The sequence below is a fragment of the Arachis hypogaea genome, chromosome 13, assembly GCF_003086295.3.
Source record: "Arachis hypogaea cultivar Tifrunner chromosome 13, arahy.Tifrunner.gnm2.J5K5, whole genome shotgun sequence".
NCBI lineage: Eukaryota > Viridiplantae > Streptophyta > Magnoliopsida > Fabales > Fabaceae > Arachis > Arachis hypogaea.
The window spans coordinates 102374713-102446801 of NC_092048.1; the positions used below are offsets into that span (position 1 = coordinate 102374713).

General features: G+C 38.5%; 2 protein-coding genes and 2 non-coding genes across 5 annotated transcripts; 2 read left to right on the plus strand and 2 right to left on the minus strand.

Moving 5' to 3' along the window:
* The first annotated feature begins 22699 nt into the window (after window positions 1-22699).
* Window positions 22700-22803, plus strand: LOC112739260 (small nucleolar RNA R71). The gene has a single exon (XR_003170194.1). It is a non-coding gene; the product is annotated as a small nucleolar RNA R71 (small nucleolar RNA).
* Window positions 22804-32005: 9202 nt separating this feature from the next.
* On the plus strand, window positions 32006-32113 carry LOC112738852 (small nucleolar RNA R71). Its single transcript, XR_003169806.1, has one exon. It is a non-coding gene; the product is annotated as a small nucleolar RNA R71 (small nucleolar RNA).
* An 8016-nt stretch (window positions 32114-40129) lies between these two features.
* On the minus strand, window positions 40130-43321 carry LOC112735185 (uncharacterized). The gene is made up of 5 exons (XM_025784753.1): window positions 42698-43321; window positions 41339-41933; window positions 40976-41256; window positions 40521-40613; window positions 40130-40432 (listed from the first exon to the last, which is right to left on the minus strand). Exons 1-5 carry the CDS (start codon window positions 43319-43321, stop codon window positions 40130-40132), a joined length of 1896 nt encoding a protein of 631 aa, XP_025640538.1.
* Window positions 43322-55260: 11939 nt separating this feature from the next.
* Window positions 55261-60945, minus strand: LOC112732457 (uncharacterized). Of its 2 annotated transcripts, none has more exons than XM_025781191.3 (2): window positions 59596-60945; window positions 55261-55946 (listed from the first exon to the last, which is right to left on the minus strand). In XM_025781191.3, the coding sequence occupies exons 1-2, from the start codon at window positions 60920-60922 to the stop codon at window positions 55924-55926; spliced, it is 1350 nt and encodes a 449-aa protein (XP_025636976.1). In that variant the 5' UTR covers window positions 60923-60945; the 3' UTR covers window positions 55261-55923. The 2 variants fall into 2 exon arrangements, with proteins under 2 accessions (XP_025636976.1, XP_025636975.1); XM_025781190.3 differs by having other exon boundaries at window positions 59524-60945.
* Window positions 60946-72089: the final 11144 nt, after the last annotated feature.

A 72089-nucleotide genomic window follows, 5' to 3' on the forward strand; every position in this document is an offset into this window, starting at 1 on the left:
ATGGATGCAATTTCAAAATCTTTCCTAGTTCTATTCCTAATTTTCAACATTGCAAAAATTAACATGAACAATTAGGACAAAATTAAAATAGGTGCTATACTATTCACATCATCCACTCACGACTTCTATCTATAAACTATGTACCATGCATATGCAATATATATATTAACTAGAGTAAGGATGCAATAGTAAAAAATACTAACAAATATCTACAAGAAACATAATAAAAGAAAACAAAATTAAAGTGTAAAGTGTTCGGAAAAGAGAGTTTACACCCCAAAATGATGAATCCTCCCCCACACTTAAGCTTTGCACGGTCCTCCGTGCACGAACACAATCCGGGGAGAATGTCTCTAAGTTCTTCCACCTTCAGTTAGTGGATGCGGGGGCTTGGGTTGTGTGGAGATCGCCAAGTCTAATGTATACTCGGCATCTCCATCCTCGGTTTCCTCCTCCTCTCCCGGTTCTTTACCTTCGTGTCTCATCCTCAAAAAGAAGAGCAAAGTATAGTTCGAATCATAAGGCAAATAGCACAAAGAGGTAAAGGAGGTGAAGCTAATAAGCATCTAATTGAGGAAGTTTGTATAGAGGCGTGGCATGATAAAAGGCAATGTGTGTATTCTAAGTGTGCGCACACTTTAGAATATACACATTGGCCGGGTAGAGTGGTATCCACACAAACAAAAAAAATAGCGTACGTTCCTCAATGAAGTTGCCTAGGTTGCAAGTAAAGAATAAGTAAAACTTAAGGCACAAGCAACTTTAGGTGACTATGAAAGTGAATTGAGTGATTAAGATATTGGCTATTGTAATTGTGCAAGTTAAAGTGCAAGATTAATATAAAATAGCACAATAAACAACAACTGATTCAATAATGAACAAAAACTCCCAACTCATCACGAAGCATAATGAAAAAGTCACATGGAAGGGTACTTGTTACAAAAGTGATAAGCTTGATAAGAATCAAGTTAGGTCACTCAAACAAATGCAAAGCATTAACAAGGAACAAGTACTGGACATGTGATGAGTTTTAATATGAAAATCATGATGAACAAGTAATTTCAACTCAAATCACTTAATCCAATGCACTTATATAATTTGCCCTAGTGGGGCAATCCAAACATGAGTATTCAGATCCACTAGGTACTTGTATATTAAAGCAAAGTATAAGTGCATTGTGTCAAGAGGCAACCCTATCATTAATAAAGAAATACTTGCAACTTATTTAAATAGAAACAACTAAAGTAAAACTAATGTAATAACTAAAATAAAAATGAAATGCAATGAAGATTAAATAAAACAAGAGGAAAAACATGGAAGAAGCAAGAAAAGAAAGGGGTGGAGGGGGCAGAAGTGCGTTAGAGCTTAAATGGAAAAGAAATAAAAATTTTGCCCAAAACAGTACTTGTGCGTTGTATGCGTATGCACACAAGGTGAAAAGGGGAGGGGTGCGTCCGCACAAGTCGTGCGAACGCTCTGGACAGAAGGGGGTGTAAGAAGTGTGCGCACGCACAAGCCTGTGCGCGCGCACAGAAGATTTTTTTTTGTGGATGGAAAGGATCATGTGTGCGTGCGCACACAGGTCCGTGCGCACGCACAAGAGCGAAAAGGGGTATGGGGTGCAGGTGCAAAGGCTATGCTAACGCTCCCAACAGAGGGGCCACAAGCTCGCGTGCAGGCGCACAAGTCTGTGCAGCCGCACAAAAAGCACAACATGGACGGGGCGTGCATACGCACAAGATGGTGCGCCCGCACAAGTCCTAGAAAACAGGGCAGTGCGCACGCACAGAGTGTGCTGGTGTTGCGAGCAGAGGGCATGCTAAGGTGTGTGCGGACGCACAGGCGGGTGCGTCTGCACAGGTGGCGAAGAACACAGTTTTGTGCGCACGCACAGCTTGGTGCGTTCGCACAGATGCCCTGTTTCAGAAAATTCTTTTCTTTTCAAAATCAAGGTTCCAACCCTTAGTGCATCAACATATCATCCCAAAAACATTCAAAACATCACAAAATCATGATCCATATGCAATTCAACCTATCTAAACTCAAATTTAAACTAATCCTAAGCTAACTAAGGCAAGCACATATGCAACAAACTAAGACTATAAACAAAGAGAAAGGGTAAGAAAGATGTTACCATGGTGGGGTATCTCCCACCTAGCACTTTGGTTTATAGTCCTAAGTTAGACCTTTTGTGGAGACTTTAGCTAGGGTGACTTGTGTTTCCACTCCTCCTTGAACCTCTATCCAAGCTTGCGCTTTACTCTCCTCCGGGATCCTATATCCTAGTTTCCCGATCTCCTTCTTGTTGATCACTATGCTCCAAGCGGGATGGACAAACTCTCAAACGACCCTTGTAGTACCCCCAACACTCTCCAGAAATCACCCAATTGTGCTCTACACCATGCTTGAACTCCAAGTCTTGAATTGTTCTTCTTGAAGATTGGTGCACGAAATTGTGATCTCTAGCAACGGCGCCAAAAACTCAGTACGCACGTTCATAATCTCAAATTCTTTTTCACAACTCCGATACAACTAATCAGCAAGTGCACTGGGTCGTCCAAGTAATAAACCTTACGTGAGTAAGGGTCGATCCCACGGAGATTGTCGGCTTGAAGCAAGCTATGGTCATCTTGTAAATCTCAGTCAGACATATTCAAATGGTTATGGGATTTTGATAATTAAATATAAATAAAATATAAAATAGGATAGAAATACTTATGTAATTCATTGGTGAGAATTTCAGATAAGCGTATGGAGATGCTTTGCTCCTTCTGAATCTCTGCTTTTCTACTGTTTTCATTCAATCATTCCTACTCCTTTCCATGGCAAGCTGTATGTGGGGCATCACCGTTGTCAATGGCTACTTCCCGTCATCTCAGTGAAAATGGTCCAAATGCGCTGTCACCGCACGGCTAATCATCTGTCGGTTCTCGATCATGTTGGAATAGGATCCAGTGATCCTTTTGCGTCTGTCACTACGCCCAACACTCGCGAGTTTGAAGCTCGTCACAGTCATCCCTTCTCAGATCCTACTCGAAATACCACAGACAAGGTTTAGAGTTTCCGGATCTCAAGAATGGCCGCCAATAATTCTAGCTTATACCACGAATACTCCGATCTTTCGGAATGGAGGCTAAGAGATAAACGCTCAATCCAAGGTAGAACAGAAGTGGTTGTCAGGCACGCGTTCATAGGTTGAGAATAGTGATGAGTGTCACGAATCATCATATTCATCATGGTTGAAGTGCAAGCAAATATCTTAGAATAAGAATAAGCTTGAATTGAATAAGAAAACAATAGTACTTTGCATTAATTCTTGAGGAATAGTAGAGCTCCACACCTTAATCTATGGTGTGTAGAAACTCTACCATTGAAAATACATAAGTGATGAAGGTCCAGGCATGGCCGAATGGCCAGCCCCCTAAACGTGATCTCTGAACATAAAATTATTCAAAAGACTAACCAGAGATATAAAATAAATCACTAAAAGTAGTTTTTATACTAAACTAGTAGCTAGGGTTACATAAGATAACTAAGTGATGTAGAAATCCACTTCCGGGCCCACTTGGTGTGTGCTTGGGCTGAGCATTGAGCTTTCATGTGTAGAGACTCTTTTTGGAGTTAAACGCCAGGTTGTAGCCTGTTTCTGGCGTTTAACTCTGGTTTGCAACCTGTTTCTGGCGTTTAACTCCAGAATAGGGCAGGAACTTGGCGTTTGAACGCCAGTTTGCATCATCAAAACTCGGGCAAAGTATAGACTATTATATATTGCTGGAACGCCCTGGATGTCTACTTTCCAACGCAATTAAGATCGCGCCATTTGGATTTCTGTAGCTCCTGAAAATCCATTTCGAGTGCAAAGAGGTCAGAATCCAATAGCATCTGCAGTCCTTCTTTAGCCTCTGAATCAGATTTTTGCTCAGGTCCCTCAATTTCAGCCAAAAAATACCTGAAATCACAGAAAAATACACAAACTCATAGTAAAGTCTAGAAATGTAATTTTTGAATAAAAACTAATAAAAATATACTAAAAACTAACTAAAACATACTAAAAACTATGTAAAAACAATGCCAAAAAGCGTATAAATTATCCGCTCATCACAACACCAAACTTAAATTATTTCTTGTCCCCAAGAAACTAAAAATAAAATAGGATAAAAAGAAGAGAATATACTATAAATTCCAAAGTATCAATGAAACTTAGCTCCAATTAGATGAGCAGGACTAGTAGCTTTTTGCCTCTGAACAGTTTTGGCATCTCACTCTATCCTTTGAAGTTCAGAATGATTGGCATCTATAGGAACTCAGAATTCAGATAGTGTTATTGATTCTCCTAGTTTAGTATGTTAATTTTTGAACACAGCTACTTTATGAGTCTTGGCCGTGGCCCTAAGCACTTTGTTTTCCAATATTACCACCGGATACATAAATGCCACAGACACATAACTGGGTGAACCTTTTCAGATTGTGACTCAGCTTTGCTAAAGTCCCCAGTTGAAGGTGTCCAGGGTTCTTAAGCACACTCTTTTTGCTTTGGATTACGACTTTAACCGCTCAGTCTCAAGCATTTGGCTTGACACCTTCACGCCACAAGCACATGGTTAGGGACAGCTTGGTTTAGCCGCTTAGGCCAGGATTTTATTTCTTTGGGCCCTCCGATCCTATCCATTAATGCTCAAAGCCTTGGATCCTTTTTATTTTACCCTTGCCTTTTGGTTTAAAGGGTTACTGGCTTTTTGCTCTTGCCTTTTGGTTTAAAGAGCTCTTGGCTTTTTCTGCTTGCTTTTTCTTTTTCTTTCTTCTCTTTTTTTTTCTTTTATTTTCGCCATATTTTTTTTCTCGCAAGCTTTGTATTCACAGCTTTTTCTTTCTTCAAGAATCAATTTTATGATTTTTCAGATTATCAATAACATTTCTCCTTTTCATCATTCTTTCAAGAGCCAACAATTTTAACATTCATAAACAACAAATTCAAAAGACATATGCACTGTTCAAGCATTCATTCAGAAAACAAAAAGTATTGTCACCACATCAAAATAATTAAACTAATTTCAAGGATGAATTTGAAATCATGTACTTCTTGTTCTTTTGTTTTTAGAACATTTTTCATTTAAGAGAGGTGGTGGATTCATAGGACATTCACAGCTTTAAGACATAGACACTAAACACTAATGATCATGTAATAAAGACACAAACATAAATAAACATAAAGCATAGTAAACGAAAAATAGAAAAATAAATAAATAGACAAGGAGATTAAGGAACGGGTCCACCTTAGTGAGGGTGGCGTCTTCTTCCTCTTGAAGAACCAATGGTGCTCTTGAGCTCCTCTATGTCTCTTCCTTGCCTTTGTTGCTCCTCCCTCATAGCTCTTTGATCTTCTCTAATCTCATGGAGAATGATGGAGTGCTCTTGGTGCTCCACCCTTAGTTGTCCCATGTTGGAACTCAATTCTCCTAGGGAGGTGTTGATTTGCTCCCAATAGTTTTGTGGAGGAAAATGGATCCCTTGAGGCATCTCAGGGATTTCATGATGAGAAATTTCCTCATGCTCTTGTTGAGGTCCATGATCTCTTGTTTGCTCCATCCTTTTCTTAGTGATGGGCTTATCCTCATCAATGAAGATGTCTCCCTCTATGTCAATCCCAGCCGAATTGCAGAGGTGGCAAATGAGGTGAGGAAAGGCTAACCTTGCCAAAGTGGAAGACTTGTCAGCCACCTTGTAGAGTTCTTGAGGTATAATCTCATGAACTTCCACTTCCTCCCCAATCATGATACTGTGGATCATGATGGCCCGATCCACAGTTACTTCGGATTGGTTGCTAGTAGGAATAATAGAGCGTTGGATGAACTCTAACCATCCTCTAGCCACAGGCTTAAGGTGATGCCTTCTCAATTGAACTGGCTTGCTTCTTGAGTCAATTTTCCATTGAGCTCCTTCCTCACATATGTCCATGAGGACTTGGTCCAACCTTTGATCAAAGTTGACCCTTCTAGTGTAGGGGCGTGCGTTTTCTTGCATCATTGGCAAGTTGAACGCCAACCTTACATTTTCCGGACTGAAATCTAAGTATTTCCCCTGAACCATTGTAAGCCAATTCTTTGGATTCGGGTTCATACTTTGATCATGGTTCCTAGTGATCCATTCGTTTGCATAGAACTATTGAACCCTTAAGATTCTGACTTGTTGAATAGGATTGGAGAGTACTTCCCATCCTCTTCTTCTAATCTCTTGTTGGATCTCCGGATATTCGCCCTTTTTGAGCTTAAAAGGGACCTCAGGAATCACCTTTTTCTTGGTCACAACTTCATAGAAGTGGTCTTGATGGACCTTTGAGATGAATCTCTCCATCTCCCATGACTCAGAGGTGGAAGTAATTGCCTTCCCTTTCCTCTTTCTTGAGGTTTCTCTGGCCTTAGGTGCCAATGCCATTAATGGTTATGGAAAAACAAAAAGCAACGCTTTTACCACACCAAAATTAAAATGTTTGCTCGTCCTCGAGCAAAAGAAGAAGGAAAATAGTAGAAGAAGAAGAAAATAGAGGAGATGGAGGGGAAGAGTGTATTCGGCCAAGGGGAGAAAGAAGTGTTTGTAATGTGTGAAATTGAAGTAGTGTTGAGGGGTTTATATAGGGGTGGGAGAAGGGTTAGATTTCGTGTATTAGGGTTGGGTTTAGGAGGGAAAGGATTTTTGAATTTGGAGGTAGGTGGGGTTTTTGGGAAAAAGTGGATGGATGTGAGTGGTGAAAGGCATTTGGGGAAGAGATATGGAAGTGATTGGTGAAGGGGATTTGGGGAAGAGTGTTATGAAAGGGTGTGAAGAGGAAAGAAGAAGAGGTGGGGTAGGTGGGGATCCTGTGGGGTCCACAGATCCTAAGGGGTCAAGGACTTAACATCCCTGCTCCATTTAGGCGTGTAAAACGCCCTTAGAGTGCATTTCTGGCGTTAAACGCCAGGTTGCTGCTTGTTTCTAGTGTTTAACGCCAACTTTTCTCCCTGTTTTGGCGTTAAACGCCAACTTAATGCTCTGTTCTGGCATTAAACGCCAATTTGGTGCTTGTTTCTGGCGTTTAACGCTAGCTTGATGCTTCTTTCTGGCGTTAAATGCCAGTCTGCAGCTTTTTACTGGCGTTTAAACGCCAGTAAGCTCTTCCTCTAGAGTGAGCTATTTTTAATGCTGTTTTTCATTCTGTTTTTGATTTTTCAGTTATTTTTGTGACTTCACATGATCATCAACCTAAAAAAACATAGAATAATAAAGGGAAACATAAATAGATAATATTAGATAACATTGGGTTGCCTCCCAATAAGCGCTTCTTTAATGTCAATAGCTTGACAGTGAACTCTCATGGAGCCTCACAGATAATCAGAGCAAGGTTGTGGCCTCTCAACACCAAACTTAGAGTTTGTTTGTGGCCTCCCAAAACCAAACTTAGAGTTTGAATGTGGGGGTTTTGTTTGACTCTGTATTGAGAGAAGCTTTTTTATGCTTCCTCTCCATGGTTACAGAAGGAGAACCTTGAGTCTTGAATATAAGGTAGTCCTCATTCAACTAAAGACCAAATCTCCTCTGTCAACATCAATCACAGCTTTTGCTGTGGCTAGGAAGGGTCTGCCAAGGATGATGGATTCATCCTCATCCTTCCCAGTGTCTAGGATTATGAAGTCAGTAGGGATGTAAAGGCCTTCAACCTTCACTAGCACGTCCTTTACTAGTCCATAAGCCTGTTTCATCGATTTGTCTGCCATCTCTAGTGAGATTCTTGCAGCTTGTACCTCAAAGGTTCACAGTTTCTCCATTACAGAGAGTGGCATGAGGTTTATCCCTAACCCTAGGTCACACAGAGCTCTCTCAAAGGTCATGGTGCCTATGGTACAAGGTATGAAGAATTTTCCGGGATCCAGTTTCTTCTGAGTTAATGTCTGCCTCATTAATGCACTCAGTTCATTGGTGAACAAGGGGGGTTCATCCTCCCAAGTCTCATTACCAAATAAACTGGCATTCAACTTCATGATTGCTCCTAGATACTTAGCAACTTGCTCTTCAATGGTGTTTTCATCCTCTTCAGAGGAAGAATAGTCATCAGAGCTCATGAATGGCAGAAGGAAGTTCAATGGAATCTCTATGGTCTCTGTATGAGCCTCAGATTCCTCTGGTTCCTCAAAGAAAAACTCCTTTCTGTCCAGAGAACGTCCCATGAGGCTTTTCTCACTGGGATTCACGTCCTCCTCACTCTCTCCAGGTTCGGCCATGTTGGTCATGGTTATGGCCTTGCACTCTCTCTTGGAATTTTCTTCTGTATTGCTTGGGAGAGTACTAGGAGGAGTTTCAGTAATCTTCTTACTCAGCTGACTGAAGAGAGAACTTTTGCGTGGTCTAGAAATTTGCAGATAAATCCTCGTTGCAGGTATAGCTTCTAAACCAACAAAAGTCCTTTCTTACAAATGTTTTGGTTGTCACAAGTAACAAACCCCTAAATAAATTGATAACCGAAGTATTCAAACCTCGGGTCGTCTTCTCAAGGAACTGCAGGTAAGTATGTTCTTATTATTGGTTATGGAGGTTGTAAATTGGGGTTTTGAGAATGAGGAGTGAATAGTTTAATTAGCAAATAAAGTAAATGAAGAACAAGTAATTTAAATGGCAAGTAAAATAAGTAGATGACTGTAAATAAATAAATAACTGTAAAATAAACTTTTGGCAAGGTATGAGAAACTAGAGGTCCTATCCTAGCTATCCTTATCAATGATGATGAAAATTGAATCTGAATTCCACTTTGTTAACCTTTACTAAGATAAAGGAAGGTCAAGGGATTAATTGGTTTGATCTTCGAATCCTATTTATTTCCTAAGAAAAGATTGGGATTATTGAAGTTCAATTTAATTAACAAAGATAACAATTATCAATCATGTTTGAGTTTGATAACTCCTGAGTTATTGATTTCTTAACCAAGACCAAAAGAAGAAAAGTAAATCTACTGGAATAAAAATGTCTTTAAATTGGGAATAACAATAATGTAAATAAAAGAAAGCAATATTAAACTGAAATACCTCAAATAACATTAATTAAGAAAATCATAACATGAATGTAGCATAAGCCAAATAGGCAACATAACTAATATAAGCATTAAAGTATCTGAAAGTAAGAGATAAATATAAAGTAAAAGAACATTGAACCTGATAAAGAGATAATCCTGAAAGCGAATAAAATCCTAATTCTAAATCCTAATCCTAAAGAGGGGAGAGAGAGGAGAGAACCTCTCTCTAAACTAAATCTAAATCATGAAAACTAACTAAAGTGGAGACTCCCTTTGAATGGATGCATTCTCCCACTTCATAATCTCTGGTCTATGCCTTCTGGACTTGGATTTGGGCCAAAAAGGGCTTCAGAATTTGCTGGGAGCATTTTCTGCAATTTCTGGTGCGTGGCCTCTGTCATGCGTCCGCGTGGATCACGCGGTCGCGTCATTCGGAGTTTTCTTTGTCACGCGGTCGCGTCAGTCATGTGACCGCGTCATATGTGTTTTGCTCGAGGCGCGCGGTCACGTCAATCATGCGGCCGCGTCGTCCATGCGATCGCGTGGATGCCAGTTTCTCCAAAAACTCTGTTTTGTGCTTTTCTTCCATTTTTGGTATGTTTCCTTTCCATCCTTTGAGTCATTCCTGCCTTAGAAGATCTGAAACTACTCAACACACTAATCACGGCATCGAATGGAAATAAAGGTAATTAAAATAATTAATTTTAAAGCATAGGAAACATGTTTTTCACACACATCACATAATAAGGAAGGGAAAGTAAAACCATGCAATTAATATGAATAAGTGGGTGAAGGATTGAATAAATCACTCAGATTAAGCACAAAATATATCATAAAATATGGGTTTATCAACCTCCCCACACTTAAACAATAGTATGTCCTCATGCTAAGTCCAAGAGTAATGTTAGGTTAGAGTGGTGGAATGCCATGCAATGCAATCTAATCTAAATGCAACTACCTAAATGAATGATGCATCATGCAATTCTAATTTTTTATTCACTTGTATATAAAGCTTGCATGTAGTTGAATTAATTCACATTCTTAATATATATATATATATATATATATATATATATATATATATATATATATATATATATATATATATATATATATATATATATATATATATATATAGCCAAGCCTTAGATAGTGATAAAGTGCCTTTACAATTGAGATGGGAGAGAAAAAACATGTTATAAACTTGCAAGACAATTAATAATTTAAGCAGAGATATATGTTAATGAGCTATTGAACCCTCACTGAATTTTGTGTTTACTCTCTAGTCACTCAATGTTTATTGGGTTAATCACTCTATTCTTCTTTTTATTCTTACTTTCTATAACTTTATTCTTCATCTAACCAATCAACAATTATAGAATATAGACATACCAAAAATCATGAGGTCTTTAGTTAGGGTTGTAATGGGGCCAAGGTAAAGGTAAGGGTATATGTATAAGGCTAAGTGAGCTAATAAGTGAATCCTTAATTAGTCTAAGACCTCACCTAACATACATACTTTGTAAAGCAAAACTTCTTTACCTATTTTCCCATATTTTCCCACTTTTGATGTTACATGCTCATGTTTCAATGTTTATTATTTTTATCCCATGTGCATTGCTTTATTTCACATTTGGGGAATTCTTTTGTGTCCCCTTTATTCAACTACTGAAAAATAACACTTTTTTTTATTGCACATGGTAATTCAATTATTTGATTTTACATGAGCATGCTTCCCAAAATTTTTATTTGAATAATTTTATTCTTTTCAACTTTTCTACCTTTTGTTTTTATCATCCATGTTCCCAATAGGTTTCCCACACTTAAACAATTACACACTTCCTATCTTAAGCTAACCAAGGATTCAACTTGGGATTTTTATTTTGTTTTTCTGCTTAAGGCTAGTAATGTGGCTGATAGAATAAAAGGGGATATAAAGGCTCAAGGGGCTAACAAGGGTGATGTAAAGGGTAGGCTAATTTGGGATAAGTGAGCTAAAATTAAACAATGGCCTCAATCACTCTCTTGGTATGTAGTTATATTCTATAATCGGACATATAGATTAAAACAAAATAAAGAACACCAGAATAAAAAAGAAGGGCGGAACACACAGGAATAAAAGTTATGGTTTGAATGTAACCATATAATTAAGCTCAAAACTCACAGGCTGTGTGTTCTCTAGCTCAAAAATCATTTATCAGTTATGTATGTCATGCAGGTTTAGTTAAAAATTCTCATTATTCTCAATGTAAAACTTAAGGTGGCTTTAAAGTTCTAGTGTTTCTCCTTGATGAAATGTTGTTAACTAACTAATATGTAATGCTATATATACAAGGTGTGTGGATTGTTGTTCTTAAGTTCAAGTCTCTAGTTTACTTCCTTTTTATATTTTTCAATTTAAACTAAGCTGTCTTATGCTAAAAAGGGTAAACTATACTAATTAATCCACAATTTCTATAACTAATAAGTTAGAATTTCTGCTAAACTAAATGGCTAAAATATGAACTAAAAATGCAAAATGCAGAAATAGAGTAAAAATACATAAAAATAGCAATATATAAGTACTGGGAGAATAAAAATAAAAATAAAGAGAAAAATACAGAAAAATAGCAAAATAAAATAAAAAGAGTCTGTAGTGGTTCACCAAAAAAATACGCCAGAGATGGCGACCTCCCCACACTTAAAATGTAGCATCGTCCCTGATGCTCACTCAAGCAGGGTGTGAAGGGGTGTCATCACTGGAAGGACGGGCAGCTGGAGTCTCTGTGGTGGTGGTCTGAGGAGCTGCCTGTGGCAGAGGAGGTGCTGACTGGATAGAGATCTTGGGGTCTACAGCCTGAATCTGATGTGGGGTCTCCTGCTGGTGTGCTGCCTGCTGGGTGCCTGCCTGCTCTTCCTCCTGCTGTGGATGAGTCGCAGCCTCGGGCGCATCCGTCTCCTCCTCAGATGCCTCGGATGGTGTGTCAGGCTCGGAGGGGATGTCGCCAGATCGTATCATCAGTTTCATGTGCTCATAGCATCGCTTGTTGCGACGCTCCATCTGGTCAAGCCGTCGAAACAGGCGGTGCACTAGATGATAGACGGGCTCTGGGGCAGGTGGAGGTGCAGTGGTGGTGGCAAGGGTAGCTGGGGCAGCTGTAGAGGAAGAGGGGCTGGCAGATGGTGTGGCTGTGGCGCCAGGAGCAGTGAGGAAAGGAGGTCTGTAGCCCAAAGCCAGAAAGTTCCTGCTGTGAGGGATAATCTTCTTGCATTCTGCAGCAGGTGGCTTTTCATCAGCATCCTCCCAAGGCACGTCAGCTCGACGGCCTAGCTGTGTAATCAAATAGGGAAAGGGAAGAGTGCCTCGGACGTGGACCCTGGCCATATAGTACCGGATAAAGCGTGGCAGGTACAGGTCCTTACCCTCCATCACACACCATAGGAGGGTGATCATAGCGGCTGGTATCTCAGTCTCGTGAGTACTCGGCATAATGAAGTTGCTAAGTATCTGATGCCATAGCCGAGCCTCATCATTCAAATAAATCCGCCTGATTCCCTTTGGCATGGTAGTGTTCTAACCCATAATCCAAGGAACGGTCGGGTCAAGGGCTATCCTGGCCTTGACTGCATCCCAATCAAACTTCATAAAGCGCATATCTTCCTCAACTTTTTGATAACCATCTAGCTGATCAGTTTTAGGCAGAAGCTTCAGAACATCTTCAATTGCCTCTTCAATGACCAGAATCTGCTTTCCTCTAAGGTTCACTGCATCTAGGGAAGTTTTGAAGTAATTGCAGTAGAATTTCCGAACCCAAGATGCATTGACCTGAGTCAGGTTTCTCTCCAGGAAGAACCAGCCTCTTTGTTTGATCTGATCAGAGGTGTATTGCTGGAGTTCTTCTGGGATTTTCAAGGTCCTCTCCAGGTATAGGTTCCTGGAGGCTGCAAACACCGGATACTTCAGCTCACAGTATCGGTTTGCAAACTTTACTGGATCAGTAGCACGGAGCAGCTGGTCGGCCTTCTCCTGCGGGGTAAAGTTTTTCTCCCGCCAGGAGTCATCGTGCATGATATCCATGATGGACATAGCGGATTCTCCTCTTTTACGTTTGCCACTGCCTTTGCTTTTCCTTTTCTTTGGCTAGCAGACATCCTGAAAAATAGAAAACCAGGATATAATAAAAACAGGAAAATAAATAGGCAAATAGTCAAAAGAGACACAAAGTGGCAAAGGAGCAAAAGGATAAGGAAAATGAGTTAAGTAAATGTGCATTAAGGATTGTATAGGAGTTAAAAGTCTGAAAAGAAGAATTCACAATCCAAAATATGATTGAATTCATGTTAAATAGAAAAATTAACATCATGCCATGGTTAGAATGTTAAAAGAAAGGGAAAGAAAATCAGAAGAGAAGTTTTGAAAGGTTAGGTTGGTTAGAATTGAAAAAGAGTTTAGGAAGTTAACATTAGTGAGTTAGTAAAAAGTGGGTTAAAGTAAGTGGCATAATGAAAATATTCCAAGTAACAAGTATTCACAGTTAGAAACTATAAGTAACTCATATCCAAATAAGGAAAATAGGTTGATGATGATTCAAATAGATATAGAAATAGCAAAAATTGGAATCAAACATCAAAAATGCAAATTATGAACCAGGAAATCAAAGAGAATAAGAATGCGTGCCCTGGCATTCATGAATTGGTTTGGTTAAATCTAAGGAAAGCACAGTTGAAAATGCCAAAATCAAGACATGAATGGAAACATTTTACAGAGATTTGGACAGCATTCCGGCTAAAATTGGATTGTCCCAGAAAATAAATAACAACAGAATAGTTCATATGAATAAAAAATACAGCTGCAATTACATATAAGGAATAGGAACATGAAAAATCAGATTAAAGAGCAGCATGAAACAAGAAATTACAGCATATGAACAAAACTAACATCACAGCAACAGCAGAATTGCGAAAATAATGAAACAAGAAACACGAACAGCGCAATTAAACAGACCTAAATCCACTAACCACATCCTAGGCTACCTAACAACCTAAAATCCACTACAACATGCATATCTAACTAGCCTAATGACGAACATAAACAGAAAAATATGAATTAACTACGAAAGATAGAAGGGTGGCGTTCGTCGGAACCTGGTAGGGGTAAGAAAGAGAGTGGGAGCAGAGAGGTGGCTGGGGATGACGGCGGTGGCGTCCGACGCGGCGGAAGAGGGTGGCGCGACGGCGGTGCCTGCTATTCGGAGGAAGGGAGGGAAAGGTAGGGGTAATGGGGGTACTGGGGTAATAGGGGAAGGAAGGGGGGGCATGTGGGTGGCGCTGGGCAGTGGTGACGGGGCGGCGGCGATGGGTGGTGCTCGCGGAGGGGGGCAGTGGCGTTGGAGGGGAAAGAAGAAGGAAGAAGAAGAAAAAAGGGGGAAGGAGGAAGGGGGTGGGTGGCGGCGGCGTCTGGGTGGTCGGCGGCGTGATGGTGGTTCGGTGGTGGTGGTGTGATTGAAGAAGAAGAGAGGGAAGAGATGGGTTTGGGGGGGGGTTATAAATTTGAATCCACGCGATCGCGTGGGGCACGCGGTCGCGTGGTTGGGCTGAAATGGTGGTTGACGCGATCGCATGGGGCACGCGATCGCATGGAATGGGAAAAGAGTGAATGACGCGATCGCATGAGGCATGCAATCGCGTCGCTGGAAATTGTGCTAAACGCACGATTCCAGCGTCGTTTCAGCACAACTCTCTGTCTCCTTTTGGGGTGTTGTGCAGTCCATGCGACGCGATCGCGTGAGTGACGCGATCGCGTGGGTCATTTGTGCAAAACGCACAATGGCCGCACGATTCCAGCCTAACTTTCTGGACGTTGGATCTTTATGCCAATCTCCAGGGCACGCGGCCGCGTGAATGTCTCGGTCGCGTGGGTAGTGTTTTTCGTAATTTGACGCGATCGCATGAATGATGCGGTCGCGTCGCACACCCTTTTTTTTTATGCAGGTATGCAATTATGCAGTATGCAGTATGCAATGATTAATATGAATGAGATGCAAAACTTCAGGTTCAATAAAATAAAACTTGAAAAAAATAAAACTAAATAAAAATTGAAAAAGGGACGATCATACCATGGTGGGTTGTCTCTCACCTAGCACTTTTAGTTAAAGTCCTTAAGTTGGACATTGGATGAGCTTCCTGTTATGGCGGCTTATGCTTAAATTCATCCAGAAATCTCCACCAATGCTTGGAATGCCAATAGCCTCCGGGGTCCCAAACTAGGCATGTGAAGCTTCTGAGCAGCTTCAAACAGATTGTCAGGCTCCTGGGGTGACGAATATCAGCATAGATTCCAGGATCCCAAACTTGGCTTTTAAGCTGGCCATCTGTTTCAAGCAAACCATATTCAAGTGGAAAAATACAGTTAAAGGTTAAGGATTGTACCCACTTAAAACTTGTATTGGGTGGTAATGGCCTTGGGATAGGTGGTTCCAGTGGTTCTATGAGTTCTACTCCCTTGTGCTCTTCTGTGAAATTCTCCACTTCTTTGCAAGATTCTTCAAATGTATCCATGTCCTGATCAAAGCCATCTATGTCTTCCTCATCAGTTAAGTCATAGACTGGAGGTTGAGAGAAATCTACCTCCGTATCATCTTCGTATTCACTTGGGGAAGATTCTTTGATCTCAGAGAATTCGCTTGTGGATGCAAGTTCATTACTAGGAGAACTTGACTTATGACTATCATCATCAAGGAAATTTGCTTCTTGGGTTATTCTGTCTAGTTCTTCATGAAAGACTTGCCTTGGGGGCTGTGTACTATCCTCCTTAGCATTAATTGTAACGTCATTGACAGAATTCTCCACAACTCTGGATTCCCATGGAGGCTCAGCGTCTCCTAGGTCTTCAACCAACTCTTCTTCTTGTGTAATGACAGCTTCCTCTACTTGTTCCAGTACGAAGTCATGCTCTGTTCTGTCCACTGGAGTTTCGAGTATCTCCTTCATGCTATGCTCTTCGTTAGATTGTCCACATGGGGCTGTGGGAGGTGGTGTGCGAAATCGTGGTCATTCCTTCCTTGGTAACGGCGCTAAAAACTCAATACGCACGTTATGTTCTTAATTCTGTTTCACAACTTCTTACAACTAACCAGCAAGTGCACTGGGTCGTCCAAGTAATAAACCTTACGTGAGTAAGGGTCGATCCCACGGAGATTGTCGGCTTGAAGCAAGCTATGGTCACCTTGTAAATCTCAGTCAGGCGGATTCAAATGGTTTTGTGAATTGATAAGTAAAAGATAAATAAAATATAACTGGGATAGAGATACTTATGTAATTTATTGGTGAGAGTTTCAGATAAGCGTATAGAGATGCTTTCGTTCCTCTGAACCTTTGCTTTCCTGCTGTCCTCATCCAACCATTCCTACTCCTTTCCATGGCAAGCTTTATGTAGGGCATCACCGTTGTTAATGGCTACATCCCATCCTCTCTGTGAAAATGGTCCAATGCGCTGTCACTGCATGGCTAATCATCTGGCGGTTCTCGATCATACTGGAATAGGATTTACTATCCTTTTGCATCTGTCACTATGCCCAGCACTCGCGAGTTTGAAGCTCGTCACAACCATCCCTTTCCAGATCCTACTCGGAATACCACAGATAAGGTTTAGACTTTCTGGATCTCAAGAATGGCCATCCATGGGTTCTAACTTATACCACGAAGATTCTAATATCTCGGACTCGGTCCCCTGTATTAGATATCTAAGAGATATTCATTCTAGCTTGTTTGCATGTAGAACAGAAGTGTTTGTCAGGCACGCGTTCATAAGTGAGAATGATGATAAGCGTCACATAATCATCACATTCATCATGTTCTTGGGTGCGAATGGATATCTTAGAATAGGAATAAGCTTGAATTGAATAGAAAAACAGTAGTACTTTGCATTAATCTTTGAGGAACAGCAGTGCTCCACACCTTAATCTATGGTGTGTAGAAACTCTACCGTTGAAAATACATAAGTGATGAAGTTTCAGGCATGGCCGAATGGCCAGCCCCCATAAAGGTCTAAGATAGCATAAAACTAATCAAAGAGAATGTAAATACAATAGTAAAAAGTCCTATTTATACTAAACTAGTTACTAGGGTTTACAGAAATGAGTAAATGATGCAGAAATCCACTTCTGGGGCCCACTTGGTGTGTGCTTGGGCTGAGCATTGAGCTTTACATGTGTAGAAGTCTTTCTTAGAGTTGAACGCCAGTTTGTAACCTGTTTCTGGCGTTTAATTCCACTTTGCAACCTGTTTCTGGCGTTTGACTCCATAATGCAGCATGGAACTGGCGTTCAATGCCAGTTTACGTCGTCTATCCTTAATCAAAGTATGGACTATTATATATTGCTGGAAAGCTCTAGATGTCTACTTTCCAACAGAATTGGGAGCGCGCCATTTGGAGTTTTGTAGCTCCAGAAAATCCACTTTGAGTGCAGGGAGGTCAGAATCCAACAGCATCTGCAGTCCTTCTTCAACCTCTGAATCTGATTTTTGCTCAAGTCCCTCAATTTCAGCCAGAAATTACCTGAAATCACAGAAAAACATACAAACTCATAGTAAAGTCCAGAAATATGAATTTTAATTAAAAAGTAATAAAAATATACTAAAAACTAACTAAATTATACTGAAAACTATGTAAAAACAATGCCAATAAGCGTATAAATTATCCGATCATCACAACACCAAACTTAAATTGTTGCTTGTGCCCAAGCAAATGAAAATCAAATAGGATAAAAGAAGATAATATACTATAAATTCCAAAATATCAATGAAACTTAGCTCCAATCAGATGAGCGGGACTTGTAGCTTTTTGCCTCTTGAATAGTTTTGGCATCTCACGTTATCCATTGAAGGTCAGAATGATTGGCATCTATAGGAACTTAGAATTCAGATAGTGTTATTGATTCTTCTAGTTCAGTATGTTGATTCTTGAACACAACTACTTTATGAGTCTTGGCCGTGACCCTAAGCACTTTGTTTTCCAGTATTACCACCAGATACATAAATGCCACAGACACATAACTGGGTGAACCTTTTCAGATTGTGACTCAGCTTTGCTAAAGTCCCCAATTAGAGGTGTCCAGGGTTCTTAAGCACACTCTTCTTTTTGCTTTGGACCTTGACTTTAACCGCTTAGTCTCAAGTTTTCACTTGACACCTTAACGCCATAAGCACATGGTTAGGGACAACTTGGTTTAGCCGCTTAGGCCAGGAGTTTATTCCTTTAGGCCCTCCTATCCACTGATGCTCAAAGCCTTGGATCCTTTTTATTACCCTTGCCTTTTGGTTTAAAGAGCTTTTGGCTTTTTTTGCTTGCTTTTTCTTTTTCTATTTTTTCACCATTTTTTTCTTTTTTTTTTCAGCAAGCTTTTGTATTCACTGCTTTTTCTTGCTTCAAGAATCATTTTTATGATTTTTCAGATTATCAAATAACATTTCTCCTTTTCATCATTCTTTGAAAAGCCAACATATTTAACATTCATAAACAACAACTTCAACAGACATATGCACTGTTCAAGCATACATTCAGAAAACAAAAAGTATTGCCACCACATCAAAATAATTAAACTAGTTTCAAGGATGAATTCGAAACCATGTACTTCTTGTTCTTTTGTAATTAAAACAGTTTTCATTTAAGAGAGGTGATGGATTCATTTTCATAACTTTAAGGCATAGACATTTAGACACTAATGATCATGTAATAAGACACAAATATAAATAAACATAAAGCTCAAAAATAAAAAAAAAACAGGAAAATAAATAAACAAGGAGATTAAGGAATGAGTCCACCTTAGTGAGGGTGGCGTCTTCCTCTTCTTGAAGAACCAATGGTGCTCTTGAGCTCCTCTATGTCTCTTCCTTGTCTTTCTTGCTCCTCCCTCATAGCTCTTTGATCTTCTCTAATTTTATGGAGGATGATGGAGTGCTCTTGATGCTCCACCCTTAGTTGTCCCATGTTGGAACTTAATTCTCCTAGGGAAGTGTTGATTTGTTCCCAATAATTCTGTGGAGGAAAGTGCATCCCCTGAGGCATCTCAGGGATTTCATGGTGAGGAATCTCTTCATGCTCATGTTGAGGTCCATGATCTCTTGTTTGCTCTATCCTTTTCTTAGTGATGGGCTTATCCTCTTCAATGAGGATATCTCCCTCTATGTCAATTCCAACCGAATTGCAGAGGTGGCATATGAGGTGAGGAAAGGTTAACTTTGCCCAAGTGGAGGACTTGTCAGCTACCTTGTAAAGTTCTTGAGGTATAATCTCATGAACTTCCACCTCTTCTCCAATCATGATACTATCTATCATGATGGCCCGGTCTATAGTAACTTCAGACCGGTTACTAGTAGGAATGATTGAGCGTTGAATGAACTCTAGCCATCTCCTAGCCACTGGTTTGAGGTCATGCCTTCTTAATTGAACCGGATTGCCTCTTGAGTCAATTTTCCATTGAGCTCCTTCCTCACATATGTCTATGAGGACTTGGTCCAACCTTTGATCAAAGTTGACCCTTCTTGTGTAGGGGCGTGCGTTCTCTTCCATCATTGGCAAGTTGAACACCAACCTTACATTTTTCGGACTGAAATCTAAGTATTTTCCCCGAACCATAGTAAGCCAATGCTTTGGATTTGGGTTCACACTTTGATCATGGTTCCTTGTGATCCATGCGTTTGCATAGAACTCTTGAACCATTAGGATCCCGACTTATTTAATGGGGTTGGTGAGAACTTCCCAACCTCTTCTTTGAATCTCAAGTCGGATCTCCAGACACTCATTCCTTTTGAGCTTGAAAGGAACCTCAGGGATCACTTTCTTCTTGGCCACAACTTCATGGAAGTGGTCTTGATGGACCTTAGAGATAAATCTCTCCATCTCCCATGACTCAGAGGTGGAAGCAATAGCCTTCCCTTTCCTCTTTCTAGAGGTTTCTCTGGCCTTAGGTGCCATAAATGGTTATGGAAAAACAAAAAGCTATGCTTTTACCATACCAAACTTAAAATATTTGCTCGTCCCCAAGCAAAAGAAGAAAGAAAGAAGTAGAAGAAGAAGAAAAATGGAGGAGAGGGAGAGAGAGATGGTTTCGGCCAAGGGGAAGAAGAGAGGGTTGTGTTGTGTGAAAATGAAGAGGGAATGAGGGGTTTATATATAAGTGGGGAGGGGTTTAGGTTTCGGCCATTTAGGGTTGGGTTTGGGAGGGAAAATATTTTGAATTTGAAGGTAGGTGGGGTTTATAGGGAAGAGAAGATGGATGTGAGTGGTGAGGAGGTTATTGGGAAGAGTGATTGAGTTGATTGGTGAGGGGTATTTGGGGAAGAGAGTTATGAAAAGGTGGGAAGAGGAGAGAAGAAGGGTAGGTGGGGATCCTGTGGGGTCCACAGATCCTGAGGAGATCCTGTGGGGCCCACAGATCAAGTGGGGCCAAGGACTTTACATCTCTGCCTCAATTAGGCATGTAAAATGCCCTATATATGCAATCCTGGCGTTTAACGCCAGACTGCAGCATGTTGCTGGCGTTAAACGCCACTTCCTTGCTTGTTTTGGGCGTTCAATGCCAGTCTATAGCATGTTTCTGGCGTTGAATGCCAGTATGGTGCATGTTTCTGGTGTTAAACGCCAGTCTTCCTCTGGGTGCAATCCTGGCGTTTAAACGCCAGACTGCTGCTTGTTTCTGGCGTTTAACGCCAGTTTCATGCTTTGTTCTGGCGTTAAACCTCAGCCAGATGCTCCTTACTGGCGTTTAAATGCCAGTAAGCTCTTCCTCCAGGGTGTGCTATTTTTAATACTGTTTTTCATTCTGTTTTTGATTTTTCAGTAGTTTTTGTGACTCCACATGATCATCAACCTAATAAAACATGAAATAACAATAGAAAATAAATAAATATGATTAAATAACATTGGGTTACCTCCCAACAAGCGCTTCTTTAATGTCATTAGCTTGACAGTGAGCTCTCATGGAGCCTCATAGATGTTCAGAGCATTGTTGATACTTCCCAATACCAAACTTAGAGTTTGGATATGGAAGCTCAACACCAAACTTAGAGTTTGGTTGTGGCCTCCCAACACCAAACTTAGAGTTTGACTGCGGGGGCTTTGGTTGACTCTGCAGTGAGAGAAGCTTTTCATGCTTCCTCTCCATGGTTACAGAAGGAGATTCTTGAGTTTTAAACACAAGGTTGTCCTTATTCAGTTGAAGGATCAATTCTCCTCTGTCCACATCAATCACAGCTCTTGCTGTGGCTAGGAAGGGTCTTCCAAGGATGATGGATTCATCCTCATCCTTCTCAGTGTCTAGGATTATGAAATCAGCAGGGATGTAAAGGCCTTCAACCTTTACTAGCACGTCCTCTACTAGTCCATAAGCTTGTTTTCTTGAGTTGTCTGCCATCTCTAATGAGATTCTGGCAGCTTGCACCTCAAAGATTCTCAGTTTCTCCATTATGGAGAGGGGCATGAGGTTTATCCCTGACCCAAGGTCACATAGAACCTTCTCAAAGGTCATGGTGCCTATGGTACAAGGTATTAAGAACTTTCCAGGATCCTGTTTCTTCTGAGGCAATCTTAGTTGATCCAGACCACTCAGTTCATAGGTGAGCAAGGGAGGTTCATCTTCCCAAGTCTCATTACCAAATAATTTGGCATTCAGCTTCATGATTGCACCAAGGTACTTGGCAACTTGCTCTTCAGTAACATCCTTATTCTCTTCAGAAGAAGAATATTCATCAGAGCCCATGAATGGCATAAGGAGGTTTAATGGAATCTCTATGGTCTCCAGATGAGCCTCAGAGTCCTTTGGTTCCTCAGAGGAAAACTCCTTATTGATCTCTGGACGTCTCAGGAGGTCTTCCTCACTGGGGTTCATGTCCTCTCCCTCCCTTGTAGGTTCGGCCATGATGATCAATTCAATGGCCTTGCACTCTCCTTTTGGATTTTCTTCTGTATTGCTTGGGAGAATACTAGGAGGGGTTTCAATGATTCCTTTACTCAGCTGGCCCACTTGTGCTTCCAAATTTCTAATGGAGGACTTTGTTTCATTCATGAAACTCACAGTGGCCTTAGATAGATCAGAGACTATGTTTGCCAAGCTAGATGGGGTCTGCTCAGAACTCTCTGTCTTTTGCTGAGTGGATGATGGAAAAGGCTTGCTATTACTAAACCTGTTTCTTCTACCATTGTTAAAGCCTTGTTGAGGCTTTTGTTGATCCTTCCATGAGAAATTTGGATGATTTCTCCATGAGGGATTATAGGTGTTTTCATAGGGTTTACCCATGTAATTCACCTCTGCTATTGCAGGGTTCTCAGGATCATAAGCTTCTTCTTCAGAAGATGCCTCTTTAGTACTGTTGGATGATTCCTTCAATCCATTCAGACTCTGAGAGATCATATTGACTTGCTGAGTCAATATTTTATTCTGAGCCAATATGGCATTCAGAGTATCAATTTCAAGAACTCCCTTCCTCATAGGCGTCCCATTATTCACAGGATTCCTTTCAGAAGTGTACATGAACTGGTTATTTGCAACCATGTCAATGAGTTCTTGAGCTTCTGCAGGCGTTTTCTTTAGGTGAATGGATCCACCTGCAGAATGGTCCAGTGACATCTTTGATAGCTCAGACAGACCATCATAGAATATATCCCGGATGGTCCATTCTGAAAGTATGTCAGAAGGACACTTTTTGGTCAGTTCCTTGTATCTCTCCCAAGCTTCATAGAGAGATTCACCTTCTTTCTTTTTGAAGGTTTGAACATCCACTCTAAGCTTACTAAGCTTTTGAGGAGGAAAGAACTTGGCTAAGAAAGCCGTGACCAGCTTATCCCAAGAGTTCAGGCTATCCTTAGGTTGAGAGTCCAACCATATTCTAGCTCTGTCTCTTACAGCAAATGGGAAAAGCATAAGCCTGTAGACCTCGGGATTAATACCATTGGTCTTAACAGTATCACTAATTTGGAAGGATTTAGTTAAGAACTGAAAGGGATCTTCAGATGAAAGTCCATGAAACTTGCAGTTTTTTTTGCATCAGAGAAACTAATTGAGTTTTAAGCTCAAAGTTGTTTGCTCCAATGGCAGGAATTGAGATGCTTCTTCCATGTAAATTGGAATTAGGTGCAGTGAAGTCACCAAACATCCTCCTTGCATTATTGTTGTTAGGTGCGTCTGCCATCTCCTTTTCTTGTTCGAAAATTTTAGTAAGGTTGTCTCTGGACTGTTGTAATTTAGCTTCTCTTAGTTTTCTCTTCAGAGTCCTTTCAGGTTCTGGATTAGCTTCAACAAGAATGTCCTTTTCCTTGTTCCTGCTCATATGAAAGAGAAGAGAACAAGAAAAGAAGAGGAATCCTCTATGTTACAGTAAAGAGGTTCCTTATTGTTAGTAGAAGAAGAAAGGGAATAAGAGTGAAGAAGAATGGATAATCCAAACACAAGGGTGAGGATAGGAGCAGAGATATGAGATGAAAAGAAGTGTTAGTAGATGAATAAATAAATAGAAGGAGATGAGAGAGAGGGAATTTCAAAAATTAATTAAAATAAAATAAAAAATTAAAGTTGAAAATTGAAATTGAAATCAAATTAAATTAAAATTAAAACAATTAATTAAAAAAAGAGAATTTTGAAAAAGGGGGAAGGGATTTTCGAAAATTAGAGAGAGAGAATTAGTTAGGTAGTTTTGAAAAAGATATGATTGAAACAAAAAGATAAGATTGATTGAAAAAGATTTGAAAATAAATTTTGAAAAGATAAGAAGTTAGAAAAGATTTTGAAATTGATTTTGAAAAAGATGTGATTGAAATTTAAAAAGATGTGATTGAAAAAAAGATAGGATTGATTGAAAAAGATTTGAAAAAGAAATTTAAAAAGATTTGATTTTAAAAATTAAAGTTGATTACTTGACTAACAAGAAACTAAAAGATATGATTTAAAATTTTAAAGATTGAACCTTTCTTAATAGGCAAGTAACAAACTTAATATTTTTGAATCAATCACATTAATTGTTAGTAATATTTTCGAAAATATGAAATAAACATAAGAAAAAAATTTTGAAAATTATGAAATAAGATGAGAAAAATATTTTTGAAAATCAATTTGAAAAATTTTCGAAAATATTAGCAAGAAATTTGAAAAAGATTTGATTTTTGAAAAAGATTTGAAAAAGATAGAATTTTTAAATTGAAAATTTGATTTGACTTATAAGAAACAACTAAATTTTTAAAATTTTTGAAAAAGTCAACTCAAATTTTCGAAAATTTATGAGTGAAAAAGGGAAAGATATTTTTTATTTTTGAATTTTTAATGAAGAAAGAGAAAAACAACCCAAAGACTCAATGCATGAAAATTTTGGATCAAAACATGTGATGCATGCAAGAATACTATGAATGTCAAGATGAACACCAAGAACACTTTGAATGTCAAGATGAACACCAAGAACTTATTTTTGAAAAAATTTTCAAGAAAAGAAAACATGCAAGACACCAAACTTAAAAATTTTTATTCTTTAGACATTAACAAACTGAAAATGCATATGAGAAACAAGAAAAGACATAAAACAAGAAAATATGAAGATCAAACAAGAAGACTGGCCAAGAACAACTTGAAGATCATGAAGAATGCAATGCATGAAAAAATTTTTTTTAGAAAATTAAAAAGATGCAATTGACACCAAATTTAAAAGTTGACTCTAAACTTCAGCAAGAAACATACAAAAAAATATTTTTGATTTTATGATTTTGTAATTTTTTTTTATTTTTTCAAAAATTAATTGGGAAAAACGAAAAAAAGAAAATATATATTTTTTTCGAAAATAAGAAATAAAAAGCTTAAAATTAAAAGAAAAGTACCTAATCTGAGCAACAAGATGAACCGTCAGTTGTCCAAACTCGAACAATCCCCGGCAACGGCGCCAAAAACTTGGTGTGCGAAATCATGGTCATTCCTTCCTTGGTAACGGCGCTAAAAACTCAATACGCACGTTCATGTTCTTAATTCTATTTCACAACTTCGTACAACTAACCAGCAAGTGCACTGGGTCATCCAAGTAATAAACCTTACGTGAGTAAGGGTCGATCCCACGGAGATTGTCGGCTTGAAGCAAGCTATGGTCACCTTGTAAATATCAGTTAGGCGGATTCAAATGGTTTTATGAATTGATAAGTAAAAGATAAATAAAATATAACTAGGATAGAGATACTTATGTAATTTATTGGTGAGAGTTTCAGATAAGCGTATAGAGATACTTTCGTTCCTCTGAACCTCTGCTTTCCTGCTGTCTTCATCCAACCATTCCTACTCCTTTCCATGGCAAGCTTTATGTAGGGCATTGGTGCATGAAATTGTGATGTTCAGGCTCAAACTATTCCTGGCACGTGAGCAACTTGGTACGCGTAATCGTGATTACACATTCATAATTTGTCACAACTTCGATACAACTAACCAGCAAGTGCACTGGGTCGTCCAAGTAATACCTTACGTGAGTAAGGGTCGAATCCCACGGAGATTGTTGGTATGAAGCAAGCTATGGTCACCTTGTAAATCTCAGTCAGGCGGATATAAAGTGAAAAGGGTGTTTTCGAATATTATATAATAGAATAGGGATAGAGGTACTTATGTAACTCATTGGTAGGAATTTCAGATAAGCGAATGGAGATGCTTTTTGTTCCTCTGAACCTCTGCTTTCCTGCTATCTTCATCCAATCAGTCTCACTCCTTTCCATGGCTGGCTTTATGTGATACATCACCACTGTCAATGGCTACTTTCGGTCATCTCTCGGGAAAATGATCCAATGCCCTGTCACGGCACGGCTAATCGTCTGGAGGCATCACCCATGCCAATGGCTTCATCTTATCCTCTCAGTGAATAATATGCTCACGCACCCTGTCACGGCACGGCTATTCATCTGTCGGTTCTCGATCATGCTGGAGTAGGATTTACTATCCTTTTGCGTCTGTCACTAACGCCCTGCAATCGCGAGTTAGGAGCTCGTCACAGCCATTCAATCATTGAATCCTACTCGGAATACCACAGACAAGGTTTAGACCTTCCGAATTCTTTTGAATGCTGCCATCATTCTAGCTTACGCCACGAAGATTCCGGTTAGGAGATCTAAGAGATATTCATTCTAGCTTATTTCATGTAGAACAGGAGTGTTTGTCAGGCACGCGTTCATAAAGGAGAAGGATGATGAGCGTCACACATAATCATCACCTTCATCACGTTCTTGGGTGCGAATGGATATCTTAGAAGTGAAATAAGATGAATTGAATAGAAAACAGTAGTACTTTGCATAAATCTTTGAGGAACAGCAGAGCTCCACACCTTAATCTATGGAGTGTAGAAACTCTACCGTATGAAAATACATAAGTGAAGGTTCAGGCATGGCCGAGATGGCCAGCCCCCTAAAGCGTGATCAATAGTCTCCTAAGATGAACAATGGATTAAAACTGAGACCAAAGATGTCTAATACAATAGTAAGAGGTCCTATTTATAATAAACTAGCTACTAGGGTTTACATGAGTAAGTAATTGATGCATAAATCCACTTCCTGGGCCCACTTGGTGTGTGTTTGGACTGAGCTTGAGTGTTGCACGTGCAGAGGCCATTTGTGGAGTTGAACGCCAGTTTTTGTGCCAGTTTGGGCGTTCAACTCTGGTTTTGGCTCCTTTTCTGGCGCTGGACGCCAGGTTTGGGTAGAAGGCTGGCGTTGAACGCCAGTTTACGTCGTCTATTCTTGGCCAAAGTATGGAATATTATATATTTTTGGAAAGCCCTGGATGTCTAATTTCCAACGCAATTGGAAGCGCGCCATTTTGAGTTCTTTAGCTCCAGAAAATCCATTTTGAGTGCAGGGAGGTCAGAATCCAACAGCATCAGCAGTCCTTCTTCAACCTCTGAATCTGATTTTTGCTCAAGTCCCTCAATTTCAGCCAGAAAATACCTGAAATCACAGAAAAACACACAAACTCATAGTAAAGTCCAGAAATGTGAATTTAACATAAAAACTAATGAAAACATCCCTAAAAGTAACTAGATCCTACTAAAAACATACTAAAAACAATGCCAAAAAGCGTATAAATTATCCGCTCATCACAACACCAAACTTAAATTGTTGCTTGTCCCCAAGCAACTGAAAATCAAATAGGATAAAAAGAAGAGAATATACTATAAATTCCAAACTATCAATGAAACATAGCTTCATTCATATGAGCGGGACTTATTGCTTTTTGCCTCTTGAATAGTTTTGGCATCTCACTTTATCCATTGAGGTTCAGAATGATTGGCATCTATAGGAACTTCAGATTTCAAATAGTGTCATTGACTCTCCTAGTTCAGTATGATGATTCTTGAACACAGCTTCTTTATGAGTCTTGGCCGTGGCCCTAAGCACTTTGTTTTCCAGTATTACCACCGGATACATAAATGCCACTGACACATAATTGGGTGAACCTTTTCAGATTGTGACCCAGCTTTGCTAAAGTCCCCAATTAGAGGTGTCCAGGGTTCTTAAGCACACTCTTCTTTTGCTTTGGACCTTGACTTTAACCGCTCAGTCTCAAGTTTTCACTTGACACCTACACGCCACAAGCACATGGTTAGGGACAGCTTGGTTTAGCCGCTTAGACCAGGATTTTATTCCTTTAGGCCCTCCTATCCACTGATGCTCAAAGCCTTGGGATCCTTTTTATTTGCCCTTGCCTTTTGGTTTTAAGGGTTATTGGCTTTTTTTGCTTGCTTTTTCTTTTTGTTTCTATTTTTCTTTCTCTTTTTTTTTTCGCCTATTTTTTTTCTGCAAGCTTTGTTCTTTGCTGCTTTTTCTTGCTTCAAGAATCATTTTTATGATTTTTCAGATTATCAAATAACATGTCTCCTAGTCATCATTCTTTCAAGAGCCAACATATTTAACATTCTTAAACAACAACTTCAAAAGACATATGCACTGTTCAAGCATACATTCAGAAAACAAGAAGCATTGTCACCACATTAATATAATTAAGCTAAGTTCAAGGATAAATTCGAAACTCATGTACTTCTTGTTCTTTTGAATTAAAACATTTTTCATTTAAGAGAGGTGATGGATTCATAGGACATTCATGACTTTAAGACAAAGTTACTAACTACTAATGATCATGTAATGAAGATACAAACATAGATAAGCACATAACATAGAAAACGAAAAAATAGAAGAAAGAAGAACAAGGAATGAATCCACCTTAGTGATGGTGGCGTTTCCTTCTTGAGGAACCAATGATGTCCTTGAGCTCTTCTATGTCTCTTCCTTGTCTTTGTTGCTCCTCCCTCATTGCTTTTTGATCTTCTCTTATTTCATGAAGCATGATGGAGTGCTCTTGATGTTCCACCCTTAGTTGTCCCATATTGGAACTCAATTCTCCTAGGGAGGTGTTGATTTGCTCCCAATAATTTTGTGGAGGAAAGTGCATTTGAGGCATCTCCGGAACCTCATGGTAATGAGTTTCTTGCGCCTCTTGAGCTCCATGAATGGACTCTCTTGCTTGCTCCATCTTTTTCTTAGTGATGGGCTTCTCTTCCTTAATAGGAATGTCTCCTTCTATGAAAGCTCCAGCTGAGTGACATAGATGGCAAATGAGGTGAGGGAAGGCTAATCTTGCCATAGTGGAGGACTTGTCAGCCACCTTGTAGAGTTCTTGAGATATAATCTCATGAACTTCCACCTCTTCTCCAATCATGATGCTATGGATCATGATGGCCCGGTTTATAGTAACTTCAGACCGGTTGCTAGTGGGAATGATTGAGCATTGAATAAACTCCAACCATCCTCTAGCTACAGGCTTGAGGTCCAATCTTCTTAGTTGAACCGGCTTGCCTTTGGATTCAACCTTCCATTGAGCTCCTTCTACGCATATGTCCATAAGGACTTGGTCCAACCTTTGATTAAAGTTGACCCTTCTAGTGTAGGGGCGTTCATCTCCTTGCATCATGGGAAAGTTAAACGCCAACCTCACATTTTCCGGACTAAAATCCAAGTATTTCCCCCGAACCATTGTAACATAGTTCTTTGGATCCGGGTTCTTACTTTGATCATGGTTCTTGGTGATCCATGCATTAGCATAGAACTCTTGAACCATTAGGATGCCGACTTGTTGGATGGGATTTGTTAGAACTTCCCAACCTCTTCTTTGAATTTCATGTCGGATCTCCGGATACTCATTTCTTTTGAGTTTGAAAGGGACCTCGGGGATCACCTTTTTCTTGGCCACGACATCATAGAAGTGGTCTTGATGGGCTTTGGAGATGAACCTTTCCATCTCCCATGACTCGGAGGTGGAAGCTTTTATCTTCCCCTTCCCCTTTCTAGAGGATTCTCCGGTCTTAGGTGCCATCAATGGTAATGGAAAAACAAAAAGCTTATGCTTTTACCACACCAAACTTAGAATATTGCTCGCCCTCGAGCAATAAACAAAAGAATAAAAGAAGAAGAAGAAGAAATATGGAGAGGGAGAGGGAGATGTGGTTTCGGCCAAGAGGAGTGTAGAGGGGTGTGTTGTGTGAATTTGATGAAGAATGGAGGTCTTTATATAGGGAAGGGATGGGGGGTTAAGGTTCGGCCATATGGGTGGGTTTGGGTGGGAAATTGGTTTTGAATTTTGAAGGTAGGTGGAGTTTATGAGGTAGGTTTATGGGGAAGAGTGGATGGATGTGAGTGGTGAAGGGGTGATGGGGAAGAGAGTTTGAGGTGATTGGTGAAGAGTTTTTGGGGAAGAGTGTTTATGGGGTTTTGTGAAAGAGAGTGGTGAGAAGAAGTGAGTGGAGGTAGGTGGGGATCCTGTGGGGTCCACAGATCCTGAGTGGATCCTGTGGGGTCCACAGATCCTGAGGTGTTCAAGGATTTATATCCCTGCACCCATTAGGCATGTAAAAATGCCTTTGTACTCAACTCTGGGCGTTCAGCGCCAGGTTGGTGGCCATTTTGGGCGTTCAGCGCCCATTTGTGTGCCATTTCTGGCGTTGAACGCCAGAACCATGCCTGTTCTGGCGTTCAGCGCCCAGAAGCTGCCCATTTTGGGCGTTCAGCGCCAGAACCATGCTCTGTTCTGGCGCTGAACGCCAGACAGATGCTCCTCCAGGGTGTGATTTTTCTTCTGCTATTTTTGATTCCGTTTTCTATTTTTATATTTATTTTGTAACTCCACATGATCATGAACCTAAGAAAACATGAAAAACAATAAAAATAAGAATTAGATAAACATTGGGTTGCCTCCCAACAAGCGCTTCTTTAATGTCAATAGCTTGACAGTGGGCTCTCATGGAGCCTCACAGATGTACAGAGCTTTGTTGAGACTCTCCAACACCAAACTTAGAGTTTGGATATGGGAGTTCAACACCAAACTTAGAGTTTGGTTGTGGCCTCCCAACACCAAACTTAGAGTTTGACTGTGGGGGCTCTGGTTGACTCTGCTTGGAGAGAAGCTTTTTCTGCTTCCTCTCCATGGTTGCAGAGGGAGATCCTTGAGTTTTAAACACAAGGGAGTCCTCATTCCATTGAAGGACTAGTTCACCTCTGTCAACATCAATCACAGCTCTTGCTGTGGCCAGGAAAGGTCTTCCTAGGATGATGGATTCATCCTCTTCCTTTCCAGTATCCAGGACTATGAAATCAGCAGGGATGTAAAGGCCTTCAACCTTTACTAATACGTCCTCTACTTGTCCATATGCCTGTTTTCTTGAATTATCTGCCATCTCTAATGAGATTCTAGCAGCTTGCACCCCATAGATTCCCAGTTTCTCTATTACAGAGAGGAGCATGAGGTTTATTCCTGAACCAAGGTCACACAGAGCCTTAAAGATCATGGTGCCTATGGTACAGGGTATTATGAACTTTCCAGGATCCTGTCTCTTCTGAGGCAATGTCAGTTGATCCAGATCACTTAGTTCATTGATGAACAAGGGAGGTTCAACTTCCCAAGTATCAATGCCAAATAATTTGGCATTCAGCTTCATGATTGCACCAAGAAACTTGGCAGTTTGCTCTTCAGTAACATCCTCATTCTCTTCAGAAGAGGAATATTCATCAGAGCTCATGAAGGGCATAAGGAGGTTCAATGGAATCTCTATGGTCTCTAGATGAGCCTCAGAGTCCTTTGGTTCCTCAGAGGGAAGCTCCTTATTGATCACTGGACGTCCCAGGAGGTCTTCTTCCTTGGGATTCACGTCCTCTCCTCTCCTCACAGGTTCGGCCATGGCGCTTATGTCAATGGCCTTGCACTCTCCTTTTGGATTCTCTTCTGTATTGCTTGGGAGAGTACTAGGAGGGATTTCAGTGATCCTTTTACTCAGCTGGCCCACTTGTGCTTCCAGATTTCTAATGGAAGACCTTGTTTCATTCATGAAACTTATAGTGGCCTTAGATAGATCAGAGACTAGAATTGCTAAATTAGAAGCATTTTGTTCAGAGTTCTCTGTCTGTTGCTGAGTTGATGATGGGAAAGGCTTGCTATTGCTAAACCTGTTTCTTCCACCATTATTAAAGCTTTGTTGGGGCTTTTGATCCTTCCATGAGAAATTTGGATGATTTCTCCATGTTGAGTTATAGGTGTTTCCATAAGGTTCACCTAAGTAATTTACCTCTGCTATTGCAGGGTTCTCAGGATCATAGGCTTCTTCTTCAGAAGAAACCTCTTGAGTACTGTTGGATGCAGCTTGCATTCCATTCAGACTCTGAGAGATCATATTGACTTGCTGAGTCAATATTTTATTCTGAGCCAATATGGCATTCAGAGTATCAACCTCAAGAACTCCCTTCTTCATAGGCGTCCCATTACTCATAGGATTCCTTTCAGAAGTGTACATGAACTGGTTATTAGCAACCATGTCAATGAGTTCTTGAGCTTCTGCAGGCGTTTTCTTTAGGTGAATGGATCCACCTACAGAAGTGTCCAGTGACATCTTTGATAGCTCAGATAAACCATCATAGAATATATCCAGGATGGTCCATTCTGAAAGCATGTCAGAAGGACACTTTTTGGTCAACTGTTTGTATCTTTCCCAAGCTTCATAGAGGGATTCACCTTCTTTCTGTCTGAAGGTTTGAACATCAGCTCTAAGCTTGCTCAGCTTTTGAGGAGGAAAGTACTTGGCTGAGAAAGCCGTGACCAGCTTATCCCAAGAGTTCAGGCTGTCTTTGGGTTGAGAATCCAACCATAATCTAGCTCTGTCTCTTACAGCAAAAGGAAAAAGCATGAGGCTGTAGACTTCAGGATCTACTCCATTAGTCTTAACAGTATCACATATCTGCAAGAATTCAGTTAAGAACTGAAAAGGATCTTCAGATGGAAGTCCATGAATGCATCAGAGAAACTAATTGAGGTTTCAGCTCAAAATTGTTTGCTCCAATGGTAGGAATGGAGATGCTTCTTCCATGTAAATTGGAATTAGGTGCAGTAAAGTCACCAAGCATCTTCCTTACATTATTATTATTTTCGGCTGCCATCTCCTTTTCTTGTTCGAAAATTTCTGAAAGGTTGTCTCTGGATTGTTGTAATTTAGCTTCTCTTAATTTTCTCTTCAGAGTCCTTTCAGGTTCTGGATCTGCTTCCACAAGAATGTTCTTATCCTTGCTCCTGCTCATATGACAAAGAAGAAAGCACAGAAAAATAATAATAATAATAGAGATCCTTTATACCACAGTATAGGGATCCCTGTGTGAGTAGAAGAAGAGGGGGAGACAAAGAATGTAATATAATGGAAGAAACACAACTGTGAGGAGGCTAGAGATGTGAGATGAGATGTTAGGATATGAATGAATAAATAGAATAAGATGGGAGAGAGAGAATTTTCGAAAATTATTTTTGAAAAAGAGTTAGTGATTTTTGAAAATAGTTTTTTTTTTTTGAAAAATGTTAGTAATTTTCGAAAATTTTTAAAATCAAAAATAAAAAAATAAGAATAATTAGTTAATTAAAAAGAAATTTTTGAAAAAGAGGGAAGATATTTTCGAAAATTAGAGAGAGAGAGAGTTAGTTAGGTAGTTTTGAAAAAGTTAAGAAACAAACAAAAAGTTAGTTAGTTAGTTGAAACAAATTTTGAAAAGATAAGAAGTTAGGAGGTTAGGAAAGATATTTTGAAAAGATATTTTTGAAAAAGATAAGATGAGAAGATATTTTTGAAAAGATATGATAGAAATTAGTTTTTGAAAAAAGATTTGATTTTTAAAATCACAATTAATGACTTGATTCACAAGAAATCACAAGATATGATTCTAGAACTCAAAGTTTGAATCTTTCTTAACAAGCAAGTAACAAACTTCAAATTTTTGAATCAAAACATTAATTAATTATGTTATTTTCGAAAATTTGGTATAAAAATAAGAAAAAGATTTTTGAAAAATATTTTTGGAATTTTCGAAAATAACTAAGAATTTTTGAAAAAGATTTGATTTTTGAAAAAGATTTTGAAAAAGATAAGATTTTCAAATTGAAAATTTGATTTGACTCATGAGAAACAATTTGATTTTAAAAATTTTTGAAAAAGTCAATCCAAATTTTCGAATTTGATGAGAGAAAAAGGGAAAGATATTTTTTTTGATTTTTTTGAATTTCTTTTTGAAAAACATGAAATTTATGCAATGCATGAAATTTTTAGATCAAAACAATGAATGCATGCAAGAATGCTATGAATGTCAAGATGAACACCAAGAATACTTTGAATGTCAAGATGAACATCAAGAACATAATTTTGAAAAGTTTTTTTTAATGCAAAGAAAACATGCAAGACACCAAACTTAGAATTCTTAATGCTTAGACAATAAGAATTCAAGAATGCATATGAAAAACAATAAAAGACACAAAACAAAAAATCATCAAGATCAAACAAGAAGACTTACCAAGAACAACTTGAAGATCATGAAGAACACTATGAATGCATGAGAATTTTCGAAAAATGCAAGATGCACATGCAAATGACACCAAACTTATGATATGACTCAAGACTCAAACAAGAACACAAAGATATTTTTGATTTTTATGATTTTATAAATTTTTTGGATTTTTTCGAAAATTATATGAAAAAGAAAAAATAAGGATTCCAAAATTTTTAACATAAATTCCAGGAATCTTGCATTCTTAGTCTAAAGCTTCAGTCCAGGAATTAGACATGGCTCACTAGCCAGCCAAGCTTTCAATGAAAGCTCCAGTCAAAAACACTAGACATGGCCAATGGCCAGCCAAGCTTCAGCATTTTAACATCAGAGTATATTGCTCTTGATAACAAATTGCAAGCCTCAGTCCAAATAAATTTAGACATGGCTTTACAGCCAGCCAGGCTTCACATGCTTCATGAAAAACTAGAATTCATTCTTAAAAATCTTGAATAAAATTTTTTTTTGAAAACATTTTTATATTATTTAATTTTTTTTTCGAAAACATAGAAGAAAATTTTGAAATATTTTTGAAAAATTTTTTGAAAGAAAAACAAAAAGAAAATTACCTAATATGAGCAACAAGATGAACCGTCAGTTGTCCAAACTCAAACAATCCCCGGCAACGGCGCCAAAAACTTGGTGCTGTTGCCGGATCAAACTTGGCACTGATGTTACCGGACCAAAAGCTTGCCGAAAACTCAAACAATCCCTGGCAACGGCGCCAAAAACTTGGTGCACGAAATTGTGATGTTCAGGCTCAAACTATTCCTGGCACGTGAGCAACTTGGTACGCGTAATCGTGATTACACATTCATAATTTGTCACAACTTCGATACAACTAACCAGCAAGTGCACTGGGTCGTCCAAGTAATACCTTACGTGAGTAAGGGTCGAATCCCACGGAGATTGTTGGTATGAAGCAAGCTATGGTCACCTTGCAAATCTCAGTCAGGCGGATATAAAGTGAAAAGGGTGTTTTCGAATATTATATAATAGAATAGGGATAGAGGTACTTATGTAACTCATTGGTAGGAATTTCAGATAAGCGAATGGAGATGCTTTTCGTTCCTCTGAACCTCTGCTTTCCTGCTATCTTCATCCAATCAGTCTCACTCCTTTCCATGGCTGGCTTTATGTGATACATCACCATTGTCAATGGCTACTTTCGGTCATCTCTCGGGAAAATGATCCAATGCCCTGTCACGGCACGGCTAATCGTCTGGAGGCATCACCCATGCCAATGGCTTCATCTTATCCTCTCAGTGAATAATATGCTCACGCACCCTGTCACGGCACGGCTATTCATCTGTCGGTTCTCGATCATGCTGGAGTAGGATTTACTATCCTTTTGCGTCTGTCACTAACGCCCTGCAATCGCGAGTTAGGAGCTCGTCACAGCCATTCAATCATTGAATCCTACTCGGAATACCACAGACAAGGTTTAGACCTTCCGGATTCTCTTGAATGCCGCCATCATTCTAGCTTACGCCACGAAGATTCCGGTTAGGAGATCTAAGAGATATTCATTCTAGCTTATTTCATGTAGAACAGGAGTGTTTGTCAGGCACGCGTTCATAAAGGAGAAGGATGATGAGCGTCACACATAATCATCACCTTCATCACGTTCTTGGGTGCGAATGGATATCTTAGAAGTGAAATAAGATGAATTGAATAGAAAACAGTAGTACTTTGCATAAATCTTTGAGGAACAGCAGAGCTCCACACCTTAATCTATGGAGTGTAGAAACTCTACCGTATGAAAATACATAAGTGAAGGTTCAGGCATGGCCGAGATGGCCAGCCCCCTAAAGCATGATCAATAGTCTCCTAAGATGAACAATGGATTAAAAATGAGACCAAAGATGTCTAATACAATAGTAAGAGGTCCTATTTATAATAAACTAGCTACTAGGGTTTACATGAGTAAGTAATTGATGCATAAATCCACTTCCTGGGCCCACTTGGTGTGTGTTTGGGCTGAGCTTGAGTGTTGCACGTGCAGAGGCCATTTGTGGAGTTGAACGCCAGTTTTTGTGCCAGTTTGGGCGTTCAACTCTGGTTTTGGCTCCTTTTCTGGCGCTGGACGCCAGGTTTGGGTAGAAGGCTGGTGTTGAACACCAGTTTACGTCGTCTATTCTTGGCCAAAGTATGGACTATTATATATTGTTGGAAAGCCCTGGATGTCGACTTTCCAACGCAATTGGAAGCGCGCCATTTTGGGTTCTGTAGCTTTAGAAAATCCATTTTGAGTGTAGGGAGGTCAGAATCCAACAGCATCAGCAGTCCTTCTTCAACCTCTGAATCTGATTTTTGCTCAAGTCCCTTAATTTCAGCCAGAAAATACCTGAAATCACAGAAAAACACACAAACTCATAGTAAAGTCTAGAAATGTGAATTTAACATAAAAACTAATGAAAACATCCCTAAAAGTAACTAGATCCTACTAAAAACATACTAAAAACAATGCCGAAAAGCGTATAAATTATCCGCTCATCAGGCATCACCGTTGTCAATGGCTACATCCCATCCTCTCTGTGAAAATGGTCCAATGCGCTATCACTGCATGGCTAATCATCTGGCGGTTATCGATCATACTGGAATAGGATTTACTATCCTTTTGCGTCTGTCACTACGCCCAGCACTTACGAGTTTGAAGCTCGTCACAGCCATCCCTTTCCAGATCCTACTCGGAATACCACAGACAAGGTTTAGACTTTCCGGATCTCAAGAATGGCCATCCATGGGTTCTAACTTATACCACAAAGATTCTAATATCTCGGACTCGGTCCCCTGTATTAGATATCTAAGAGATATTCATTCTAGCTTGTTTGCATGTAGAACGGAAGTGTTTGTCAGGCACGCGTTCATAAGTGAGAATGATGATGAGCGTCACATAATCATCACATTCATCATGTTCTTGGGTGCGAATGGATATCTTAGAATAGGAATAAGCTTGAATTGAATAGAAAAACAGTAGTACTTTGCATTAATCTTTGAGGAACAGCAGAGCTCCACACCTTAATCTATGGTGTGTAGAAACTCTACCGTTGAAAATACATAAGTGATGAAGTTTCAGGCATGGCCGAATGGCCAGCCCCCATAAAGGTCTAAGATAGCATAAAACTAATCAAAGAGAATGTAAATACAATAGTAAAAAGTCCTATTTATACTAAACTAGTTACTAGGGTTTACAGAAATGAGTAAATGATGCAGAAATCCACTTCTGGGGCCCACTTGGTGTGTGCTTGGGCTGAGCATTGAGCTTTACATGTGTAGAGGTCTTTCTTGGAGTTAAACGCCAGTTTGTAACCTGTTTCTGGCGTTTAATTCCACTTTGCAACCTGTTTCTGGCGTTTGACTCCAGAATGCAGCATGGAACTGGCGTTCAACGCCAGTTTACATCGTCTATCCTTAATCAAAGTAAGGACTATTATATATTGCTGGAAAGCCCTGGATGTCTACTTTTCAACGCAATTGAGAGCGCACCATTTGGAGTTCTGTAGCTCCAGAAAATCTACTTTGAGTGCAGGGAGGTCAAAATCCAACAGCATCTGCAGTCCTTCTTCAACCTCTGAATCTGATTTTTGCTCAAGTCCCTCAATTTCAGCCAGAAATTACCTGAAATCACAGAAAAATACACGAACTCATAGTAAAGTCTAGAAATGTGAATTTTAATTAAAAACTAATAAAAATATACTAAAAACTAACTAAATTATACTGAAAACTATGTAAAAACAATGCCAAAAAGCGTATAAATTATCCGCTCATCAGGAGGTCCTTGAATATTCGAATGTCTAGCATATAATTGACTTACTGCTTGCTCCAGTTGATGAAGGATTGTTTGAAGTTGATTTACTGTTTCCTTGAGGCGAACCTCTGATTCTCGGGGTGATAGATTTGGATTTGGTACATTGGGAAGTGGTGATGTTTGGGAGTAATTGGATTGGAATCGGGGTAAATGAGGATCATACGGTGGTGAATGGTGAAAAGGAGCTTGTGAGTGTGGTGGTTCGAGGTTATGTTGAGAGGATGGCCTATAAGCACATGGTGGGGCTTGTTGGTAACTACGAGGTTGTCCACCATGTCTATTTGCTTGGTATGCATTGTAGAATGGTCTTTATCCATGATATCTTGGAGGGTATTATTGCTTAAAGGGTTGATCAGATCCTCTTGGCTCCATCCATCTTTGGTTGCTCTGACCTTGATGCATGTTCCTGTTATAACTTCCATTCCTTTCAATAACATTAGAACCAAACTCAAAGCGGAAGGGGTGAGAATTCATAGTAGCTAAAAAGAAATAAAGAGGGGAAAAATAAAGACAAATAAACAAGTAAAAAAATATATTTACAATAACCAATAATAAGGCACACGATTGCAGTTCCCCGGCAACGGCGCCATTTTGATGAGAGAACTTTTGCGTGGTCTAGAAATTTGAAGATAAATCCTCGTTGCAGGTATAGCTTCTAAACCAACAAAAGTCATTTCTTACAAACGTTTCGGTTGTCACAAGTAACAAACCCCTAAATAAATTGATAACCAAAGTATTCAAACCTCGGGTCGTCTTCTCAAGGAACTGCAGGGAAGTATGTTCTTATTATTGGTTATGGAGGTTGTAAATTGGGGTTTTGAGAATGAGGAGTGAATAGTTTAATTAGCAAATAAAGTAAAGAGTAAATGTCCTTTCCGGGCCCTAACAATTTGCCCGATGGACTTCCCACCCCCTAAGAAATCTAAATACCCAAATCGATCCCTATCTATTATGATTTCAGTACGTTCCAGTCCCTGCAACCGGATCCGAGCAGGTCACTGGCTGATGTGTCAGTAACTTGTCCACGTGGGTTTCTCTCCTTCATAATTGGGACAAATCGCCCCCTGTACCTTTGTTGAAACGCTGCGTTTCATTATGAGCGTTATCTCCTGGCTGTTTATAGTTATTTAGGGTTTTTTCTTTATTCTTCGTTGTCTTCATTGTGTGTAGAGTGAAGATAAAGGGTTTTCTCCTGAAGAACAATATGGCTATGAAAGTCAGAGACTCTTCTTCACGAACCGTGGAAGAAAGCAATGAAGCTGGGAAGAATTTGTGCTGGAGTCCGACTCTGGGTTCCACTGGGAGTATAGGAGAAAAGGCAAACCAAGGCAAGAAAAGATTTGTAGCACCCAGATGTCATTGTGGCACATATGCAATATTGTTTCAATCTAGCACTGCAGAAAATCCGAACAGACTTTTTTTTGGTTGCTCTTATTTTAAGGTAATCATTTTTCAATTTTAGTTTTGTTTCAAAATTCCTTGCCATTACCATGGAGTGTTATTTGTTGCAGACCGCAGCTCCACATTGCAAATACTTTGCTTGGCTTGATGAATATATTGAGTCATATTCACATAAAGCTTATGTCAATCAGAATGGTGTGGTTGAAAGTTTGAAGACGATGGAAGAAAGATTGGAGGCACTGGAAGTAATGATGGCAAAGCAGAAAATTGAAAAAACATTTGGAGGCAACACTAAATGCAGAACATTAACCAATTTTTTAGTTGGAATTGCAGTTACACTTATAATTTCATCAATTTGTAGTGGGTTAATTGAGAAAAATGTGAATTTGATTTAGTGTGCAAAGTTATGTAAATAGAAGACAACTACTTAATGTATTTTTGTTGAAATTCATAGCTTGTATGAAGACAACAACTGATGTTATGATTATTTACTCTAATACAGTAATACTTAATTTATTTTATTTCATGTAGTTATTAGAATTTAAAATAGTGTATTGAGATATTATCATATTGTATTATTATGAGTTTGTGAAACACATGTCTATGAAGATAACAATGTAAATAAATATTCAAATTTGTGAGAAATTTGGAATTGCACTCCAATTCCTGAGAGTTTCATAATAGTTGAAACCAACATATAAAGTGATTAAGTGATTCACAAACCAAAGCATGAGTATTTTACAAAAAGTTCACTCCAAAATATGACCTGCTCCAGAAGTTTCACTCAGAAGACCATGTGTGTTTTTTCAACTTGATACTAAAACAAAAACCAAAAAAATTGACTGTATCTCTAAATCAACATTGAGTATTATGTAGACTTCAAATCAGAACCTAATCATAACATCAACACTATAACCAAAATAACTAAGATAGAGTCTCCCCCTAAACCAAAGTTCTACATTTCCTAAACAACATAATATCCATATAGCAAGTTCTTTCACTGTTTTTTTGGTGGAGGCTTCATTCCTGGAGTTGGAATGAACTTGAATAGCCTTGATGAGGTCCCAGTGCTAGCTGCTGCCAAAGTTTCATTGGAGATTGTATGAGAGGTTCTCTCTAAGCCTTGTCCTTCTGGTTGGGCTTGTATATTGTGAGGAGGTTCGTTGGGTTGCACTAGAGGACCTGGGGGCCTTCTGACACTCTGTTTGGGCCTAAACTTTGGTGCTGCATAATGGGGCTGAGCCTTTGATGCCTGAGTTGTGGCCTGATTCATTAGAGTTGTTTCATCAATTCCTGGAACCTGGTAAAACAATAGTGAATCACATTTGGACTCCAAACTACAACTTTTGTGTTCAAAAAAAGTACAGAACTATGGTGTGTCTATTTACCTCTGCAGTTGGGGCATTTTGTGAAATGTTTATCTCATCTGGCTCTACATGTGGCCTCTTTGGCATTTTTTTCTTGTTTTTCCTAGCCGTATCCTGTATGACAGAAACATGTTTTGTAGCCACATATGTTTTCAAATATTAACTCATTGTGAATACTCAAAGACACAACCCAAAATGTATACGAGTTACAAAATACTTGTCCAAAGAAAAAAACTTACAAGAGGGTCCAGGTGAATAGGTTCAGGTTCTTCAACATGTATGTTATTTACACCACCATCAATACCAGCCACATTCCCTATAGGGTGAGGGGCAGGAGCTAAATTTTCAGTCATCACAACCAAAGCTTTGCTAGCCGCTTTTGCCTTCTTTCTTTTTGGTTGCTAGTCGGGTTTAGCTGGTGCTCCCTTGCATGTTTTATAATAATGCCCCTTCTCCCCGCATTTGCTACACGTTACCTGAAAAGTTCTTCTCACTTTGTCGCCAATCACTGGAGGGGGATGGGGTGCACCGGAATCAGTCCTGCGTTTCTTTGGACGACCAGCTGGTCTTACTATCCTGGGGGGTTGTGGCTTTGGATGGTTTGTCTTCTCCCAAAATTCTTCGCTGTTCACCAGATTTACACATAAGTCATATGTTTTCCTCACAGAATCCATAGTGAGATAAGGGCTCACAAAGTCTTCGGCAGCCTTAATTCTCAACTTAGAGATAGCAGCAACTGCGTGGACACATGGCAACCCTATACAACAGCAATAAAAACATGAATATGATGCGGTAAAAAATGTGAAAATAACAAGACAAGAATTATAATTAATGTTTACCTGTCAACTGCCATGTATTGCAAGTGCATGTATGTTGTTGGATATTGACACCCAATTTGTGTTTTCCCCTAGTAACTTCAAATAGAACCCTGTCATTATCTCCGCTCCATTGTGCATTCCATTTATGACTCTGTAGTTTAATGTGCTTGTCAAGTCTCCACTGCTGTGCTGGTGCCAGTTTCCCAGTGCACCTCCCTAAAATTCTCTTGTGCTTGGCCATCTTTTTCATTATTGTACACCTTATCTCTTCACACATTGTTAGAATCGGCTTCTCCCTAGCCTCAACTATCATAGAATTCCGAACCTCACACATGTTATTGGTGAGGCTGTCATTCTTCGGACCATGACTGAAATATGCCTTGCACCAAGCTGCTAGGTCAAATTGATTCATATACTCCCATCCTCCGCGGCACTCACTTTTAAACTTCTCCATTGATGCTTTGAACTGCACCTGAGTAGTGCACTTGACAGCATGCCATAACAGTCCCTTTACCTGCTTGTTATTGAATTTTTGTTGAAGATTCTTCCAAATGTGCAACACACAATTTCTATGGTGTGCATAGGGCATGACTTCCTTTGTAGCATGCATAAGTCCCTACAAGTTTGGTTTAAAAACCAAATATAAGTCCTTTATAATTGCTACAGACATCTAATTATAATTTAGTTATATTGTCAAAATTGCATTTTATTAAACTGAAAAAGGCATGCCAATTATAATTGTTACAAACATCTAATTATAAGTCAATCATATTGTGCAGAAATGCATTTATAAAACTGAAAATGGCATGCCAATTATAACTGTTACAAACATCTAATTATAATCCAACATGTGCAACATAAGTCTATAGCCATAAACTAATTATAAGTCAATTATATTGTGCAAAAATGCATTTATAAAACTGAAAATGGCATGCCAATTATAACTGTTACAAACATCTAATTATAATCCAACATGTACAACAGAGGTCTATAGACATAAACTAATTATAAGTCAATTATATTGTGCAGAATTGCATTTATAAAACTGAAAATGGCATGCCAATTATAACTGTTACAAACATCTAATTATAATCCAACATGTGCAACAGAGGTCTATAGACATAAACTAATTATAAGTCAATTATATTGTGCAGAATTGCATTTATAAAACTGAAAATGGCATGCCAATTATAACTGTTACAAACATCTAATTATAATCCAACATATGCAACAGAAGTCTATATCTAATAAGTCAATTATATTGTGCAGACTTGTATTTATAAAACAATATCTAATAATCTAAACAATATCTACACTATAATCCAACTAAACTCTGCAGAATTATAATCAATATCAGAATAGGTTGGCAAATGATGTTACCTTCTGTTGGTCGGACATGAGATTCCATCCACGCACTTGATGGTCTCCCAAATCATCCTGAAGTCGAGTTAAGAACCACATCCAGTTCTCTGTATTTTCTGCTCTTGTAACAGCATATGCAATAACGAATACATGGTTGTTAGCATCAAGTGACATTGCAGTTAGGAGTTGGCCTCCATAATACCCTTTTAAAAAGCATCCATCTAGGCCTATTAGTGGTCTACAACCCTTAACAAAACCATTTCTGCACGCATCTAAACATATGTAAATTTTGTCAAACAGCGGTAGAGATTGCGGAATTGGGTCAACACACATGTCAGCCGTGCTGCCTGGGTTACTCCTGTGCAACTCTTGTAAATAATCCCACAACTTCCCATATTGTGCCTTGTCATTCCCAACAACAATTTCCCTGGCTGCTTTCAAAGCCCTTTGGATCATTTTTGGATGGACCTGAACATTGTAGTCCTGTTTCATATGCTCCGTTGCTTCCCTCGGTGTTAGCTTAGGCTGTGTTGCCAACCTTTTTTCCAGCTTATCTGTGACCCATGCCTTATCGGCCAAATTGCTTCCATAATCCCTTCCACATGTATGCTTGTTGTGAAATGTTTTTATCTCAAATGCCATTGTTTTTTAGTTCCTTGCCACATATATTAACCATGGACAGTTCTCCTTCGCACATCTAGCCCTGACCCTCTCCTTCTCATTCTTGATATACATGCAATCTCTTCCATCCCAAACAAATACATCCTTCAAGGCCTTCTTAAATATCTCTATAGTCGAAAATTGCATTCCAAGCTCAAACCGAACCTCTCCATATTCATTTTCTTCATTGAAATCAAGTCCGTGCATTGTTCTCTCATCCTCAGAAGATACCAGGGTATGACACTCTTCAGAAGCATATTCATAGTTGTAGTAATCACTGTCACTCTTCTCATTAACCACTGCTGGACCTCCTAGTTCATCTTCTACTGGCCCTCCCATATCTGTTTCTACTGGCCGTTGGGCAGAACCCAACCCACTAGGAGGTGTCTCAGTTCGATTTCCTTTACTAGATTCACCGTATAGCACATGTCTCTTCCTCCTCCTCCCAGTATACCTCTTTGATGATTTCTTACCATTTTTCTTAGGTGACACTTTCTTCTTGTTTGATGGAGACACAGATGCTTTTTCCTTTATTTTTTTTCCATGTCTTTTTGGTGACTCAATATCACTACTATCAGTCTCAAAACTAGGAGGAGGAGGCTTGTAGGCCTCATCCTCGGCACTCTCGTATCCATCATCCGATGAGGATTCCTCTGTGACCACAACGGGCTCTTCCTCTGGTTCTGCCTCTGGTTCGACTGCCATTGGTTGACTTACCGGGTGCTCAAAGTAGATGTAGAACTCATTTCTATCTGGACAACTTAGAGTGGCTTCACACATGTCATTAATATCCTGGTCACCCTTAAGGATATGAAGCCCAAACTCCAGGTTTCTTGCTGCTGGATCAAGCCAGTAAATTTCTTTGTATTCTATATAACCTAATCCCCTGAAGAGTTCTTCCAAGTCCTTCTTGTTGACAAAATCAACATCCATGGGTGGAAATTTTTCAATCTTTATATCTACGTACCGTAGCACTCCATTTGGATCTTTCTTGAGTATCCCACCATGATGAAAAATAGGGATAACAAACACAGACATCTGTAAAAATCCAAACTATAACTCAGTAACAGAGCTATACTTCAAACTTAATCAACAGCAAATAGACTAAAATATCTATCAGTTAAGAATTCTTAACTCATCAATAAGCAAAAAGGTAGAAACTTTCAAAGTTAACATCACTATTATAGTTTTACAACAACCCTAACTCATCAAACAAAGCTAGTGCTTCACCCCATCCACCCTAATCAACATGCAGAGGAGAACTGAGTTATCAAAGCTAATTTCACTCCCACTATCTGACACACTCCTCAATTTGACTACAGTGAAACATAAAGTAAGTAGAAGAGAACGAAAGATTGCTTACCGTTTCAAAGAAACTTGCCAAATGCTTCCAATGTCTTCCCACACAGTGGTGCAGCAGGATCGCACGTCCTCAACGTAACGCTCTTTTGGAGGGAAGGAGAAAGGTTTCAGAGTTAGGGCCAAATGTAAATGAAGAGGGAGAGGAAGGTGTTTTATGGAATAACGCTCATAATGAAACGCAGCGTTTCAACAAAGGTACAGGGGGCGATTTGTGCCAATTATGAAGGAGAGAAACCCACGTGGACAAGTTACTGACACATCAGCCAGTGACCTGCTCGGATCCGGTTGCAGAGACTGGAACGTACTGAAATCATAATAGATAGGGATTGATTTGGGTATTTAGATTTCTTAGGGGGTGGGAAGTCGATCGGGCAAATTGTTAGGGACCGGAAAGGGCATTTACTCTAAAGTAAATGAAGAACAAGTAATTTAAATGGCAAGTAAAATAAGTAGATGACTGTAAATAAATAAATAACTGTAAAATAAACTTTTAGCAAGGTATGAGAAACTAGAGGTCCTATCCTAACTATCCTTATCAATGATGATGAAAATTGAATCTGAATTCCACTTTGTTAACCTTTACTAAGATAAAGGAAGGTCAAGGGATTAATTGGTTTGATCTTCGAATCCTATTTATTTCCTAAGAAAAGATTGGGATTATTGAAGTTCAATTTAATTAACAAAGATAACAATTATCAATCATGTTTGAGTTTGATAACTCCTGAGTTACTGATTTCTTAACCAAGACCAAAAGAAGAAAAGTAAATCTACTAGCATAAAAATGTCTTTAGATTGGGAATAATAATAATGTAAATAAAGAAAGCAATATTAAATTAAAATACCTCAAATAACATTAATTAAGAAAATCATAACATGAATGTAGCATAAGCCAGATAGGCAACATAACTAATATAAGCATTAAAGTATCTGAAAGTAAGAGATAAATATAAAGTAAAAGAACATTGAACCTGATAAAGAGATAATCCTGAAAGCGAATAAAATCCTAATTCTAAATCCTAATCCTAAAAAGAGGAGAGAGAGAGGAGAGAACCTCTCTCTAAACAAAATCTAAATCATGAAAACTAACTAAAGTGGAGACTCCCTTTGAATGGATGCATTCCCCCACTTCATAACCTCTAGTCTATGCCTTCTGGACTTGGATTTGGGCCAAAAAGGGCTTCAGAATTCGCTGGGAGCATTTTCTGCAATTTCTGGTGCGTGGCCTCTGTCACGCGTCCGCGTGGGTCACGCGGTCACGTTATTCGGAGTTTTCTTTATCACGCGGTCGCGTCAGTCATGCGACCGCGTCATATGTATTTTGCTCGAGGCGCGCGGTCGCGTCAGTCATGCGGCCGCGTCAATGCCTTTTCGCGCTTGGCATGCGGCCGCGTCGTCCATGCGATCGCGTGGATGCCCGTTTCTCCAAAAACTCCGTTTTGTGCTTTTCTTCCATTTTTGGTATGTTTCCTTTCCATCCTTTGAGTCATTCCTGCCTTAGAAGATATGAAACTACTCAACACACTAATCACGGCATCGAATGGAAATAAAGGTAATTAAAATAATTAATTTTAAAGCATAGGAAACATGTTTTTCACACACATCACATAATAAGGAAGGGAAAGTAAAACCATGCAATTAATATGAATAAGTGGGTGAAGGATTGAATAAATCACTCAGATTAAGTACAAAATATATCATAAAATATGGGTTTATCACTGACCCACCTGTGCCTCCAAATTTCTAATGGAGGACCTTGTTTCATTCATGAAACTTAGTGTGGTCTTGGATAGATCAGAGACTATGGTTACCAGGCCAGAATGGCTCTGTTCAGAATTCTCTGTCTGTTGCTGAGAAGATGATGGAAAAGGCTTGCTATTGCTAAACCTATTTCTTCCACCATTATTATTATTATTAAAGCCTTGATTAGGATTCTGTTGGTCCTTCCATGAGAAATTTGGATGATTTCTCCATGAAGGATTATAGGTGTTTCCATAGGGTTCTCCCATGTAATTCACCTCTGCCATTGCAGGGTTCTCAGGATCATAAGCTTCTTCTTCAGAAGATGCTTTCTTAGTATTGTTGGATGCAGCTTGCAATCCATTCAGACTCTGAGAAATCATATTGACTTGCTGAGTCAATATTTTATTCTGAGCTAATATGGCATTCAGAGTATCAATTTCAAGAACTCCCTTCTTCTGAGGCGTCCCATTTTTTACAAGATTCCTCTCAGAGGTGTACATGAACTGGTTATTTTCAACCATTTCAATGAGTTCCTGAGCTTCTGTAGGGGTTTTCAGATGAAGAGATCCTCCTGCAGAATGGTCCAATGACATTTTTGACAACTCAGACAGACCGTCATAGAATATACATATGATGCTCCATTATGGAAGCATGTCAGTAGGACACCTTTTGATCAGTTGCTTATATCTTTTCCAAGCTTTATAGAGGAATTCACCTTCCTTCTGTCTGAAGGTTTGGATTTCCACTCTAAGCTTGCTCATATTTCGAGGTGGAAAGAATTTAGCCAGGAAAGCACTGACCAGCTTATCCCAAGAGTTCAGGCTTTCCTTAGGTTGTGAATCCAACCATGTTCTAGCTCTGTCTCTTACAGCAAAAGGGAAAAGCATAAGCCTGTAGACCTCGAGATCAACTCCATTGGTCTTGACAGTGTTACAGATTTGCAAGAATTCAGCTAAAAACTGATGAGGATCTTCCATTGGAAGTCCATGAAACTTGCAATTCTACTGCATTAGAGAAACTAATTGAGGCTTAAGCTCAAAGTTGTTTGCTCCAATTGCAGGAATTGAGATGCTTCTTTCATAGAAGTTAGAAGAGGGTGCAATAAAATCACCAAGCATCTTCCTTGCATTGTTGGCATTGTTATTGGGTTCGGCCATGTTTTCTTCTTTTTCGAAAATTTCTGTCAGGTCCTCTCCAGAGGGTTGTGCTTTAGCTTCTCTTAGTTTCCTCTTAAGAGTCCTTTCAGGTTCAGGATCAGCTTCAATAAGAATGTCTTTATCCCTGTTCCTGCTTATATGAAAAAGAAGAGAACAGAAAAGAAGAGGAATCCTCTATGTCACAGTATAGAGATTCCTTTATGTGAGTAGAAGAAGAGAAGAATAGAAGAAGGAGAATAGAAAAATCCGAACACAGAGAAGAAGAGGGGGTTCGAATTTTGAGTGGAAAAGGAGTGTTAGTAGATAAATAAATAATTAGAAGGAGATAAGAGAAAGGAAATTCGAAAATTAAAATAAAATAAATAAATAAAAAAAATATTTTTGTTTTTATTTTAATTATTGGTTAGTATTCGAAAATTAAGAAGGAAAATAAAATTAAATTGAAATTTAAAACAATTAGTTAATGAAAAGAATTTTTTTTAAAAAAAAAAGTTAGTGATTTTCGAAAATTGGTGAGAGGAAAGTAGTTAGATGGTTTTGAAAAATATAGGAATTTTAAAAATCAAACAAAAAGTTAAGTAGTTAATTGAAAAAGATTTGAAAATCAATTTTGAAAAGATAAGAAGTTAGAAAAGATTTTGAAATTAAGTTTTGAAAAAGATATGACTGAAAGATATGATTGAAAATCAATTTGAAAAATATTTGAAAAGGAAATTAAAAAGATTTGATTTTGAAAATTAAAGTTGATTTCTTGATTAACAAGAAACAAAAAGATATGATTCTAAAATTTAAAGATGGAATCTTTCTTAATAGGCAAGTAACAAACCTTAAAATTTTTGAATCAATCACATTAATTGTTAGTAAAGATTTTAAAAATCATTTTTAAAATTTTCAAAAATCATAAAAAAATGAAAAAGATTTGATTTTTGAAAAAGTTTTGAAAAGATAGGATTTTTAAATTGAAGATTTGACTTGACTCATAAGAAACAACTAAATTTTTAAAATTTTTGAATAAGTCAACTCAAATATTCGAATTTTATGAGAAGAATAAGGGAAAGATATTTTTTTGATTTTTGAGTTTTTAATGAAGAAAGAGAAAAACACAAAAAAAGACACAAGACATAAAAATTATGAATAAAAACACACAATGCATGCAAGAACACTTTGAATGTCAAGATGAACACCAAGAACTTATTTTTGAAAATTTTTAAGAAAAGAAAAACATGCAAGACACCAAACTTATAAATTTTCAATGTTTAGACACTAACAAATTGAAAATGCATATGAAAAACAAGAAAAGACACAAAACATGAAAATGCAAAGATCAAACAAGGAAAATATGCAAGAACAACTTGAAGATTATGAAGAACACATGCATGAGTTTTCAAAAATTTTAATGAAAATTAAAAATATGCAATTGACACCAAACTTACAATTAGACACTAGACTCAAACAAGAAACACCGAATTATTTTTGGTTTTATGATTTTATTAATTTTTTTTTATTTTTTCGAAAATTATTTTAGAAAAAGAAAAATAAGGATTTCAAAATTTTTAATAGGAATTCCAGGAATCATGCAATGTTAGTCTAAAGCTCTAGTCCAGGAATTAGACATGGCTTACTAGCCAGCCAAGCTTTCAGTGAAAGCTTCGGTCCAAAACACTAGACATGGCCAATGGCCAGCCAAGCTTTATCATACAAATCAGGCATACAACAGCTGAATTGATGAGAATCAAAAAGCTCTTGTGATGATGAGTTGAAACCTCGGTCCAAAAGATTAGACATGGCTTCACAGCCAGCCAGACTTCAACAGATCATCATGAAACTCTAGAATTCATTCTTAAAAATTTTGAAGCCATAAAATAATTTATTTTTTATTTTTTTCGAAAATAAAAAGAATAAACACAAAAAGCTTAAAATTAAAATAAAATTACCTAATCTGAGCAACAAGATGAACCGTCAGTTGTCCAAACTCAAACAATCTCCGGCAACGGCGCCAAAAACTTGGTGCACGAAATTCTGATCTCTAGCAACGGCACCAAAAACTCAATACGCACGTTCATAATCTCAAATTCTTTTTCACAACTCCGATACAACTAACCAGCAAGTGCACTGGGTCGTCCAAGTAATAAACCTTACGTGAGTAAGGGTCGATCCCACGGAGATTGTCGGCTTGAAGCAAGCTATGGTCATCTTGTAAATCTTAGTCAGGCAGATTCAAATGGTTATGGGATTTTGATAATTAAATATAAATAAAATATAAAATAGGATAGAAATACTTATGTAATTCATTGGTGAGAATTTCAGATAAGCGTATGGAGATGCTTTTCTCCTTCTGAATCTCTACTTTCCTACTGTCTTCATTCAATCATTCCTACTCCTTTCCATGGCAAGCTGTATGTGGGACATCACCGTTGTCAATGGCTACTTCCTGTCCTCTCAGTGAAAATGGTCCAAATGCGCACTGTCACCGCACGGCTAATCATCTGTCAGTTCTCGATCATGTTGGAATAGGATCCAGTAATCCTTTTGCGTCTGTCACTACGCCCAACACTCGCGAGTTTGAAGCTCGTCACAGTCATCCCTTCTCAGATCCTACTCGGAATACCACAGACAAGGTTTAGACTTTCTGGATCTCAAGAATGGCCGCGAATAATTCTAGCTTATACCACGAAGACTCCAATATTTCGAAATGGAGGCTAAGAGATAAACGCTCAATCCAAGGTAGAACGGAAGTGGTTGTCAGGCACGCGTTCATAGGTTGAGAATAGTGATGAGTGTCACAGATCATCATATTCATCATGGTTGAAGTGCAAGCGAATATCTTAGAATAGGAATAAGCTTGAATTGAATAAGAAAACAATAGTACTTTGCATTAATTCATGAGGAACAGCAGAGCTCCACACCTTAATCTATGGTGTGTAAAAACTCTACCGTTGAAAATACATAAGTGATGAAGGTCCAGGCATGGCCGAATGGCCAGCCCCCTAAACGTGATCTCTGAACATAAAATTATTCAAAAGACTAACCAGAGATATAAAATAAATCACTAAAAGTAGTTTTTATACTAAACTAGTAGATAGGGGTACATAAGATAAGTAAGTGATGTAGAAATCCACTTCTAGGCCCACTTGGTGTGTGCTTGGGCTGAGCATTGAGCTTTCATGTGTAGAGACTCTTTTTGGAGTTAAACGCCAGGTTGTATCCTGTTTCTGGCGTTTAACTCTGGTTTGCAACCTGTTTCTGGCGTTTAACTCGAGAATAGGGCAGGAAGTTGGCGTTTGAACGCCAGTTTGCGTCGTCAAAACTCAAGCAAAGTATGGACTATTATATATTTCTGGAAAGCCCTGGATGTATACTTTTCAACGCAATTGAGAGCGCGCCATTTGGGTTTTTGTAGCTCCAGAAAATCCATTTCGAGTGCAAGGAGGTCAGAATCCAACAGCATCTGCAGTCCTTCTTTAGCCTCTGAATCAGATTTTCGCTCAAGTCCCTCAATTTCAGCCAGAAAATACCTGAAATCACAGAAAAATACAAAAACTCATAGTAAAGTTCAGAAATGTGATTTTTGAATAAAAACTAATAAAAATATACTAAAAACTAACTAAAACATACTAAAAACTATGTAAAAACAGTGCCAAAAAGCGTATAAATTATCCGCTCATCAAAGATTCTTGGACTCCTTTGGCAACCAATACTTCTTTCTCCACTATGTACCAACCCAAGAAAGACCTTGAGTTGGTATTCCGTTTCCAAGATAGCATATTGATGGGGGCCAATGAAGCTCATAGGTGAAATTGCCACCCACTCAATATGTTCTTGGTTGTCAACTCCTTCCTCACCAACCTCTTCCTCCTCCTCTTCCCCATCACTCATATTATAACATGGAGGTTGTGAGAAGTCTACCTCCATGTCTCTCTCAAACTCAATGGGAAGAGGCTCATTAGGCTCATTAAGAGGATTGATCAAGGAGGACAAAAAATCATCAATGATGGAATCCTCATCTTGATCAATCTCCCTCATATCTCTCTTTCTCTCCTCCGGTTCACATACTTCCCTTTCTCCCTCTTGTTCCAATTCATGCGCTATCTCTTCTTCTTTTTCTTGTGGCTCCATGCTCTCCTCTTCACTACATCCTTCAATTGTTCCCTCACATCCTCCGAGAGGAGTGTCTTGATTATATTGGATAAGCGTAGAAGAGTTAAACAGTTAACCGCCTCGGCTATGGTAGCCATGAATTGCCCTTGAGTCTTTCGAAATCCTTCTTGCACTTGAAGAAAGGCTTGAAGGTCTTGATGGTCATGGGCCAAGGGTGGGGAAGCTTCATATTGTGGTGAAAGAGAGGGTTCATAGTTTGGGAGAAGAGTAGTATATGTGGGAGGTGACTCATGTTGGTAGGTGTCTAGAGGTGCTATGTAAGAAGGTGTATGGTGGTAGTGGTGTGGTATTTAAAAATGTGGTGATTGAAGGTTATGTTGGAGGTATGGGTCATAGGCATATGGTGGTGGAGGTGTATAATCAAGATGAAATCCACCATATCCTTGGGTTGGGTATGTGCATTGGGAAGGGTATGGCTCATTGTAATATAGAGAAGGTGGCTCCTTCCAAAATTGATGCTCCAATCCCATGATGCAATCTGAAATTGAGGTTATCATGCCCTACAAAATAAGCACAACCAAACTCCAAACCAAGAGGGTGATAACTCATAGAGAAAATTGAAAATGAAAAACTGAAGACATCAATTAACAAAATAAACAAAATCCTAATTACCAACAAAAGCAAACAAGCAACAAAAAAGTAGCTATTCACACTATGGACATATTTACAACAACCAAAACTATAACACTCATGACGCTAGTTCCCCGACAACGGCGCCAATTTGATATAAGAGAATTTATGCCAATTCGGAAGACTAGATAAAGTAATTCCGTTGTGAGTATAGTCCAAACCGGCAATGGATCCTCTCAATCAAAATTCAATCCAAGATAATGTCACAATTCAAACCAATTTAATCGAGAGTATTTCAACTCCCGGGTCATTCTTCCTAGGAACTAATGCTGATGAGTGCGCAATTTTGGTTGTGGAAAGCAAGGGTTTTCAATAATGATTGAAAGCAATAAAGAAATAAAGAGATAAAAGAACTAGACAAAATTGCAACTAATAAACTAATGAAAGAACAAAAGAACTATGTATGTAATATGAACAAGTAAAACTATAAAGTAATGGAAAAGTGGTTCAAAACATAAATGCAACCTTGACTTGGGATGAGTTATGGAATCCTTTCCTTGCCATAACCACAACTATGATAATTATCATGAGTTAATCTCGCCTAGTTAACCCCAAACATCGAGGAGTAAGTCAAGCAAGCATAATTGACCTTAATCCATAAGTCTTAACCAACTTACCAAACTAGTTGATAAAAGGCTAGCTTTAATGGAAATAAGAATCAACTAACTCCCAAAGAATTACCACTAAATGTTGGACATTATGGCTTTAGTAATCCATAAACTCATTTTCCCAAGCCAAGGGGTGGAAATCTACCCCATAACTAAGCTTGGCATTTCATCAAACACATAGAGGGCATAAACATAAAACATGGAAAAATTGGGAAAATGGTAAAAGCTATGAACCATAAATGATCAAAATCAATAAAAGCAACCCAAACAAACATATAGAAGCCATCAAACATTAAATTAAACAACTAGGAATTCAAAATTGCAAAACTATGTGAAAATTGACAAGAGAGTAAAATATATGAAAGTGAAGAACAAGAAATGTAATTGGAAGAGAAATTAAAGAAATACTTACAATGTAAATTGCAAAATCCAAAAGCAAGACTTGAAGTATAAAATTCTACAAAACTCTAATTAAACCCTAAGAGAGCAAAACCTAAAACTACACTACACTACTCCTAATATGTTTTTCCTAATCTAAAGTGAGCTCCCTTGTTATATGTTGCATTCCCCTTCATATAGCCTCTCAAACCAGCCTCCAAGCCTTCAGAAATGGGCCAAGAAAGCCCCAAAATGCAAGTGCATGTGCATTTTTAATGAATGCATGTGCGTCCACCTGTGCGAACGCACAGACGTGTGTATCCGCACACTCTGCGAAAAATCTCGACTTGTGCGTACGCACAAGAGGTTGTGCTCACGCACACCAGGCGATGCTTGATTGGACGCGTGACGCGGCCCATGCACACGCGTGGCTCTAATTCAATGGCTGTGCATACGCACGCATGTCTGTGCGCAAGCACACTAGGCTGAGCTCTTCTCCTTTGTTTTCTTCATGTTTTCTCCCTTTTTGCATGCTTTCTTCCACTTCTACCAAACCATTCTTGCCTCTAGGACCTGAAATCACTTAACAAACGTATCACGGCATTGAATAAAATAAAAGTGGAATTAAATTGCTCAATTTAAGCACAAAAATGCATGTTTTCACATTTAGGTTCAATTTAGGGATCAAACACAAAAGTATGCTATTTTGGTGAATAAGTGTGAGTTTATGTGATGAGATCCATCTAAATTAAGCTAAAATATATCGTCAAATATGGATTCATCAGCCGACTCGTCTTCAGAAGTGGTATGATGGATTTAGGGTTCCATTTAAGGAGGGCCATAAGATCACTATTCAGCCATCCACGTATGAAGGCCTACACTGGAGTATTAGGGCTGGTACCAGTAGGCCTGTTAGGTTAGACATCTGTCTGGGGAGGACGTGCTAGACCATCCCAGACTTTCGACCTTCCCCGATGATGTACACCCCACCCCCAGTCAACCTAGGGAGGTCTTCCACCTTCCCCGAGATGTCCCTTATCGTCGTAGGTGTGACAGGGAGGTTCGACCAGACACACGAAGGCCAGCTCAGAGAGAGAGGGGTGCTAGGGATCTTGGAGGAGCTGCGGTGCTGATGATGGCCAAAAGTAGGTTTGCAATTTTTCTCAAAATAGAATTGGCGTTGCAAGTATAGTTCCAAATCCACAATCAACCAACATCAAAGTTTAATTCAAAAGATAAGTCACAATCCAAAACAAATATAAACTGGGAGTTTTAAATCCCAGGTCATTCTCCCTAGGAATTGCAATGAAATATTCAATTATTGGCTAAGAGAAAATTGGGGGTTGTGATAGCAAGAGACAAGAAAATTAAAAGACAAGGAAGTAAATAAGCATGCAAGGAATTAAAACTCAAAGCAAGTAAATCAACAATAAAATTCAAGTGACAAAAAGGACACTTGGCAAGGATTGGGGAATTGAGGATTCCTATCCTAGTCATGATCCTAGTTATGGACCACAAACATGATAATTGAGTAGAATTAATCCCAATTAGTCTATCCTAACATCCAGGATAAGTTAAAAGGGCATAATTGATCTCAATCCATAAGTCCTAGTCAACTCACTAATTAACTTAGTGAAAGACTAGCGTCAATGAAAACTAAACCAACTAACAATCCTAACACAATGTGGAATGGATATCCATAACTCAAGTTCACCTAATTACCCAATTCCAAACCAAGAATGTGAAAACTATACAAAAGCTAAAAGAGACATTTTGTCAAATACTTAGCATGCATAAAAGGGGAAGCATATTAAATTGCAACAATAATAAAATCTATAACTATCAATTGCAATAAAATGATAATTACAACTCAAATAAGCATTAAAGATACATAAAACATCAAAAATGTATTAAAAAAAATTGAAATTAACAAAAGTATTCATTAACAAAAAATGACAAGAATGAGAAAATGACAAAAAAAATTAAGATCAAGGCAAGAACACATGAAAACATAAATGAAACTATACTAAAACAAGAATCAAAGAGAGAAATCAAAGAGAAAATTAAGCTAAAAATCCTAACTCTAGAGAGAAGGGGGAGCTTCTCTCTCTAGAAAAATAAGCTAAGACATGTAAAAACCTAAACCTAATTGCTCCCCCCTCATCCCTCTTCAATTTGGCTTGAAATAGTTTCAGAAATGAGTTGAATTGGTCTCTGAAAGTCCAAAAATCACTGCCAACGAGTTGCAATTAATGAGGTCACGTGCCAGGACTTGTGCATACGCACAGGTGTGTGCGAACGCACACTTGCTGATTTTCTTCTTGTGCGTACAGACAAGTGTGTGCGTACGCACACCCAAACTCCATGTCTACTATAACAAATTGTATATCATTTTGAATCCCTGGATGTTAGCTTTCCAATGCCGCTAAAACCGCCTCATTTGGACCTCTATAACTCAAGTTATGATCAATTTAGTACAGATAGGTCACAGATTGGCAGCTTTCCAAATCCTTCATTTCTTGAATTCTTCCACTTTGCATGCTTTCCTTCCTCACTTTTTCAGTCCATATTTACCTTCAAAACCTTAAATCACTCAACAAATACATCAAGGTATCAAATGGAATTAAAGTGAATAAAATTTAGCAATTTTAGGGCATAAAAAGCATGTTTTTACTTTTAAGCACAATTTAGGAAGAAATCATGAAACTATGCTATTTCAATGAATAAATGTAAGAAAAGTCAATGAAATTCACCCAATTAGAGCAAATAAATTCCATGAAATGTGGATTCATCACATCCCCACACTTAAATAATAGCATGTCCTCATGCTATACCAAAGAAAGACAAGAAGGGGAATCAACAATTATTCAATGTAACTATCTATATGCAATCTATCTATATGTATGTAACTATTCTACCTTATACTATCTACCTATATGCATTTGCTTAGTCAAAGTAAATTAATTTCCAAGAAAGCATCTATATACAATCAAGGGCTAAAGCAATTATAACCAAATCTTATTCACAATTGAATTGAGTCATATAAAAAAATTTAACCAAACTTGCAAGATAAGCAATAATCATAGGTGGAAATATGGAATTTAGTAATTGAACCCTCACCGAATGTGTATATGCACTCTAGTCGCTCAAGTGTTTAGGGTCAATCCACTCAATTCTCCTCTAATCATGCTTTTTAAAGTTTGTTCTTCATCTCACCAACCAACAAAAATTTAATGTACATATGCAAAAATCATGAAGTCTTTTCCAGGTTGTAATAGGGCTAAAGGTAAAGGTAAGGATATATATATATGGCTAAGTGAGCTTGCATTTGAATCTTTGATTAATCTAAGTTCTCACCTAACACATATACAATCTATACAATTCTAATATCATGCTTAGCTACCCATAATCTCACTTTTACATATGCATTGATCATTATTGAGTTTCTCATAGGGGTAATTTTGTCCCTTTTTTGTTATTTTTTTTCTTTTTTTTTTCAAGAACATAACATATATACCAACATATCAATGCATGTGGTTTTTTAATATTACATGAGCATGTACCCAAATTTCCAATATTTCTCAATAAGCATAGAACACATTTTTATCAACCAAAATTCCCATATTTTTCCCACACTTAAACATTACACGCTGTCACTAACTTAAGCTATTCAAAGATTCAAAATAGGGACAATCATTATTTTTTCGCTTATAGCTAGTGGTGTGCTCAATCAAGAACAAAAGGGGATTAAAAAGGCTCAAAGTGGTAAGCAAAGATAAATGAAATGGTAGGTTTTTTGGGTTAAGTGAGTGATAGATGAATTATTGTCAGTTGGAAATTTCATACAAATAATCTCGTCGAAGTATAGTTCCCAACCAACAAACAATCCTCAATCAAAGTTTAATTTTGTTTGTCACGAGTGCAAACCAATAAAAATACTGAGAGTATTAGATCTCAAGTCGTTTCTCAAAGAAATTGCAGTGAGGTATGCATATTATTGGTTATGAGGTTCTCAAGGGGGTTTGCAAATAAGGAGACAAGAAATTAAATGGCAAGGAATTTAAAGCAAACAACTAAAGATAACAAATACTAAAAAGAGGCATTCGTGGCAAGGATTAAGAACCTAGGCTTTATATCTTAGTCATTAAATCATACAACAATTAACAAGAGCTAATCCTATTTAGTTATCTTTTACATCAGAAGAAGGTACAATGTTATCTTCAATATAGGAAGAAAGTCAAATAAGACTAGTTAATCTCAATCCAAAAGTCCTAATCAACTTACTAATTGAATTAGCAAGAGATTAGAGTCAATAGAAATAATATTAACTAACAACTCTAGATCACCAACATGAGTTGGGTATTAATGACTCAAGATTGCCTAATTTCTCTTTCCAAGCCAAGAATGCTCAAAAAGCTACTCTAACATCCAACCAAGCATTTTGTCAAATACTTGGAAGGTATAAAAGGAAAGCATGGTAAAAGGGAAAGAATAATAAAATCTACAACTACCCAAAGTAAGAAAATCACAATGATAACTCAAACAAGCAAGAAAATAACATAAAACCTCAAATTGCATTAAAGGAAATTAAAATCAACAAAGTGTTCATAAACTAAAAAGAGGCATAAAAGAGAGATTGACAAGAGAAACTAAGAAGATTGGAGCAAATCAACAAGGAAAAGTAAAGGAAACTAAATCAAAACAAGTAATTAAACCTAAATCTAAGAGAAATATAAACTAAGAACCCTAATTTCTAGAGAGAAGAGGGAGCTTCTCTCTCTAGAACTAACCTAAAGCATGTTTCCTACACTACCTAATTGCTCCCCCTTTGTCCAATCTTGAACTCTACATCAAATAGCCTCAGAAATGAGTTGGATTTGGACCTGGAAAGCTCAAAAATTGCCCCCAGTATCTTCACTTTAATGAGGGCACGTGACTAACATCACGCGTGCGCGTGGTCGATGCGTGCACGTCGCTGCCAAATTCCCTCCTCACGCGTACGCGTGGGTGACGCGTGCGCGTCCCCATGAATGTCATTTACAATTAAAAACACCAAAGACCATATATAAATTCAAACTTCCTAAGAATTCATTGACAATTAAAAACACCAAAAACCATTTATAAATTCATAGGGAGTAAGCAAATGAGCCAACATACAGTAACAAGATAGCAATAATCAATTAAGCCATAACCAATTAAGCAACAAACAGCATGCTTTCTTTGAACAATGAACAAAATAATGGCTTAAAACACAGCACCCAAACAACACAATGAACAATCCAGCTGCATTTTTTTTCTTGAATTCAACAACCAATCACAAGTATTCAACATGAACTTAAACAAATAAGCATCTTAGGTCAAGTGATTAAGTACAAATTGAAGCACAAACACAGCAACAATAACAGTTTTAACTCAGACATTGAGCACAAATCACTATTGCACAAACACATCCAGAAATTGAGCAACTGTTACAAGAATGCAGCAGAATAGTGAATGCAGAGAAAACTCAGCCTCCAGCAACCAAAACAGTGAAGCAATTAGCCAGATAATCACTCAATTGAGTAAACAACAGTTGAAAACCAATAGCAATGAAGCACTAACTCAATTAATCAATTGCATTAAAGATGAATATCGAAAAAAATTAATGCAACTTCCGGTAGCATTTCAGTAGCTAATAGCACTTTTCTCAAAATGTTGAACAACCAACTTAATTCAAGTTCCAAATGAATGTGATAATGATTAAACACACATGAATTCATAGGAATTAAGCAGCTAAGCGACATTGATTGTGCATCAGCAGTGAACACAAAATGATCAAAATCATTCTTACTGCACAAACAACATTCTGAACTCATCCAAATAATGGCAATCAGCAATAACAAAACAACAATCACAATTAACAGTATGATGAACATGAACAAGAATACAGTAACAGTAAACAGTCCAGTTCCAAGAAGCAGATAAAAGGGCAATCTATTCCCAAACACCAGCAGTAACAAGAAGAGACCTAAATCAACTATCCAATCCAAATTCTCTAAACACCTAATTCAACTAAATTAACCTAATCTAACTTAACAAAAATTAAACTAACATGCTAAACTGGAAATTCACACTAACAGAGAATTAGAAGAGACAGAAACAAAAATGGAACCTGGGCAGAGACAGAAATAGAGAATTGACAAGGGAGCAAGGGAAGGGAAAATGGAAGTAGAGAGATGCCGACCCAGAGGTGGCGGGTCCAACAGTGGTGCAGGCAGAAGCAGCAGTGACGGAACAGAGGCTGAGACGCAGCAATGAAATAGGGGAAGATGGAGGGTCGGAAGACACAAGGGTTGCACCCTGTTCTGGCCGTTCCAGGCAGTAAAGAGGCGATGGAGCAAGGGGGTTGGAGCTCGTGTGTGGAGGGTTGCAACTACAGCAGTTCGGCAGGCCAAGGGTGGTGGCCTGGTGGTGGCGCTAGCGCAGCGGCAGTGACGGAGAAGAAATGAAATGAAAACAGGGGTCGTGCCCTGTACGCGCTCTCGCAGGCAGTGGAAGGGGGAAACAGAGACAAGGGGGTGGTTGTGAGTGGGGATTGGGTGGTGTAGGTCTTGATGGTGCTGGCGATGACGCGGCTGGGCGGGGTGGTTGAGACTGGAGGTTGAGACAGGTTCGGCGAGGAAGGGAAGGTTGCGATGTGATGTTGAAGCCGAAGGGGAAGGTAGCGCAAAGAGGAGGAAGAGCAGGGTGGGCTCGGCTGAGGTGAAGCTACGTGATGGTGGTTCGGAGAAGAGGAGATAGGGCTTCGTGGAGAGAGGAGAAGAGGATTGGGTAGCCATGGCTCGTCGATGGTGGAGGACTAGGGTGGTTCGCGGTGGTGGTTCGCTAGTGAGAGAGAGAGAGTAGAAAGAGGGGAAGCTAGCCGCCGCTGCTCTGGGTTTCGACGGAGGCGATGGCAAAGGAGAAGAGGAAATGTGACAATGGGGTCTGTGATGGTTGCAGTTCTGAGAAGGCATCAGTGGCTGGAGGTGAGGACCACAATGATAAGAGGGCTGTGGATTAGGGTTCACGGAGAGATGAGAAGAGGTTGGTGTGGCTGGAGGCTGGTTCGGTGCTGTGAAGGGGAGAAGAGGGAAGAGGGTCGCGGTGGCTCGTCGACGGCGCGGTGGGTTCTGGGTCGAGGCCGACGGTGATGGTTGGCGATCAGGGAAGGTCGAAGAGAGTGATGAATAAGGAGTGATGGTCTGGTAGTTGTGGTGACCCTGCGGTTGTTGCGGTGAGGTAGAGGGAGGAAGGAACGGGGGCAAGAAGAGAGAAAAATGGGAGAAGAGGAAGAAGAAAGGGGATAAGGGGGTGGTGGTCTGGTTGATAGCGGTTACGGTGGCCGCTGGTGGTAAGGAATGGTATTGGTGGTTCTTGGGTCTTGGAGGTTGAAAGGGGAATAGGGAACATTGGAGGAGGGGAAAGGTGTGGCGACGCGAAGATGATAGGGGGCTTGTTTTGCTATCCGTGCATATGCACGGATGGGGAAATGGGCAACTGTACGAGTGCTGTGAGTAGAGGACGTGCATAATAGTGTGCGTATGTACCAGGCATGTGCGTACGCACGAGTGAATTTTTTTTAAAAGATTTCACCCAATATTCCAATATGTATATAAACAAAAAATTATCGAAAAATATGCAACTATTTACATTAAACTCTAAAATTAACTAAAATTTTATTTTTCAAATCAAAATCATTGAACTATTCAAAACACTTGTAATATGCACAAACAAAAATCTAACAAAACTATTTCAGATATCCAAAAACTATTTGAAATTCTTTTTTTTTAAGCATGTAATTCAAGTCAAAAGGTAATTTAAAACAAGATTACTAATTATTCAAGTATGCATTTTAAAACAAAAATCTATTAAGGCAAGCTAACAACCAAGAGACATATTTACAAGAATGAAATAAAGGAAGGAAGTTGGAAAATTTTATCATAGTGGGGTGTCACCACTAAGCACTTTTATTTATTGTCTTTGAATTAGATAATTGAGAGAGCCCTTGCTATAGTGGCTTGTGCTTGAATTTTCACCAATGCTTGAATTTTCACCAATGCTTGAATTTCCAATGTCCTCCGGGATCCCAATCCTAACTATTAACAAAAACAAAAGATAACCAAAAAGCAAGCTATTTACATATCAACATATTTACAATAGCCAACAATATAACCCCATTGCAATTCCCTGGCAACGGCGCCAAAAACTTGATGATGGCCAAAAGTACGTTTGGATTTTTCTCAAAATAGAATTGGCGTTGCAAGTATAGTTCCAAATTCACAATCAACCAACATCAAAGTTTAATTCAAAAGATAAGTCACAATCTAAAACAAATATAAACCGGGAGTTTTAAATCCCAGGTTATTCTCCCTAGGAATTGCAATAAAATGTTCAATTATTGGCTATGAGAAAATTGGGAGTTGTGATAGCAAGAGACAAGAAAATTAAAAGGCAAGTAAATAAACATGCAAGGAATTAAAACTCAAAGCAAGTAAATCAATAATAGAATTCAAGTGACAAAAAGGACTCTTGGCAAGGATTGGGGAATTGAGGATTCCTATCCTAGTCTATCCTAATATCGAGGATAAGTCAAAAGGGCATAATTGATCTCAATCCATAAGTTCTAGTCAACTCACTAATTAACTTAGTGAAAGACTAGCGTCAATAGAAACCAAACCAACTAACAATCCTAACACAATGTGGAATGGACATCCTAACTCAAGTTCACCTAATTACCCAATTCCTAACCAAGAATGTGAAAAACTATATAAAAGCTAAAAGAGACATTTTGTCAAACAATTAGCATGCATAAAAGGGAAAAGCATATTAAATTACAACAATAATAAAATCTATAACTACCAATTGCAATAAAATGATTACAACTCAAATAAGCATTAAAGAAACATAAAACATCAAAATTGCATTAAAAGAAATTGAAATTAATAAGAGTATTCATAAACCAAAAATGAGAAGAATGAGAAAATGACAAAAGAAATTAAGAAGATCATAAAACTATACTAAAACAAGAATTAAAGAGAGAAATCAAAGAGAAAATTAAGCTAAAAACCCTAATTCTAGAGAGAAGGGGGAGCTTCTCTCTCTAGAAAACTAAGCTAAGACATATAAAAACCTAAACCTAATTACTCCCCCCTTCATCCCTCTTCAATTTGGCTTGAAATAGCTTCAGAAATGAGTTGGACTGGGCTCTGGAAGCCAAAAAATCGCTGCCAGTGAGTTGCAACTAATAAGGTCATGTGCCAGGACTTGTACGTATGCTAGTGTGCATACGCACATTTGTTGATTTTCTTCTTGTGCGTATGCATAAGTGTGTGCGTACGTACACCCAAACTCAATGTCCACTATAGGAAATTTATATCATTTTGAAGCCCCAGATGTTAGCTTTTTAATGCCGCTAGAACCGCCTTATTTGGACCTCTGTAGCTCAAGTTATGATCAATTTAGTATAGAGATGTCAGGATTGGCAACTTTTCAAATCCTTCATTTCTTGAATTCTTCCACTTTGCATGCTTTCCTTCCTCACTTCTTCAATTCATACTTGCCTTCAAAATCTTAAATCACTCAACAAACATATCAAGACATCAAATGGAATTAAAGTGAATAAAATTTAGCAATTTTAGGGCCTAAAAAGTATGTTTTTACTTTTAAGCACAATTTAGGAAGAAATCATGAAACTGTGCTATTTCAATGAATAAATCCTAGAAAAGTCAATGAAATCCACCCAATTTAAGCAAATAAATACCATGAAATGTGGATTCATCAGGCGCCCCCAGAGGGAGGGGGTTAGGCCCCGTAGGGAGCGGCTAGACGTTGAGTTTGAGGAAGAGGTTGACTTTGCCCCGCAGAAGGATCACGACGACATGCCAGAGGGAGACGATGGCTTACCACCACCTCAACGACCACCACCACCACCATTGGTCGGCTTGCATACGCATCAGGATGACCCATTTGCGGCTCCACCTGACTGGGTAGATCTGGGTGCCTCGTCGAGTGATCATGAGAGATCCATGGTGGATGAGATCCAGTTTGACGAGGTGTTTCAGGTTAAGACGACTGACCAGCAGACTATGCACCATATAGCAGAGTAATTTCGCATGGCCAGAGAGCAGAGTGTCGTACATGGTCCACATTTCTCATCGGCACCTGCATCTACCTCGGTGTGGGTTCCTCAAATGTCACCGGGGGCTAGCACCTTGTACGGACCCGATCTTTGGCCAAGTTTTCAGTATACTACACCTCCATCAGTTGACTACGGGCGACTGATGATTGCCCCTTTGAGGTTACCCCCACAGCCACGGTATCCGTCAGTGCCACCACACTACTAGACACAACCATTTGATCAGTCATACACTGACCATCCACCCCTACCTCTGCCACCATCGTATGCACAGGCACCACCGGATGCACAGGCTCCTCCAAACCCACGAGGTCGTAGACCATCTCGGCAAACACAGCTGCCATTTTGTGGCACTGGGCATCACTTGCATTACCCACGTGGCCACCATCGTTAATCTGCTTTACATGCTATTTACTCTATTAGTACTTTATAATGTATTCTACCTCAGTGTGTTTTGTACCAAAATCAGTCTGTGTTTTTCTACTGTACTTTATTTACTCAGTTAAATTAGTACTATAATCGTTGATCTTTAGTTATTCAGCTATGTGTTTTTGTAATATACTTTATGTAATGAATTTCTGTAGTTACCGTGTGTGCCTTAATTTAGTTACTGTATGCAAATTATCATTTTGAAATTTAAAATAGGCTCTTTAATTCAGAAATTGCAATTGATAAGTATGAAATGAAGTAAACACGACAAATAAAGATAACCATCTCATAGGTGGACAAATCACGAATAGATCAACTGAAATAAGCCAAAAGGCATACAAGAACTAAGTATCATTGGTGCGTTGATTGGGATAACCTCTCTATGTATGGCCGAGTTTCCTGCATAGCCCGTACCATTTCTCTTGGCACTCCACCTCATCCATATTGTTACGAAACCATGTGAAAACTGGACTACCGGTTGCCTTTCTACTCTTGGCAGGATTAGGATGTAAATGTGTCCTATACGACTCCAGTCAAAGCTTTTTGTTAGGAATCAGTGGGAACTCAATCTTGTAAACCTTGAACACAGCCTCCTGCAAATAGATTGGATGAACATACTTCCCCCACTTAATGCTTGCGGCAGCACAAGCAGCAAGTGCATGACGACAGGAGAAATAAAGTGACTGAAAAAGCCCATAGTCGCATGTTCCCGAGCTCAATCAAACACGAAATGAACCCTAGCTCCAACCTTTAAATAGCTTAACTCCTCCACCACAAACACTGAGGCCCTCCTATCGCAGTGCATAACCCGCATCTTCGGGATCCCCTCTCTATTTTTTTCAATAGCAGCCTGTAGCCACTATGAAAATCGATTATTCGCTGTCATTTAAGTCTGTGCCTCCCTATCCTTGCGGACTAACAACTGCTGCAGTCTCTCATACGTGCATCTCAAAATAAATGAAATTGGTAAATATCGTGTACCCTTGAGAATTGCGTTGACACTTCAAGAGGTTAGTTGTCACGTGCCCAAATCGACGACCACTATCATAATGTTGTAACCATATTTTCTTGTTAAATCTACTGGCCCAGTTTGCCATCTCATAGGATAAGGTCCTTAAAGCATCCATGTACCATTCATACCCAGCCTTACTGGGGTAATAAGCAGCATTAATGTGATATCGCTTGCCCTCGGTAGACTTGAAAGGAGACATGAAATTCGCAGCCATGTGCCTGACACAATATGCATGGAATGCTCTAAAAGGCATCCAGAGGCTCTCATTGGCTCTAAGTGCGGCCTTGATTGCTTGGGATCTATCAGATATAATCAAAAGTCCCTCTTGTGGTGTCACATGGCATCTCAGATTGGTAAGGAAGAACGACCATGATTCTGTAGTCTCCGACTCGACAATTGCAAATGCCACAGGAAGGATGTTACTGTTACCGTCTTGTGCAACTGCAATGAGCAACACACCCTTATATTTGCCATACAAGTGTGTGCCGTCAACGGAAATGAAGGGCTTACAATTCTTGAAAGCTTCAATACAAGGAGGGTAAGCCTAGAACACCTTATCAAACTAGGAGTAGTCGCACACTATCATGTGACCCTCATAGAACGGTACTGCACTCAGATCACATACAGTGCTAGGACAATAACTCTGCATGCTTGGAGCAATCGCGGCACCTTGTTGTATGAAATCCTCTCAATCACCATATATTTACGCAATTTCCTTCTGCTTTTCCATCCAAACCTTCCTGTGAGATGGTTTGAAATGATAGATCTGTCTCACTATACCCTGTAGAATAGGGATGGTAATTGATGGACTGGACTATATGAGGGACATGATGATTCTACATATGAGGTTGATGTCTAACTGTCAATGATCCTGAGAAATGGTGGGGCTAAACACGTGTGCGGTCCGCCAAATTTATGCACCTCCCTAACGATTTAAAATATAATCGAATGATATTCTAACTAAAACAAGGATGACAAATAACATAATTTTTAAAAAAATTGTAACGCTTACCAATATCCGAGATTCTGCCAGAGGACAACATGGAGACTCAAAGGACAACCATTAGTCAATTACCAGCAATGCACGTGGTATTTTAACTGATCCGACTCCACAACTTGATACTCAACACTTCTGCTAATGCTGTAATTCTTCATGCCTTAAAGTACTGCTTCTCTGCTTTTGAATTTGTGAGCAACTGTAAACTTCACACCTCTATCGGTGTTGTATTCATCCGCCCCCATAGTGGAAAATGGAGTTACCTTGTGCATCGCATCCAAATCCAAAGTATGGTAGTGGCTGGGTACAGTTGATAACTCCAGAATTGGTTACGGAGCAGGCAAAAATTATCGAACTGATCCACAAAAGGGTGTCTCTGGTATGAACTCATCCTCATCATCATTCTCAGAGGAACCACTTTCGTGGCTATCGACAACATACTCTTCATCAAAATCTTCACTGTCAACGTCCATGTTTACCACTGGACTAGCACAGTGTAAGGATCGTGGTGCAAGAGGTGGATCATCCTGGTCAAAATTTGAGTTGCCAGAACCACCACCACCAACATCGCAAACCTCCACAGAAAGCTCCATCACTTGTTCAACCATGATTCTCTCGTGGATGTCAAATATTAGGCGCACATGCTCATCGCCGTCGAGCCAGAACAGATAAAACCGAAATACATGATAAACCCATATTTTATGATGTATTTTGTGCTCAATTTAAGTGATTTATTCAATCCTTCACCCATTTATTCATGTAAATTACATGGTTTTACTATTCCTTATTTTATAAGATATGTGAAAAACATGTTTTCTATACTTTAAAAATATTAAATTTAATTATTCTTTATTACCATTCGATGCCGTGATTTGTGTATTAAGTATTTTCAGGTTTCATAGGGCAGGAATGGCTTAAAAGACAGAAAGGAAATATACAAAAAATGGAAGGAAAACACAAAAATGGAGTTTTGAAGTAAAGGCAGCGACGCGAATGCATGGACGATGCGAACGCATGCCTAGCGCGAAATGGCATTGACGCGTACGCGTGACTGACGCGTACGCGTGACTGACGCGGACGCGTGCCTTGAGCAGAACACAATTGACGCGCACGTGTGATTGACGCGTACGCGTGACAAGGAAAACTCCCAGATGACGCGAACGCGTGACCCACGCGAACGCGTGACCCACGCGAACGCCTGACAGATGCCACGTACAAGAATCTGCAGAAAACGCTCCCAGCAATTTCTGGACCCTTTTTCGGCCCAAATCCAAGTCAAAAACACAGAATATAAGCCAGAGAATGGAGGAATCAAACAACAACTTAACAACTTAGTAACAGATACAATATTCATAATTTTAGGATTAGATGTAGTTTTTAGAGGGAGAGGTTCTCTCCTCTCTCTTAGGATTAGGATTTCTCTCAATTTTAGGATTATTTCTCTCCAGTCACAGGTTCAATATTCCTTTAATTTATTTTCTACCTTTATTGATTCTATTACTTAATTGTCATTTGTCTTTTCAATTTGGCTTATGAACCATTCATGTTATGATTTTCTTAATTAATATATTTTGAGGTATTTTAGATTTGATTTTGCTTTAATTTATTTATGAATGCTTTTAATTTAATTTAAAGATATTTTCCCCTTTTGGCCTTGGTTAAGTAATTAGTAACACTTGAGTTATCAAACTCAGCTGTTGATTGAAATTGAAATTCTTTGCTGGTTAATTTGTACTCCAATAACTCTAGTCTTTCCATAGGAGTTGACTAGAACTTGAGGATCAAATTAATTAGTCCACGTGACCCTCCTTTGTTTAGCAAGGGTTAATTAAAGTGGGAGCAGAATCCAATTCTCATCACACTTGATAAGGATAACAAGGATAGGATTCCCAGTTCTCATACCTTGCCAAGAGATTTTATTATTATTAATTTATTTTTCTCGTCATTTAATTTACTTGTTCCTTATTTAAAAACCCGAATTTCTATCTTTTCCATAACCAATAATAAATCATACTGCCCTGCAATTCCTTGAGAGACGACCCGATGTTTAAATACTTCGGTTATAAATTTTATTGGGTTTTGTTACTTGTGACAACCAAAATTTTGTACGAAAGGAATTCTTGTTAGTTTAGAAGCTATACTTACAACGCGATTAATTTTATAAAATTTCTTTACTAAACAGAAATCCAATCGCCAATACACCACCTCCCATCAGTGCTAGAATCCTATACCTAACTCTCTTCCAACCTCTTTTCTCTCTCTGCCACCGACGTGCATCAATATCAGACTTTTTAACTCGGACAAAGAATTTGCTCTTCGAGTGCGCAGTAGCATAGGATTCTCACACTCAAATATAACCCCATTGTCACTGTTTCTCATGCGACAGTTGGGATACACCGTCACAATAAAGAAATCACTACCACCAAACATTTTTACTATTTTTTTTGAAGAAAAACAGAAAAGAAGAAGGATTGAGATGTTTGCGGTGAATACTAACGATTTCAACATCTTTTTATAGCTAATTGATGTTTATCGTACTATATCACATTTACAGTGTCAACATTTTAAGTTAGCACGTATCTCGTTTACACAGTAAATGAAATTAGTTTGTTCGTATCTCATTTACAGTGTAAACAAGATACGTGATGTTCGTTCTTTCCCACGTGATACGTGTGCACACGTGATACATGGACCTTGGTTTATGTCTTATCTCGTTTACAGTATAGACAAGATACGGCTATACTTATAAGCCATGTTACATAAATCGGTAAGAACTATCCAAATTACCTATTTCAGTAATTAAAATACTTATTTTATTTATTAAAAAAATCCGTATGTATAGTAGGTTTTAATATTTTTTGAAATAATTTGAAGTTAACTTAAATAAATATAATAGTTAAACGTAAATTAATATATTGTTAAATTAAATAATACATTATTCAAATTATACAATTGTTAGATTATATTTTTTTGCTAAAACCTATCGTTGGATTGATATCATCTAGAATACTACCAGTTAGATTTGAATAGTGTAACATGAATGTTTTATTTTTTAAATCTTGCTTCATGTTCCTTTTTTTATTTAATACTGTGAATACTAGTAATGAATATTAGTGTTATATGAAATATAATATTTTATTAACGGTATTTATCTACTAGGTTTACAATATTTAATAATTATTAAACATAATTAATGGTTTAGACGAGATTAATTTGCGAGAGTAAATGTTGCGACTATTGCAGAAGCCTCAGTTGCTATTGCCACACCGTGTGACCTTGGGTCTTCCCCCGCTGGACAGCCTATTGCTTTATATCAGGGAGGCAAGATTTGGACATGTGCAGTAGAGTTGAGGAATTTTATATTTGATAATTCCTTGATCTCTGCATTTGTCGAGTGGTAGAGGCATGAGACCCACAACTTCTACTTTCCATGGGGTGAGGTCAGCATTAAGTTTCAAGATGTTGCTTACCATCTTGGTCTGTGCACTGAGGGTGAGCCGATTGGAGATTGTACTAGAGACTTCCAGCAGTACTATAGACACCCGACGTGGGAGTGGGTTGAGGATTTACTTGGCGACAGGCCACCACCACAGCCAGAGGATAGGAAGCAAGTTTTTGGTTTGAGGATGACCTAGCTGAGGAATAAGGTTTCACACATTTCAGCTGGGGCAGATCCGAATACACCCCGTAAGTACGCTAGGTGCTACTTGGTCATGCTTATCGGGGGTTTCTTTTCACGGACAAGTCAGCTACACTTGTTCCTTTGAGACGGCTGCCGTTGTTGGTATGACCATCTTTTAGGGTATTAACACAGGTAGTACGCAACATCACAATTGAATTAGACTCAAAAATTACTCCTGTATCACCATTTTTTACTATTTCATTGGGATAAATTACAATAAAAAAGAGCTGATTATTCTCCATATGAACAAAGTTGAAGGATAAATAGAGAGAGAAGAGAGAAAAGAATGAATTGTGAGGGTATGGTTGAGGATGGGAGAATATATATAGAGTTTTTCTCTAAGATATCTAGGGTGCACAGACACCTAAACCATAATATACGTATCTCGGATATTGTGGCCTTAATTTGTCTCTGACTATATTTCGGGTTCCATGACTTGTTTTCAGCATTTAAACGCATCTCAGGTGATGAGTACTCATTTCTGCACGTGACACGTATGCCGGGTGCACCTAGGACACGTTAGCCGTTCGTTGCGTCATAGCCTGGGGTCTCAGTACTCGGGAGACCGAGACTGAGAGACTGAGACTAGAAGACAAAGATTGAGAGACTGAGATTGAATTAAGTCTCTGTATTGTATTTGGTGTAAAATATACTCAACTGAGTTATGTCTCAGTATTATGTTTAATTTAAAATAAATACGGAGATTGAATGATAGATTTGGAATTTAAAAAGTGAAATGAAGATATTTTTTTATAAAAAAATATTATTAAAGTTTCAGTCTCTGTCTCAAAATTTCAGTCCTCTATGTCCCCACTATCTGGAGGTACTAAAAGGACTGAAATTTTGAAAATAAGGATTAAAATTTTTAGTTTTAGTCTCTAACCATCAAACACAATACTGAGTCTTAGTCTCTTAATCTCAATCTCATTCCTTTTAATCAAACGCTACTTTATATATTTAGGTCTATATTTTATGTATTTTTGTAAATTATATATTTATTTAAGGGTAAAGTATATTTTTTGTCCCTGAAGTTTGGCAAAAGTTTTAAAAATACCCCTAATTTTTATTTTGCTTCAACTTTGTCCCAGAAGTTTTTTATTTACATCAAATATACCCTCGGAGGCTAAATTTTCAAAAAATTTAAGACCAATATAACAATAATACATGAAAATTATACTTGATTTGCTTGTGTTGAGGAGTTGTTCTTATGAAATTGTTGTTGAATCGATCTTAAATTTTTTGAACAATTAGCAGGGGTATATTTGATGCAAATCGAAAACTTATGGGACAAAATTGAAACAAAATAAAACTTAGGGATATTTTTAAAACTTTTGTCAAACTTTAAGGACAAAAAATATACTTTATTCTTTATTTAATTTAAATAAAAAATTCCCTTATTTAGTGGACAATTTATATTGTATTTGAATCTAAGGTTGAATGAACCATACATGATAAAATGTAAATATAAATATAAATAAAAATAACCTTAGATGATAGATTCGAATATGCACAATGGAGAAAAGGACAAATTAGTCCCTGACCTTTTACTCCGCAGACATTTTAGTCCCTGACTATTAAAAAATACTTTTAAGTCCCTGTCGTCCTTAAAAATTAGACGAATCAGTCCCTCCGTCCATAAGCCACCGTTAGACCCAACAAAAAAGACTGACGTGGTTCTCTCTTTGCTTACCTAGCATCACGGCGTCCCATGTGGCACGTTAGTGGGATGGAGCTTTTCAAAAATGGACACATAAGTCCCTATCACTCAAAACGACATCGTTTTGTGTGCTGTCCTAATCTTCAAATTCGTTTGAGTTGTTCGTTTATGGTGGTGGCTGGTAGTGAGGAGAAGAGTTGTATAAGGCATAGTGGAATGCCCAAAGTTAGACAGTTCAGCATGAAATTCAAAAAATACCAAGTTCTCTCAACATCTTTTTCTCCATTCATGAACCCTAACCCTCAATTTCACAATATCAAATAAATCATATCATAGCTATTAGCAAAACCTCATTCTGCCATTTTCAGCACCATACTTCAAACTTCACATAGTCTCAATCATGCCATGGGAACTTCATGTTTGGTTAGATCTAAGCAAACCCCATGAATTGGAAATCTAGCATTAGCAACATAAGAGCATAGATACCCCTAGATCTCCGGAATCTTGTCTTAAACTATAACTACAACTACAACAAATCTAATCTAATTCAACGAATTTTTCTATCTCCCTGGCAACACAATACAAGCTCTCCACAAAAGTTCACAACAAAAAAGGATATAGCTATCAAAATTTGTCTAGCTGGGAAGGAACCAGCTCCAGATCTCACAAAGTTACCTTCTTTTATTTTCACTTAACAACCCCAGAAACTAAACTAACTACACCAAAGATATCCATCACAATCCTGTAATAAAGATAGAAATTTTGAACTATGTTCTTAATTCCC

Coding starts and splice junctions, on each gene's coding strand:
- LOC112735185 (XM_025784753.1), bottom strand. CDS start 43,321: ATGGCATTTGAGATAAAAACATTTCACAACAAGCATACATGTGGAAGG. Junction 41,934..42,697: donor TCATGTCCGACCAACAGAAG/GTAACATCATTT, acceptor CCAAACTTGTAG/GGACTTATGCATGCTACAAA. Junction 41,257..41,338: donor CAATACATGGCAGTTGACAG/GTAAACATTAAT, acceptor GCTGTTGTATAG/GGTTGCCATGTGTCCACGCA.
- LOC112732457 (XM_025781190.3), bottom strand. CDS start 60,922: ATGCACGTCCTCTACTCACAGCACTCGTACAGTTGCCCATTTCCCCAT. Junction 55,947..59,523: donor CTATTTCTGTCTCTGCCCAG/GTTCCATTTTTG, acceptor AAGGTTTTGAAG/GTAAATATGGACTGAAAAAG.